The sequence below is a fragment of the Hibiscus syriacus genome, unplaced genomic scaffold (genome assembly GCF_006381635.1).
Source record: "Hibiscus syriacus cultivar Baekdansim isolate YM2019G1 unplaced genomic scaffold, ASM638163v2 tig00111837_pilon, whole genome shotgun sequence".
NCBI lineage: Eukaryota > Viridiplantae > Streptophyta > Magnoliopsida > Malvales > Malvaceae > Hibiscus > Hibiscus syriacus.
The window spans coordinates 12083420-12155508 of record NW_024063194.1 but is presented as its reverse complement, the minus strand read 5'-3'; the positions used below and the strand labels follow the sequence as shown (position 1 = coordinate 12155508).

The 72089-nt window shown below is 34.6% G+C and overlaps 2 protein-coding genes and 2 long non-coding RNA genes across 5 annotated transcripts; 3 read left to right on the top strand and 1 right to left on the bottom strand.

The window, feature by feature from the left end:
• Positions 1-22541: 22541 nt before the first annotated feature.
• LOC120171784 lies at positions 22542-31592 on the top strand. The gene is made up of 3 exons (XR_005520901.1): positions 22542-22552; positions 24544-24549; positions 31476-31592. It is a non-coding gene; the product is annotated as an uncharacterized LOC120171784 (long non-coding RNA).
• On the bottom strand, positions 30427-31758 carry LOC120171783 (B-box zinc finger protein 19-like). Of its 2 annotated transcripts, XM_039179434.1 has the most exons (5): positions 31489-31758; positions 31207-31303; positions 30989-31104; positions 30680-30886; positions 30427-30532 (listed from the first exon to the last, which is right to left on the bottom strand). In XM_039179434.1, the coding sequence occupies exons 2-4, from the start codon at positions 31295-31297 to the stop codon at positions 30680-30682; spliced, it is 414 nt and encodes a 137-aa protein (XP_039035365.1). In that variant the 5' UTR covers positions 31298-31303; positions 31489-31758; the 3' UTR covers positions 30427-30532. The 2 variants fall into 2 exon arrangements, with proteins under 2 accessions (XP_039035365.1, XP_039035364.1); XM_039179433.1 differs by lacking the exon at positions 31489-31758 and having other exon boundaries at positions 31207-31408.
• A 4446-nt stretch (positions 31759-36204) lies between these two features.
• Positions 36205-39376, top strand: LOC120171845. The gene is made up of 4 exons (XR_005520902.1): positions 36205-37146; positions 37698-37846; positions 37938-38673; positions 39259-39376. It is a non-coding gene; the product is annotated as an uncharacterized LOC120171845 (long non-coding RNA).
• A 3341-nt stretch (positions 39377-42717) lies between these two features.
• Positions 42718-52324, top strand: LOC120171885 (NAC domain-containing protein 37-like). The gene is made up of 4 exons (XM_039179502.1): positions 42718-42734; positions 50636-50793; positions 51028-51206; positions 51740-52324. Exons 1-4 carry the CDS (start codon positions 42718-42720, stop codon positions 52322-52324), a joined length of 939 nt encoding a protein of 312 aa, XP_039035433.1.
• The last annotated feature ends 19765 nt before the right edge of the window (positions 52325-72089 follow it).

Genomic DNA, 72089 nt, shown 5'->3' with positions numbered 1-72089 from the left:
GCAGTGCCACACTAACAACTAAACCATGTTAAAAGTGTTCATTAAATGCACATGCTATCGAGTGCAATAAGAAAGTGAGTATACTCGTATGTTGAACACTACTCTAGGATAAACATCATGGTGTGGTAGGAGGGTTACACATCTCATGACACACACCCTTCTAGTCTACTTAGGGTGAGGTCTGGAATCTCTGCATCAGACATAACACCTGACTAACCCACCCCAAACGAGTTAAGGATATTAGGAAGGTAAATAATGTTCTATCCTTTTGTTCAAGATATTAAGAAGTGATGGTAAATAAAGCTCTATCCTTTTATTCAAGATATTAAGAAGAAGTTGAGAGTTAGGGTAAAGAAGAAGATAAGAGAAATATAGAGGAAAAAGAGGTTTTACAATGTGATAGCATCCCTACATAAATGGATTTCAACTTTTGATTCAAAAGATGGTGGAATTGCCCTTTTACTCCCTCCTCTTTCATCTTACAATTAAAAATGCCCTCTTTATCTAATATTAGGCTTAATCCAAGTCTAAACCAAGCTGAATCCAACATCCAAATGAACCTAACTCTCCTACAAAGAGATGTGGGGCGTTACAACTCTCCCTCATAATAAAAATTTTGTCTTTAAAATTTAACTGAATAAAAGAGATGTGGATACTAAAGTGTCATATTCTGTATGGTTTCCTAAGTTGCCTTCTTAGCGTCATGATTCTTCCAGAATAACCTTTACTAGGGGAATTCTTTTATTCCTTAGTTCCTTCACATCCCTTACCAAGATCCTCATCGGCTCTTCTTAATAGGTCATGTCAGGACTCAACTCGATCTGCTTTAACGATATAATATGATAGGGGTCAGAACGGTATTTCTTAAGCACGAACACGTTGAACACGTTGTGAATGCACTCCAACTCTAGAGGTATAGCCAAATAGTAAGCTATTGTTCTAACCCTTTCAAGTACCTCATAAGGTCCTATGAAGCACGGGGTTAACTTTCCTTTGTGCCTAAACCATAGTACTTTCTTCCACGAAGACACCTTAAGAAAACCCTTGTCTCCTAGACAAACTCGATATCCTTACGTTTCAACTCAGCATACGACCTTTGTCTATTGAAAGATTCCTTCAACTGACTCTAAATAAATCTAAATTTCTCTTCGGTTTCTCTAATCCAATACGGGCCAACTATCTTTCCTTCACTAAGCTTTGTCTAATAAAGAATAGTTCTACACTTACGTCCATATAAAGCCTTATACAAAGCCATTTGGATGCTAGACTGGTAGCTATTATTATAAGCTAACTCTACTAGTGGCAAATTGTCCTCCCAACTACCTTCAAGATCTATGATGGTGCACCTAAGCATGTCTTCTATAATCTAGATAACACGCTCGGACTGGAAATCTTTCTATGGATGGAAGAATGTGCTAAAGTGTAACTTAGTGCCTAGAGATTCATGAAGAACTTTCCAAAATCAAGAAGTGAAACGAGGGTCTCTGTCTGAAATGATCAATTTCGGGCCTCCATACAACCTTACAATCTCTCGGATGTACAACTGTGTTATCCTCTCCAAGGTGTAATCCATCTGAATCGATAGAAAGTGTGTTGTCTTGGTCAAACGGTAAACTATAACATATATTGCATTGTCCAGTCATCGATATCCCCGTCATAAAATCCATAGCACTTTGTCCCACTTTAATTGAATTATCTCAATTGGCTGGAGTAACCCTGAAGGAACCTAATGTTTCACTTTGACTTTCTGACATACGAAACATCTATTAACGAACTCGAACACTTTCCTCTTCATGCCTGGCCACCAATACAATGGTCGAATCTCTTGGTACATCTTATTACTACTCTTATAAAATAAAAGTGGGCTACAGTGCTCTTCATGAAGGTTACATAATTTCTCATCTATAGGTACACATAAGTGATCCCTAAAGAAAAGTACATCCCAATCGCGTAACTCAAAACTTGGGACCTCGCCTTAGTGGACTTGCTCCATGTGACCTCTTAAGTAACCATAGGAACTTTGTAACCTCTTAAACTCGCTTACTAACTAAGATTCCACTCACAACTCGGCAGATAACCCACCATCACAAGATAAACTTAAGTGTGCTAAAAATTCCTTTAACTCTGGCATCGATTTCCTACTCAAATCATTAGCGACAACGTTGGCCTTCCCTAAGTGGTAGTCAATCACACACTCATAGTATTTCAACAACTCACCCCACCTAAACTGTCTCAAGTTCAGATATTTCTATGTAAACTTATACTTAAGGCTTTTATAATCAGTAAAGATGTGACACTTCTTGCCAAAGAGGTAGTGCCTCCAAATCTTAAGTGCACAAACTATTGCTACAAGCTCTAGGTCATAAGTGGGGTAATTACACTCATGACGCTTTAGTTGACAGGATATATAGGCTACTACATTTCCCTCTTACATCAAAATGCAACCAATTCCATTTAGCGATGCATTACTAAACATAATGAAGTCTTTCCTAGATTCAGGTCGGGTTAAGATCAAGGCGTGAATCAGAATGGCCCTCAACTGTTTGAAGCTCCTTTATTGCTTCTCACCCCACACAAACGATATTCCCTTCTATGGTAACTTAGTCATGGGGGCCGTTATCATCAAGAAACCCTTTACAAACTGAAGATAGTACCTAGCAAAGCCTACGAAGCAAAGTACTTCGATCACGTTCTTTGGTGGTTCCCACTCTAATACGACTTGAACCTTCTAAGGGCCAACTCAAATAATGTCTACTACCACTATTGGCCCTAGAAATGAAACTTTGGATAGCCAGAACTGTTAGAGTATGCCCAAATACCAATCATATGATGATTGTAATAATACTTTCATTTATCGATTTTATTGAATAAAGTCATTGACGCTATTATTTTCAGTTATATATATGTGTTTAACATAAACTGTAAGATAATAAGTCCATATAATGACATAATTGTTATTATTAAAAGATCCCTAGTCAAGTATTATTATGGGCATGGACAATAATAATAAACTTAAGACTAACATGTTATTGATTGATGACAACAAGTTTCATTGACATAGAGATGTCAGAATTGATACATGATTACATTTTTAGAGAACAATGTATTGGATTGACCCACCATGAGCATATGTCTTGGATAATTATGTGACAGTCATAACATTGTTCATGGTGATAACTATATGTATGATCCTCAGACTTGAGATCAATACTATCCCAAAATATATTGTTGTATGTTTTGATGCAGTTAAACAAGCTCCATAACTGGTTACTCTATAAAGACTGTTATTGAATGTATCTCAATAAAGACCTATTTATAAATTTTAATTCGGTAAATTTACTTACTTTAATATTTCCATTGTTGTAGATTTAATGGCAAACAACACTTTATCACTACGATCATCCTTGAGAAGGATAAACTTAATGGCATAAACTTCCTTGACTGGTTTCATAATTTGAGAATTGTTCTCAAACAGAAAAGGAATGAATATGTCATTGAAGAACATGTTCCTGATGAACCAGAAACTAATGCTTCAAGAGCTGACAAAGACAAATTCAAGAAACATATGGATGATATGTTAGATGTTGGATGTCTAATGCTTTCCACCATGACTCTTGAGCTTCAGAAGCAACATGAGGAGATGGTTGTATATGAGATGATTCAAAATCTCAAAGAAATATATGAAGGACAAGCATGTAAAGAGAGATATGAGACCTCTAAAGCTCTATTTCAATAAGAAAGACAAAGGGAACTCCTGTAGGAGCTCATGTCATCAATATGGTGGGCTACATCCAAACGTTGGAAAAGTTGGGATTTCCTCTCGAAGATGAATTGGTTACCGATGTTATCCTGCAATCGTTGGCAGATAGCTTTAGCCAATTTTTCCTTAATTTCAATATGAATGAAATTAACATGACTTTGCCACAGTTACTTAGCATGTTACGAACTACTAAAGTAACATGAAAAAGGTTGGACATAAGCTCATTCTGATGGTCCACAAGGACAAAGGAAAGGGAAAGAAAAAGGTAGTAGCAAAATCTAAGGGAAATGGTAAGGCCAAACCAAAAGGGAAAAATGCATTAAAACCCTAAGGGGGAGTTATCAAGGAAGGAAAATGTTTCCATTGCGATTAGACTGGACACTGGAAGAGAAACTGCCTTGTTTACCTTGAAGAGGTGAAGAAGACAAAAGCAAACGGAACGTTTGTTTCAGGTATTTATGTTATTGATGTTAATTTGCCAACATCTACTTCTTGGGTATTAGATATTGGTTGTAGTTCTCATATTTGTACTTCCATACAGGGACTGTAAAAGAGAAGGAATCTGGCTAAAGGAGACGTAGACCTACGAGTTAGAAATAGACAAGAGTTGTTACGTTAGCTATAGGGACATATGTTTTATCTTTGCCTAGTGGACTTGATTTAAATTTAGAGGATTGTTATTTTGTGCCTAGTTTGACTAAGAACATTATTTCTATTTCTTGTTTGGACAAGATTGGTTTTGAGATTATTATTAAGAATAATTATTGTTCTTTTTATCTCGATATTATTTTTTATGGTTCGATACAATTGGTTAATGGTCTCTATATGTTGGATCAAAAAACACCATTTATAACATAAATACTAAGAGATCAAAAATAAATGACTCGAATCAAACTTATCTTTGGCGTTGTCGTTTAGGCCATATAAGTGAGAAACGCATATCAAAACTCCATAAAGATGAATTCATAGATTTATTTGTTTTCGAACAATATGATGTATGTGAATCTTGCTTGTTGGGAAAAATGACTAAAGCTCTTTTTAATAGTAAAGGTGAGCGAGCAAGTGATTTATTGGGGTTAATACATAGTGATGTATGTGGACCGATGAATACACAAGCTAGAGGTGGATTTCGTTACTTCATTACTTTCACCGATGACTTCAATCGGTATGGGTATATTTATCTTATGTGCCATAAATCTGAAGCCGTTGAAAAGTTCAAGGAATTTAAAAATGAAGTACAAAATCAACTAGGTAAGAGTATTATGACACTTTGATCAGATCGAGGTGGAGAATACTTAAGCATAGAGTTTGATGAACTCTGAAAAAATGTAGGATTGTCTCACAACTTACACCATCTAGTACACCACAGTGGAATGGAGTTTCTTAAAGAAGGAATCGAACACTGTTAGACATGGTTCGATCGATAATGAGTCATAGTGATCTTCCAACTTTTTTTGAGGACATGCACTTAAAACAACCACTTTCACACTAAATCGTGTTCAATCTAAATCGGTTCAAAATACACCATACGAGATATGGACTGGGAAGCTTCTATTATATCTTTTATGAAGATTTAGGTTGTGAAGCTTATAGAAAACATCAGATGTCTACAAAGCTCAAACCTAAATATCATAAGTGTATATTTGTTGGATATCCTAAAGAAACTAAGGGATACTATTTCTTCAACCCTATTGAGAACAAAGTATTTGTTACTCGAACATGAGTTTTTCTCGAAAGATAATTTGTCTCAAAGAAAGGGAATGGTAGAAATATTGAACTTGGAGAAGTTCAAGAACAACATATCAATGAACCTGAAGTTGAGCATGTTTCATAAGTTGTTGAGGAATAATTAAAAAATTTAGAAACACAACCACTGCGTAGATCCACAAGAGAACGTCGTGCACCTGAGAGATTTGGGTTTCTCGTTGCTGCACATGGATATGTTCTTCTTATGGATCAAGATGAGCCTAGGACTTATCAAGAGGCAATGTCTAGCCCAGACTATGAGAAATAGCTTAAAGCCATGAGATCTGAGATGGATTCCATGTCATTAAACCAAGTATGGACTTTGGTTGAACCACTTGAAGGGGTCAAACCTATAGGGTGTAAATGGGTTTTCAAGAAGAAAATGACATAGATGGTAATGTACAAACATATAAGGGACGATTAGTCGCTAAAGGTTTTCGACAACTTCATGGTGTAGACTATGACGAAACATTCTCCTCTGTAGCTATGTTTAAGTTATTCTAGATCTTTCTCTCAATAGCTACATTCCATGATTATGAAATCTGGAAAATGGACGTCAAAACCGCTTTCCTTAATGGAAAATCTTGAAGAGGATGTGTATATGACACAACCAGAAGGTTTTATCGCTCCAGCAAATGCGTGAAAGGTTTGTAAGCTACAGAGGTCTATTTATGGACTAAAGCAAGCTTCTTGAAGCTGGAATCTTCGTTTCAATTATGCAATCAAAGAATTTTGTTTTATCAGAAATGAAGATGAGCCTTGTGTTTATAAAAGGCTAGTGGGAGCATTGTTGCTTTCCTAATCTTGTATGTAGATGACATACTCATTATAGGAAATGATATACCTACTTTACAGTCTGTTAAGACTTGGTTAGGTAGTTGTTTCTCTATGAAATATTTGGGTGAGGTAGTGTATATCTTAAGAGTTAAGATCTATAGAGATAGATCAAGATGACTTCTAGGCTTGAGTCAAAGTACATATATAGACAAAGTGCTAAAAAGGTTCAGTATGGAAGAATAAAAGAAAGGATTTTTTCCTATGAGACTTGCCATTTCTCTTTCGAATGAAATGTGTCCTTAACTCCAAGAAAAAGAACAGATGAATAAGATTCCATATGCTTCGGCTATTTGTTCTATAATATATGCCATGATATGTACTCGACCAGATGTATCGTATGCTCTAAGCATGACGAGTCGGTATCAAGAAAACCCTGGTGAAAATTACTGGGTTGCGGTTAAAATATCCTTAAGTACTTAAGAAGAACTAAGGATAAATTTCTTATCTATGGAGGGGCGAAGAACTTAGTATAAAAGGTTATACTGATGCTAGCTTCTAAACTGAAAAGGATGACTCATGATCACAATCGGGTTTTGTGTTTTGTCTTAATGGAGGTGTTGTGAGTTGGAAAAGTTCGAAGCAAGAGACAGTAGTTGATTCTACAACAGTGGTTGAATACATTACAGCCAGTGAATTAGTCAAAAAGGTTGTTTGGATCAAGAAATTCATATTGAAATTAGGGGTTGTTCAAAGCATATCAGATGTTGTAGAATTCCATTATGACAATAATGGAGCCATTGCACAAGCAAAGGAATCCATATCTCATCAACAATCCAAACATATTCTTAGGCACTTTCATCTTATTCAAGAGATCATAGATCGAGGAGATGTGGAAATATGCAGAGTACACACGGATGACAACATTGTTGACCCCTTGACGAAGCATCTTACACAGCAGAGGCATGATCATCACACTGAGTCACTCGATATTAGATATGTGAGTGAATGGTCTTAGTGCTAGTGGGAGATTGTTAGAGCATGGCCAAAGACCAATCATATGATGATTGTAATAATACTTTCATTTACTGATTTTATTGAATAAAGGCATTACCGCTATTATTTTCAGTTATATATATGTGTTTAACATAAACTGAAAGATAATAAAGTCCATATAATGACATAATTATTATTATTAAAAGATCCTTAGTCAAGTATTATTATGGGCATGGACAATAATAATACGCTTAAGACTAACATGTTATTGATTGATGACAACGAGTTGTCATTGACATAGAGATGTCATAATTGATACATGATTACATTGTTAGAGAACAATGTATTGGATTGACCCACCATGAGCATATGTCTTGGATTATTATGTAACAGTCATAACATTGCTCATGGTGATAACTATATGTATGATCCTCATACTTGAGATCAATACTATCCCAACATATTTTGTTGTATGTTTTGATGCAGTTAAACAATATCGTAACTAGTTGCTCTATAAAGATTGTTATTGTATATATCTCAATATATGTAGTGGGTGTGTATGATTAAGATAAGATTTGTCCTTCCTACATAATAGGAAATATATCACAGGCCATTTGATTGAGTGAGACATAAACGCATGGCCATGCCCAAATAAGTTGATATGAGATATCACAAACTATTCGTTAATTAAAGTCTACTCTAGATATCAAGAAACAATAGATGGGCAATACAAGTGTGATTATTCCAAGACTTGTGCCTATTCTAGATATAAAGGACATAAGGATGTAATACATAAAAGAGTTAATCACCAACATGATACGTCGAATCATATTTTCTTGTAACTTAGGTGACAATGATATATTTCTAGATGTCACTCATTGTATGTAATATTAGAATTATTCTAATAATTACTGCTAACATTACATAATTACTGCTAACTTTATAAGAACCTACAGGGTCACACTCTAGGATTGAAACGAGCAAGGATGTACAATTGTTGTACGTTACTGAAATATATCTAGAGTTAATATATGTATGTTTGATATACATATGTTTTAATAATCCCGAATATTTTATTCCAAATAATTAAATAAAGATTTAATTAATTTTAAATAATAATAAATCACTAATATGATTAGGGTAACTCGAATATAGAAGGATGTGTTAGGTCTAGCAGCCTTTTTTAGTATACACATAATCTTCAGTCGTTTTTCTCTAAAATAGTTTTAGAGAAAACAAATATTGCTCTCAATCGGGTGAAATGAGTAGAAGCCGAGATGTGATTTCGTGGAGGCTTATGATTCGAACCGATTGACATCACCATTAGCCTCTGTTGAACTTGCTATTTTTCAAGGAACCCGCTATAAGTATTTGTATCCCTTCCTCCCAATTTCATTTTTACGTACTTGGATCACTAGTGAGACCGTCGAGTTTTGTTTCCACTGCGCTGTGGGGTCTGGCGACGGTCCCAACAAGAACTCTCATTTTTCAAACTTGGCGAACAACTGATGATCTCAGAAGGTCTATAGAACTATACAGAGGTGTCAGTCATGATCTTTCTCTGATTGTGAGTATAATAGGATGTCGTCTATGAAAACTAAGTACGGGTGGAAGACTCTATTTATCAGGTCCATGGATGTATTCGGGGACGTTGGTGAGCCCAGACGATATCAAAAGGAACTCATAGTAACCAAACATTATCCTAAATGTTGTATTGGCTATATCGGCATCCTTGACTTTCAACTGGTAGTACCCGTACCTCATATCTATCTTGGAGAACACACACGCTCTCTTAAGTTGGTCGAAGAGGTCATCGATTCTTGGAAGGGGATAACGGTTCTTCATGTTCAACTTATTCAGTTGTTGATAGTCAATGTACAACCTCATCGACCCATCATTCTTTTTAACAAAAAAATCGGCGCTCCCTAGGAGAAATACTCAAACGGATGAAACCCTTCTCTAGTAACTCTTGGATTTGAGCCTTAAACTCTTTTAATTCTATCTTTTCCATGTGGTATGGGGTAATAGATGATCATGTGTAAATGTGTCTGTTGTGGTACATAAATCTGTGCAAGTATACACAATCGATGCAAGTAATATAGTAGTAAGTGAGTTATCGTCTCCACAGGGATTGGTGAGAATTTTTTATGTTTGCTACAGCTAGAACTAAGTGTCAGTAGTTAGTACTAAGATTCTTATCTAAAATGAAAAGCAAGCAGTAACAAATGATATAAATAAAATGAAAAGTATTGTTGAAGTGAGAAAAATTATAAAGATAAGTGAGCATAAAAGTTTTGTCGAGGCAATAAAGACATGCAAAGGTAACAAATAAAAGTTGTTGAAATGAATAAAAATGTTGAGTTTAATACAATCTGAAAAATCTCACATTTAGACTTCTAATGGAGCACTTAGGGTTGGATTTGCTATGGCAAGAAATTATTTAATGTCTAGGATGATTTAGTATGATATGTCTATGTTGCCCAACAGGACTTATTAGAGTGTTCCTAGATCTTTTGCTACTATAATACTACTCAACGTGAAGTACATCCCTTGGGTTGTCAAACAATTGTTATGGCAATACTCCTCAGCGTAAATTGTAACTTTTAGCCTATAATACTTAAGTATTTACCCTTTTAGTCGAATGAAATCCTCTCCTTATCTCTAAGGCAGATTAGAACCTCACCATCCTGGATTAGTTCCCTTGTCCACGTAGATCTAACCTAACTCTCTCGATATCAGGTATCAACTCTTAGAAAAATGACAATCTCTTAAAAGTTCTTAACAAAGACATGTATGTTTTGCTGAGACACCAGGTAATCTCTCAAAAGCTCTTATAGTGTCAAGGAAAAATATTAAAACATTGAACAAAACAACACTTAGCATAAACAAACGAAATCAATCATTAACAATCAAATAAAGTATCAACAAAGCATCATCCAACACCAAGTAAAACAGTTTATGGTGTGGTAAATATCATTCCAAAATCAATCTTTTAGTACAAGCCCTTTAAGTGATATGGAAATAAATAACAAAGGAAGAAAAACTCCTAAAACAGAGCTCTACCATGACATTTGGACCACTACCATGACTGCTCCGGTGAATAGTCTCTCTCGAGGGCCTGGCTGCCGCTCCAATGAATCCCAGTTATGAAGGTCACCAAGGACAGTCGAGTAGGGGATGGTGGAAAAGTGAAGTGTTACAGCCACTTACTCCAAGCCTAGGGTGTATTATCTCTTTTAGAAAATCTCGCCTTTATGAAGAGATATAATGAGGTATTTATAGTGGGAATTTCTAGGGTTTAGTGCCTATGAAATTTCCTTAAATACCCTTAATTTCAACCCCTTTACGTGAATAAACAACAGTCGACAATGGTCTCAATTTCCTTGATGAGGGCATGATTGCATGTGAGGTTGATTGGACAGCTGGCCAAGTGATGTCAGCTGTTGTGTCAGACTTACAAGATAAAACTTGCCTTGGCAAGAAAATGTGTTCCTCACTATTGTCTTCTTATGTTCCTCGAGCCCTAGCAAATTAATTTGTCTCGACAAATGAATTCTTCCTTAGTCATTTCCTGCATCATTACAGCCAATAAACAACCTTTCCCCTCAGTAGCATCAGATTACTTAAATAAGCTTTGACTTGGCAAAACTTATCCACCACATGCACATGTGTCCTAAATGCAGCTAAAATGCTAAAGCAATGGCTTGTAGACATTCAATAACTTAAGTTAAAAAGCATAAAACACAATCTTTTACGGAGTTATCACATCCTCCAAACTCAAGCTATTGCGTGTCCTCAAGCAATGGATAATAAGCAGTAGAAAATATAAGGTGTCACAGCATAGTATAAATTAAGACAGTCAGGTGGTTTAAAATTTCAGCCCTCAGCAATAAGTTTGGCCTCAACATGCTAGACTGAGTAAGAAGTCAAGTACCCTATATTAGGTCAGAACCCTTTGATAGTGTGTGTGTGTGTGATTGTATCTAGTCTATGCTTAACGAAGTTAGAAAACTCCTAAGTAAGTTCTTCTAGTTTTCCAAGGTTTCAAATTATTCATTAAGCTTATTTTCACTCTTATCTATTCAATATGTAACTTCAAAAAATATTTCACTACTTCGAGTGGAGTCAGCCCATCACACCTACCATCCCACACTCTAGGTGAAAGAGAGCATACCTTCCACCCCCGAGCTAGTAAGGTAGACTCATCTTGTGACTACTTTCATTCACTCATGTGCCAAGGCAACCATTTATTTAAGGAAGTTTCCAGATCAGGCTATCGCACAGAGAAGTGTCCCTCTACAGTTACGCCAAGACATTTATTTGTAACTCAACACCATTCAATACACTAAGGAGTTCAACTTAATCTTTTCAATCATTTAATACCACAGAATGCAAAAAAAAATTATAAAACTTTTCTAGGTACCTTAAGCAGAGAAAACATACAATCGTGTTAAGAGGATCGCAAAGAGTAAAGTTCTAAGGTTGGTTCTATCCTTCTGCAGTCATGTAAAATAATTATGGTCTAGACAATAAAAATTTTCTTTCATCATTGGGAATCCTCAACTTATTCAAAACAACTATCCTAACTTCACTCATACCATGATAAAAAATTAGTTCTACCAATCATTAACATTGCAAGCACTATATGTGAAGCACAAAACCTCCCCTAAACTCAAAGGGTGCATTATCCTCAATGCATGAATACTAATACAAGGAAAATGACTCTAAAATGATTATGCAAATGCAAATGAAAAGCAATACCTTATTATGGTGGAGAAGTTCTATTGGATGCACGGGTTCTGCGTCACTTGAGAGGAGGGGGCTGGAAGATCCTGTATCTTCTGATGGGAGCGAGGATGGAGATGGCATAGCAATACGACCTGCTGAGCGGTTGAGGCGACACTGGGTCATGTGAGGACTGTCTAGTGGGGGAATCTGCTTGGTTGGGGAGGACTTAGTATGGACATGAAAGGATTGGGTCATTTTAGTTGCAACACCCGGTTCATTGTTCAAATCTAGGGGTTGTGCTGGGGCTTGTTCAGTGAACGGCTAGTCATCAACGGGTTTATAAAAAATTATCGCCAGGGAAAAGTCATCAGCTTCGAAAAACTCTGGCGAAATTTTCAAGTGTGCTCTGAAGAGGAAGATAATGAGTTGATATACCCATCTGTCTACCTTGACCTTCTTCATGGATTGGAGATGTATGTGTGGCGAAGGGGTGACATCAACTGGGAATCAGGTTGAACGTTTGGTGCCAAGGAAAAAATGTGTTGCCGCCTGTGGGTGCTGATTTGCGCAAGATCTCCTTAGGAAAAGGAGGTAGGTCTTCAGTGGTAACTGGTAGCGGTTCCTTGAAGAAAGCGTTCAGTTTTTTATCTCTAGCCTTGACATAATTGAATAATATCTACATTTGACCTTCCAATTGTTCTAGCTATTCCAGTGTCTCTCAAGTGTTATTGACCACAACCGTTATTCTCGCTGCGGCTACAGATTTAACACCTCATTCTAATCCATCAGTCAAAGTATTATCATCAAAACTCATCAGCTCTGGCACCTTCTTCTTGTGATGCCCTCCTTTGATTTGATAAACTCCTCCAAAGGCTCCTCATGGACCTTTTTCTTCCTGCATAAAGCGGTTATTAAATTGGCAAAAAGCAAGTTACCTCTGTCCCGCTTCACACATTCGTGGACCTGCTCAAAAAAAATTTCGCCTAAATTAATCGAGCATTCGTAGATGATGGAATGCAGCAGCATCAATCGTTGTATCAGTTGATAACTCCGTAAAAAGACTATGGTTATAGTATTTTTACTTAAGTTATTGTTTGTCTAACCATTTTTGTCATAGCATATTAGTCCCATTTAGTTGCATTTAAGTCATATTTTCATGTGGTGGATAAGTTTTGCCTAGGCAAGATTTATTTGGCTTAATTGATGCTGCTGAGGAGAAATGGCTTTGGTGGGTTATCTATGTGTAGGAAATGACTTATGAAGAACATTTCAGCTGTGACAAAACATTTCACTAGGGCCAGTGGAAAACAGAAGATGAAGACAGTGAGGAATAGATTTTTCTTGCCAAGGCAAGATTTATCTTGCAAGTCAGACGCGGATCTGATGAACTACTGATGTCACCTGCCAGCTGTCTGATTTACCTCACGTGCAATCACACCCTTCAAGAAATTGACCACCTCAAACCACCTTTCTATCTATAGCATAGATACGTTAACAAGGGTATTTGGTGAATATTCAATGACACAAAACCCTAGGAATTCCCATTATAAATTCCCCATTATAGTTGCCCATAAATGGAGGAAAGGAAAGGAGTTACCTTAGGCGTGGAGTAAGCAGCTACTGTACCTTACCTTCCACCGTTCCCCTACTCGACCGTCCTTGGTGTCCTCGATAGATAGACTATAGCAGAACGACGATCAAACCTCAAAAAAGGCTGGCCTCCAGAGCATGTATGGTGTTAGTCAGAGCTGTTACGGCAAAGCCCATGTTTAGGAGTCGTTCTTCCTTTGTTCTCAATTTCTTTAATCTATTTTGGGCATTTACTTAAAGATGTTATTTTTGGATGATACTTTTGCCACACCATGATTTTCTTTACTTGGTGTTGGTTTTTTTTTGTCGAGACAATTATTTAATGGTTAATGAATGATGCATTATGATTTTGCCTAGTCTGTTTTGTTCATTGTTTTAATATTTTACCTTGACAGTATAAGAGTTTTCGAGATATTACCTGGTGCCTAGGCGAAACATTTCTAGACCTTGTAAGATCTTTTGAGAGATTGCCATTTTTTCTAGAAATTGATTCTTAGATTTGAGAGAATTAAGATAGATCTACATGAACAATGAAATGGATCGGGATGGTGATGTTCTAACCTGCCTTAGAGATAAGGAGAGGGTTTCAATTGACTAAAGGGATAAATGCTTGAGTATGATAGACTACGACTATAGTTCACGCTGAGGGGTATTGTCGCAACAACAGTCTGATAAACCAAGGGTTGTAGCTCACGCCAAGTAGTATTGCCATAGCAACCGTCCTAGAATACTCCAGTAATCATGTCAGGTAGCCTAAGCATATCACAACAAATCCTTCTAGACTTAGAATAATTTCTAGCCAAAGCAAAACCAACCTAAGTGCTCTACGAAAAGTCTGAATATGTGAGGTTATTCTGAATATACATGAATCAACGTTTTTATTTTCCTTGGCTATTTCTATTTGTTGCTCTTGCATATTTTATTTGCCTCAACTAAACTTTTCTGCTACCACACTTCACAATATTTTTTTCCTCAGCAATACTTTGCCACCTGTACATATAACCTATTACTAATTGTTTCTTCGTTTTAACAAGAATTCAGGGACTAGCTCGTGACATCTAGTTCTAGCCGTGGCGAAACATCAAAATCCTCACCAATCCCTGAGGAACGATAACTCACTTACCCTTTATTACTTGATTCGACTATGTACACTTGAATAGATTTGCTTGCCTTAGTATATACATTTACAAGCGATCAAGTTTTTGGCGCCGTTGTCGGGGATTCGTAACTGACAGAATTTTGATGATCTTTTCCATAACAAACTTTTATATTTGTTGTCACATTTTACTTAATTAGTCTAACTTTTTTATTTTCTTATTGTCTTTTGAATTTTTTTCTTTGCATGACCTTGAGATTTGCTGGTGAAACACTAGAACCATTTGACCATGAGACAGTCCTTGCCATAGATTATATGAATTGACTGCAGTATCAAGCCGACAATAATATGGGAGATCAGGCAAATCCCAACGTCATGGCAAACATCTTCCTAGAGAAGTTGCAAGACCACGAGTTATACGAGGTTACTTGAATTTGATTCTTGACGATCTCAATCCCAACATCGTGGCACCTGAAATACATGCAATCCATTTTGAACTTAAACCGGTGATGTTCGACATGTTGAACTACATCAGTCAATTTAGTGGCTTGCCTAATGAGGATGCTGATAGCATGTTAGTTCGTTCCTTGCAGTGTGTGATTCGTTCAGGCAAAAAGGGGTGCATGAAGATGTGCTGAAGCTTAAATTTTTCCCTTATTCTTTATGTGACCGAGCAAGAGCTTGGCTCAGTGGAGTCCCTTCGGCCTCAATGGAATCTTGGGCAGATTTATGTAAATGCTTTCTACTTCGATACAACCTACCCAATATGAACACAAGCTGCACAATGATATTGCAAGTTTTTGCCAAGGTGATGATGAATCCATGTACGAATGTTGAGACAGATATAAAAGTTTGTTTCGTAAGTGCGTGAATCATGGATTCCATGACTGGACTCAAGTTGTGATGTTTTATAATAGAGTCAATGAACCTACTCGAATGATGTTGGATACCTCGATGAATGGTACTTTGATTGACAAATCACTTGAGGAAGCCTTCGATATCCTTGAGGGTAACGACTATCAATTCCCGACTACAAGGCTTGGGATCGGTAGAAAAATATCAGGAGCATATGACTTTGAGGGTAAAGATTCAGTCTCTGCTCAACTTTTTGTCATATCTAACATGTTGAAAAAAATTTAGTGTCCCAATGAGGTTAGAGAAGTCAAGGCAACTAGTATTGTATGCATTCTTTGTTACGACAACCATCATGAGAGTGAGTCTCCAGAAAACCAAGAATCCATCAATTTCATGGGCAACTACAACAGAATCAACAACAACCCCTACTCTAATACATACAATCCTGGATGGCGATAACATCCAAATTTTTCATGGGGTAATCAAGGGACTAATAACAATAACCATGCAGGTAATTATAATAGGCCATAACAGAATAATTCAGAACATCAACATTTTCAACATCAGCATATGCTTGGCAACATAATAAAGGTAAAACTTCTTCCTCTAATACAAACTCTAATTCTAACTCCTTGAAGACTTCAATGTAGGAATTTATGGCCTCAATAAAAGATTTCATGGCTTCAACAAAGACCTTGATACATGAACACTCATCGACAATTAAGAACGAAGGTAATTTGTTACAAAGCCAAGAAGCTCTTTTTCAAAGCCATAGTTCATCCTTGAGAGTATTGGAGAACCAAGTGGGTCAAATTGCCACAACATTACATTCTCGCCCACAAGGAAGTCTCCCTAGTGATACTAAGGTCACTAAACATTATGGAAAGGAGCAGTGCAATGTGCTTACACTAAGGAATGGTACCTAGATTAATCATAATGATAAGTTTAGGGGGAAGTAACCAGAAATTTCTCGCCAAGGCACTACACAATCTGGGGATCAAGCTGAAATTGCTGAACAAGAGGGGTTGCCTAAGGAGAATGAAAAGGATGAAGGTTTAGTAACTCATCAAGCATATAGTGAAAATTTATTGCCAAGAAAAATGAAGTCATACCTCCACCACCCTTTCCTCAACGGTTGAAGAAGCACAACGACAAGATTCTGTTCAAGAAATTTGTTGATGTCCTTGACCAACTGTATATTAATGTCCCATTGCTTGAAGCCATCGAGCAGATGCCTTCCTATGCTAAATTATTGAAGGACAATGTCACGAATAAGAGAAAGGTAGAAAGAATAAAAAATGTTTTCACGGCGAAAGAATTCTGCTCTGCACTAAGTAAACTTCCACCGAAGCAAAAAGATCCTGATAGCTTCGTGATACCATGTTCTATCAGAGATAATTTTGTGGGGCAAGCTCTTGTCGAATTACGGTCAAGCATGAATTTGATGCCCAAGTTCGTATTTTTGAAACTCGAAATGTGTAATGCTTGCCCAACCAACGTTATTTTAAAGTTAGTTGATCGATCATATGTTCGCCCCGAGGGCATTTTTGAAGATGTCATTGTAAAAGTGGACAAGTTTGTGTTTACAGATGACTTTCTCATTTTAGACTGTGAGGCTGATGAAAACGCTAGTTGACTTTCTTAGCTACTAGACAAATCCTAATAAACTGTGAGAAGGGAGAGTTCACGATGAGGGTGGGATATCAAAGCATCACAATGAATGTCTTCAACTCTATAAAGTATGTTGATGATTCAGAAGAATGTCATTGCATTGGAAACATGGAATCAATGGAGGAAGATAGAGCAAAAAATCTTGGCCAAGGTGAATTTTTACATATAAATGAGTATTATACTTTATGCTAAGACAAAAAATTTCTAACACAGGAACACAAAAATTTTAACCAGGCGAAAATTTTATAAATGATGATTGTGAAACGTTCGCTTCAGTAAAAGTTTTTCAACTGAAACAAATGAAAAATTTCCTGATAATGAAACCAAAGCGGGTTATGAGGATAAATTAGTGAAGGAGGAAAAGTCTAGCTTTCTTCAAACTAGACCAGGTATGAGATTCGACCCCTTGGACTTCAATGAATTCATTTCCCCAAAATCATCATTACAACATGACCTATATTGGAACTGAAAACTTTGACATCACATTTGAAATATGCTTATTTAGGTAGTAATGGTACTTTACTGGTGATAATTTCTGCTAGTCTAACCTCCGAGCAAGAGGACAGTTTGTTAACTATTTTGTTGTAGCACAAAAAAACTCTAAGGTGGACCATGGTAGACTTGAAGGGAATCAACCCTACCATATGCATGTACAAGATTAACTTAGAAGATAGTCATAGTAATTCTATGAAACCACAAAGAAGACTTAACCCGATAGTGAAAAAAAATAGTGATGAAGGAAATCATAAAATGGTTGGATGTTGGAGTAATTTATCCAATATCCGATAGCTAATGGTTCAGTTCAGTGCAATGCATGCCAAAGAAGGGTGGCGTGACCGTGGTTAAGAATGAGAATGATGAGTTTTTGACAACTAGAACAGTCACGGGCTGGCGGATATGTATGGATTATAGAAAGCTCAATAAAGTAATAAAGAAATATCATTTTCCACTCCCTTTCATTGATCAAATGCTTGTTAGGTTAGCAGGAAAAGCATTTTACTGCTTCCTTGACAGATATTTTGGATACAGTCAAATAGCCATAGCACCGGAGGATCAGGAGAAGACTACTTTCACATGGCCGTATGGTACCTATGACTTTAAAGAATATTGTTTGGACTATGTAATGTTCCAACAACCTTTCAGAGGTGTATGATGGCCATTTTCTCAGATATGGTGGAAGACTTCATGGAAATATTTATGGATGACTTCTCCGTCTCGGGTGATGACTTTGATCGATGCCTCGACAACTTATCTAAAGTGCTAAAGCGTTGCGAAGAATCCAACCAGTTGCTAAACTAGGAGAAATATCATTTTATGGTAACCAAAGGAATTATGTTAGGTAATAAGATTTCTTGCCAGGGTATTGAAGTGGATATAGTCAAGGTGGAAGTAATCGAAAATCTACCTCCACCCACCACTGTAAAGGGCATACGTAGTTTCCTTGGACACTCGGGATTTTATAGGCGGTTCATAAAGGATTTTTCTCAAATCACAAAGCCTTTGGGTCTTTTGCTTCAACAAAATCAATCGTTTATGTTTAATGATGATTGTTTGAATGCTTTTACAGATCTGAAGAAAAAACTTGCCTCGGTGCCAATTGTTGTTCCACCTGACTGGGGCGTCCCTTTTGAGCTCATGTACGACGCTAGTGACTATGCAGTTGGGGCGGTGCTATGACAAAAAAATAAACTCTTTCATGTCATCTATTATGCTAGTCGTACCCTTAATGATGCACAGATGAACTATACCACTACTGAAAAAGAACTTCTTACCATGGTATTTACATTCGATAAGTTTAGGTCATATCCCATAGGGACTAAGGTTATTGTGCATACTGATCACTCTGCCATTAAATACTTAGTTAATAAAAAAGATGTATAGACTTAGCTCGTTAGATGGATATTATTACTGCAAGAATTTGATTTAGAGGTAAATGATAGAATGGATACTGAAAACCAAGTAGCAGATCACTTGTCTAGGCTAGAAAACAAAATCATTTGTCATGACATGAAAATCATTCAGGAGGATTTCCATGACAAGAAAATTTTATTTGTCACGACTGTGTTGTAGTACGCTGACATAGTTAACTTTCTTGTTATTGGTATTATGCCTCCAGATTTATCTAGCCATGGAAGAAAAAAATCAGACATGATGTACGACACTATTATTGGGATGAACCATTCCTATTCAAGCAATGTGGCGACCAAATAATCAGGAGGTGTGTCCCAGAAAAAGAATACAATGAAATTCTATTTCATTGTCATTCATCCCCATATGAAGGGCAATTTGGTGGAACGAGTACTGCAACAAAGGTCTTTCAATCCGGCTTCTGTTGGTCTACCTTGTTCAAAGATGCACATGAATTCGATAAGTCATGTGATCGATGCCAGCGCATTGGGAGCTTATCAAAGAGAAATGAGATGCCATGGCAAAACATTTTGGAGGTTGAATTCTTCGATGTATGGGGGATTAACTTTATGGGACCTTTCTCCTCATCTTTTGGTGACTTATACATTCTCTTGGTTGTGGACTACGTGTCCAAGTGGGTAGAAGCCATGGAAACTCCCAAGAATGATTCCAAGATAGTGCTGAAATTCTTACACAAAAACATAATTACGCTTTTTGGAACACCATGAGCTATTATCAGCGATGAAGGAACACATTTTGACAATAAATTAATTGTGAATGTGCTGAAATGATATGGAGTGCGTCGTCGAATTGCCACAACATAACATCCTTAGACCAATGGGTTGGCCAAAGTCTCTAACTGGGAAATCAAATAGATCCTCGAGAATGTGGTTAACCCAAACCACAAAGACTGGTCACCAAAACAGGATGAAGAGCTATGGGCCTATCACACAACATTCAAAACACCACTTGGAATGTCCCCATTCAGGCTAGTATATGGCAAGGAGTACCATTTGCCTATGAAACTTGAACATAAACCATATTAGGTCATCAAGAAATTGAACATGGATGCCCAACTTGTTGGAGAAATAAGATTACTAAAACTGAAAGAAATCGATGAGATTAGAGCTCAAGCTTACGAAAATGTCCGTCTCTATAAAGAAAAAATAAAACGATAGCATGATAGAAAAATTTTTCCAGACAATTTTTTCTTAGAGCTCTACAATTTATGACTTAAACTATTCCCATGCAAGCTGAACGATTGAAGGCATACAACGGAGCACCCATCATGCACGATAAACCAGTATCAATAACTCACGATGCCCAAGAGTTTTCCTTTCTTTCCTGAATAATTTTGCCCATTACTTTTCCTCAAAACCACCCGTCTCTCCTTTCTCTTCACCATTTCCTTGTCTTTTTTTCCTTCAACCTTTTTTCTTCAACATTTTTTCCTTTTACTTCTACATCTTTTGCCGCCACGATAGTCCATGTCACAACAAACACCATGGCTAGATCCAAGAAAAAAACTAGCCACGTCTACCTCATCTGTTGCTGCTTCAGGATTTGAGCATTTCCAAAATGTCGAGGCTTAAGCAAAGTTAAAAACCTAAAAATATTGCAACTATATTTGGAGGACGACTTTGTCTTTCCAGAGGAGGGTGAAGAACCCTTCGGAGAAGAGGTAATGGACATAGTAAAGAAGCATAAATGGGAGAAATTTTCCTGGCATCCAAAGGCAGTGGCACCGATGATGGTCTGCGAATTTTACGCTCATATAGAAGACCCATCCAAACACAATGTTTATATGAGAGGTAAATCCATCTGGTTCTCTCCCTCAGCCCTCAACCCCTATTTCAAGCTGGGCAAGGTAGAGGATCAACATAAAAAATTCCTTACCGAGGCAGATCAAGAAACATACGATGGTGTACTGGAAGACCTGTGTTTTGACTGGGCCAAGTTTGAAGGAAATGTGCCAATTCGTAAGTGTGTGGATCGTCGAGCCCTTAAGTCAGTTGTAAAGCTGTGAAAGCATTTCTTGAAATGCAAGGTGATGCCTACTTCCCACAACAAACCAGTATTGTGAGGCGATTGATGCTACTGCACTCGATCATTTATGGGCGAGCGATTAATGTTAGGGGGATAATCTTTGAGCAAATTCATGACTGTGCAAAGAGAAAATGAGGTAACCTTCTTTTTCCTAACTTGATAATTGCACTATGCATAAAGAAAAAAGTCCCTGAGGAGCTGTTCGAGGACTTTACCAAGTCAAAGAAAAGCATCACTAAAAAGAAGGTGCACGAACTTATGAGCTTTGATGACAATGCTCCACATAAGGGTCAGGAACGAGGAGCGAAATCAATTATCGCAGGAAGAATGACAACCATGGTCACATCTACTAGAGAGACGCGAGAGAGACTAGAGCATCTGGAAAGTCACATGCAGACTATCTTCAGCTATGTCAAGTCAAGGGATACACAGCTAAATGCCTTCTTCAACGAGCTACTCCCGATTACCAATAAGGACATTCGTCCTTTCCAAATGAAATCCTGAAATGCACAGCACCTTTAGGTGGCAGTACATTTCATACCTTGGCATAAAACATTCCACCCGAGTTCCCCGTAGATGTCCCTCTTCTTGCCACGTATGTCTCTCCTATATATGAAGAAGACCACGATAAGATAGATGAATATCTCAGCTCCTCCTTCACTTCGTCCGAGAACACTCAGGAAATCCCACTAGAATTTTTTATGATGATGATTTCATTTCGGTCCCTGATCAGCCCACAATATAACAAGTATCTGAACAGTCCCCGAATCTCTATACTACACCAGTTCATGACCCTGAAAAAGGCCACCCACACTGAGAAAAGGCCATCACCAGCTAGTGCCCCGAGCACAAGCCATCGCATTAAACAAACAGCTGGTCGTGTCACTCTATCATCTCCCTCTTCAATTCTTTCGGGAGATACTGGATCCAAAAGCCCACTCCACTCAAGAGATACAGAACCAGTGTGTCCAGTCAAGCCTCACCACCACATTAAGGTACTTTTTCTTTCCATTGCATTTGCATTTAGATTAATGTAGTTTGTTTTATTATTAATGCATTGAGGATAATGCACCCCTCAAGTTTGGGAAGGTGTCGTGCTCACACTTAGTTAATAACAGTTGATTATAATTGGTTAAAAAAATTTGGTTGTCATGGCATGAATATGTTTAGACTGTTGTTTGGAATAAATTGAGGATGCTTGATTATGAAAGAAAAATTTTATCGTCTAGGTCAGAATTATTTTACATGACTGTTGAAGGATAGAACCGACCTTAGGCTTGATTCTTTGTGAACTTGTAAACATTATTGTATGCTTTCTCTCCTTAAGATGCTTAGAAAATTTTTAGGAAAGAACTTTCTGCATGTCGTGACATTGAAGAATTGTAAAGCTTAAGTCGAACTTCTTAGTTTTAAATTTTGTTGAATTAGAGGGACACTCCTCTGTGTAATGGCATGACTAGGGGAGTAAACGAGCGAGTCGAGCTCGAGTATTTCTGAGCTCGACTCGACTTGAAAACTCTGAAATGGAGCTCGACTCTACTTGAAAACTCGCAAGTTTAAAATTTTCAAGCTCGACTCGAACTCGAAATCTTGAACTGAAGCTCGTGAGCAGCTCGAAATGAAAAAAAAAATCTTAAACTTAACTCGATTGAAGCCTCAAACTCAAACTCGAACATGAACCTTAAATACATAAAATCTTACTTTATTTTTAAAAACAATCAATACATAAATATTAATATTATTAATAATTTATTTTTTAAAAAAATAAAATCTTAATATATTATATTTCGAGCTACTCACGAGCTTTTCGAGTCGAATATCGAGTAGTTCATTTCGGCTTGTTAAGAACTCGAGTCGAGTCGAGTTCATTCAATCCGAGTATTTATCGAGCCTTACTCGAGTCGATCTCGAGTAGCTCGTGATCTGTCTCGTCTCATTTACAGCCCTAGGCATGACCTAGAAATTCCTTAAAAATAAATGGTTGTCTAGGCATATGAGTGAATGAAAGTAGTCACAGGATAACTCTACCTGACTAGCTCGAGGGTGGAAGGTATGCTCCCTTTCACCTAAAGTGTGGAAGGGTATGTGTGATGAGCTGACTCCCCTCAAAGCAATGCCTAAAAACAATGAAGTATGAGTTGAATAAATAGAACTGGAAACTGTGCTTGACGAATAATTTGATGCCTTAGCCAAACAGAAGTACTTACTTGAAGTTTCATATTGTTTCTAGCTATAATTGCATTTTATCAATGGTTCTCACTTGTAGTCTTATTTAATAGTGTATTAGGGATATTGGGTCCTTCAACATTATCTCTAACTTCCTTGGGCTTCTTTCCCAAAAATATATGTTGGTATCGATACTCACCATGAGATATCGATACTATACAGTTATTACAAGCTGAGAAGGGTGGGTAGTATCGATACTACTGGGCCAATATCGATACTCTCAAGCTAGGGTATCGATACTTTTTGGGATATCGATACCAAATCTTCCTTTGATGTATTGAAAATTACCTCGATATCGATACCTCTATTTGGGAGTATCGATACTCTACCCTCGGTATCGATACTCTTATGACTATCGATACAAAAATAGCTTATTGGAATTTGTTAAGTCTGATTGGTATCGATACTACCCTACGAGTATCGAAACCAACACAGTCGTATCGATACTCCTTGGATGAGTATCGATACTCCTCTTCCTAAACTCTTATATTTTTAAGCTATCTGACGAAAAGTATTGGTACTTTTCTTCTAGTACTAGTACTCGAACCCAGAAATCCCCTATTTGGGCATGAATTTGGATTCTAAAACCACCTAAAAGCCCTACTGAGGTTCCCAATCATTCTTAAAGTCTTATGTAAGTAATAAAGGATCATAATATGTATTTAAAAATGCTAAAAACACCAATTATAAGAATCTACCATGAATACTCATTTATGCTTTTCAACATTAGCCTCTCTAACTAGATGTATTCTCATGACTCATAAATGGTATGAAAGAGTTGTGAATGTGTTAACTTAGCTTCCTAGTTGTTGGAAGTGCTCTAATTTCAATCGAGGGTCAATTTTTCATTCTCTCTAGACTTGGAGCTTTCTCCCACCTCTTTCATTAACCAAAGATAAAAATGGATTACTATTTTGTTTTGGGAGCTCATGGAAGATTAAGAATACTCTCTAATGTTTAAATCTCCCAAAAATGGGTTAAAATCTCTTGGGTATCTAAACCTACCACTAAAACCCATCTATAGCTACAACCTTGTGTCTAGGGCTTGAAATAAAGCTCTTGAAATGTATATGGTAACCTTACCTTTACAAACCCAGATTAGGAGTGATGGTAAGTAAATCTCCAACCTTTTGTTCAAGATACTAAGAAGGAAGTTGAGAGTTTGGGTGAGGAAGAAGACAAAATATATGGAGAGGAAAAAGAGGTGTTACAACGTGAGATAATCCCCACATAAATGGATTTCAGCTTTTGATTCAAAAGATGGTGGAATAGCCCTTTTGCTCTCTCCTCTTTCATCCTACAATTAAGAATGCCCTCTTTATCTTATATTGGGCTCAATCCAAGTCTAAACCAAGCTCAACTCAACATCTAAATAGACCTAACTCTCCTACAAAGCAATTTGGCTTGTCTAAACCATCTCGGGTTAACCCAAAAATCCTAACCCAGAATTTGGGGCGTTACAAAATGCATTAAATTTTTAATGATGGTGTACTAAAATGAAATAAAAACTAAATGTTAGGTATAGTTTTAAAAAATTAAAAGTTTAGGTAATAGAAATAACTAAAACTGATTGTTTAGGTATTAAATGTGTAGTTTACCCTATTCATATTTATCCCATCTAAATTTTAAAATTAATTGCATCATATGTCCTTAAATTATAACATTAATTTTATATTGGTTTTTAAATTGTTAAATATTATAAATTTATCTTTAAATTATGACATTTTTCTAAATTAGTCCTTAATGTTTTGAACATTCTAATTTCATCTTTAAACTATGACACTATTTCTAAATTGGTCTCCTCAAACTTTTGAATATTCCAATTTCATCCCCAAATTCATTAGAAATTTATAATTAGTTTCAACCATAGTTAAACTTAAATTTTGTCTTTTTCAAATACATAACAATAAAACTTGGCCTAATAATTTTATTAACAAGGGATGTGATTAGTATCTACATATTGTTTGGGATAGGGTGTATTTGATTCGATTCGATTTTCATTAAAATATGAACTGAATCACACTTTGCGGGTTTTTAAAAATAGAAACTGAAATTAAAGGGTATAAAAACCATAGTTTTTTGTTCAATTCTGTGGTTTTTTACTATCACTATTTTTCAAACTCAACCTAAAAACAAATTTAAAGCTTAAATCGAGTGAAAATAGATAAATTTAAATTTGTCTTATCAGAAATTCAAAATGAATGTGTTTTGGATACTTATTTTCTTTTATTTTTTTAATTCGGTCCAAATGGTTTTCATATGGAAAAACTAAAACCGAACCAAATTGTATATTTTTTTAAAACCAAATCGCAAATTGAAAAACCCGAACTGAACTGAACCGAACTGCATAGTCCGATTCCAATTGATTTTTTTAGTTTTCTCGGTTTCGTTGCTTAGCCTTAGTTTGGGATGAAATTTAAATGTTCAAAAAATTTGGGAGCCAATTTAGGATGGCGGTCATAGTTTGGATCCACTTATATTATGTAAAACTAATAAGTTTTACACTTATTTATAGCTAATGGGTTAGGATCCACTTACATTATGTAAAACTAATAAGTTTTACACTAATTTATAGCCATTAGATTTAAATAAATAAATAAATAAATAGCTTAGATTTAATTAAAATTTATAACCATAAATAAATATATTTTAACTTACAGTAAAATAATATACTTTTCTTATTAAGGTTAGACTTTAGGAATTAAACTTTAAGATTTAGAATTTAGGGGGTAGGTTTTAAAGTTTAGTATTTGGGGTTTAGAGTATAGGGTTTAAAATTTTAGTTTGGGGTTTAGAATTTTATGTTTTTGGAATTGTTATTTATGGTTTTAGGGTTTGGGATTTGAGAATTTTAGATTTGAGGGTAAAAGAAGATATTATTTTACTGTGAATTAAAAGATATTTATTTATGAGTAATAAATTTTAATTAAATCTAATTTATTTATTTATTTAAATATAATGGCTATAAATTAGTGTAAAACTTATTAGTTACATAGTGTAAACGGATCCTGCCCCTATATATATAATATGTTTATACATAAAGTTATGAACTGATGACTAAATAAATAAGATTGAGTATCTGATCCAATTAAATCTAATAAAAATTTTGAATCAATCAATCTTATAATCTTATTTTATAATTTAAATTTTATATATAAAAAGTTAAATTATTTATTTTCTTAAATTTAATTATAATTAATTATAATTTAATTTCAGCTCGTGAATGTTTCTTTCTCGCCTGGCTCTACCTTTTTTTTCACTCTCTTTACCTATATTCTAAAAAAATCGTTAATTATTCTTATTTTTTGAGATTTTGGATTCAATACCATGTATGTAAAGATAAAAACGTTGAGAATTGTTTTAACGTATATTAACTAATATTTATGTCGGATGTTAACCTTAGTGATGGCCTTTAAGAGATCTGATTAAAACACTTATTTTATATTCCTTTTATCTCCAAATGTGAGGGTACGATCTCATATATTTGGCTTTTAACAAGTCTTACAGTCTAGATTATACGAGAGGTTGATACCTTCAATATAAATAGTAAAACCTTGAATATTTTGTTGCATCAAATATTATTTTTTAGTTCTGTTATAATTATTAAATAAAATTTATATGTGCATAATTATAATTTAAAATTTAAATCAATCTCAAATTTTATAATGTTTTAAACAATCAGTTTTAACATTGAATATTAATTTAGATATAACATAAAGCGTATTTAACTTCAACGTGAATGCTTATTACATAAATAATTTATATATATGTTATACAATATATATTTTCATTAAATTTATAGAGCTTATTTTTTAAGAACGTCAAATGTAATGTCTTATCCAAATTACAAAAGAGACAATATTTTATTTTATAAAATAAAAAATAATGACGGATGATTTATTTTTACAATTATTATTCATCCACAATTCTTTTTCTATATTGCAGTACTTCAATATTTTCCGTGGGGTTCGTTGCCGTTCCCCTTGCCGCCCTAGTTCAGAAATTGGTGGGGTTCGTTGTGTCTTAAAACTATTGAGAAAGCTAAGGTTGTTCGTTGACTGTTGAAAGACGGAGACGGGAAACCAAATGAGAAAGTCCTAAGAAGCTTATAAACTTATCGCGTGGTGCACTTTTTTTCTAAATTACATAAATGGTACCCTCTTTTCCAGTCTATCCTAATATAGTCACTGATTTTATAAAAGTTATATTCTCATCATTTTATGTTTGATCTATCTTATTTTTAACACTAAATCATTACTTCCCCTAGTTGGCAAAATCAACGAGATAATGCGTTGAAATTTTTTTTTTCACGAGATAGTGCCCTCGCCAGATTAATTGCTCAGATGGGGTGATCTCTACAGTCCCCATATAGGTCGCCATGCACGCCCAGCGACCTACCAGGTCGCCATGCACGCCCAGCGACCTAGGTAGGTCGCCATGCAATCCATGCAGCCCCCAAAGGTCGCCATGCACGTCCCAACACGCTGGGCATCCGAGGCTATCCGACCGAGGCCATCCGAAAGCATCCGAGGCCATCCGAGAGCATCCGAGGCCATCCGACCGAGCTATGCGAGGGAATCCGAGGGCAACCGAGCGAGCTATGCGAGGGAATCCGAGGGCAACCGAGCGAGGGTAGGTCGCCCGGAGTGCATGGCGACCTACAAGGCCATGCCCTCCGGGCGACCTTGTAGGTCGCCATGCACTCCGGGCGACCTACCCTCACTCGGTTGCCCTCGGATTCCCTCGCATAGCTCGCTCGGTTGCCCTCGGATTCCCTCGCATAGCTCGGTCGGATGGCCTCGGATGCTCTCGGTCGGATGGCCTCGGTCGGATGGCCTCGGATGGCCTCGGATGCTTTTGGATGGCCTCGGTCGGATGGCCTCGGAAGCCCAGCGTGTTGGGGCGTGCATGGCGACCTGGTAGGTCGCTGGGCGTGCATGGCGACCTACCCCCAGGGACGTGGGACTGTAGAGATCACCCCATCTGAGCAATTAATCTGGCGAGGGCACTATCTCGTGAAAAAAAAAATTTCAACGCATTATCTCGTTGATTTTGCCCCCTAGTTTGATGACATGGAACATTAGTAAATATAGTTAATTTTTAACTTGACCCTTAAATTTTAGATGAAATATTAATTTAACCTTACTTTTTAAATAAAATATTAATTTAATTCTTGAACTTTAAATAAAATATCAATTTGATCTATAGTTCTGGTCAAAGTCCCCATCATTGACTACTTCTCATCTCCATTTCCAGTCACCGTTAATTTTCGTCACCTGTCATCGTTAATCGTTATCACTCACGATCGTTGAACTCTATAAACTTTTTAGTGAACTTTTTAATCTCATGAATGTGAATTTGATATTCATTTCACTCATAAATATATTAAACTTCATAAAACTTAATTTAGAACCCTTCAAACTCCTTTAAAAATAAATTATAATAATAAATTTATTATTATATTATTTTTAAAATAATGACAATAAAAATATAAATTTATATCATAATCTATATCTATATCGTAATATGTTTATATTATAATGATAATAATTTGATTTATATAAATTTTGATGAATTATATATATTATAATTTTTATATTTTATTTTTGATAAAATTATAATATATAATTTTTCAAAATCTACTTATAGAATTGATACGTACGTCATAACTTCTTTTTAAGTATTCTTTAAAGGCCTCTTAGTTTTCTTTTTAGACAAATAAAAGAAGAATTGACTTTGTTTTTTTTTATTTTTTGCTTGATTGATATATATATATATATATATGTGTGTGTGTGTGTGTGTGTGTGTTTGTGTTTGTTTGTGTGAAATGAATGGTCTGTAAGGTGTTGATGTTAATTTTCTTATAATGGTGAATATGTAAGCATATGTAATATCCATAAATCACGTTACATCTCAGCGTAATTTGCATTATATTTGTATTAGATTTTAGGGTAAATTACAAGTTTAGTACTTAAATTATCAGTTTTAATTTGTTTTAGTACTTAAACTTTTAATTTTTCAGAACCATACTTAAAGTTTAGTTTTCGTTTCATTTTAGTAACCCAATTCAAATTTAACGTTAAGTTTTGAATTTTTCTTAAAGTTTAGGTACTAAAATTGATCAATATTGATAGTCTAGGTACTCAACGCTTTAAGTTTTTAACGACGACGTATTAAAATGAAACAAAAACTAAACAATAGGTATGATTTTTAAAAAATAAAAGTTTAGATACTAAAACGAACTAAAATTAATAATTTAGGTACTAAATATGTAATTTACCCTAGATTTTATCTTCTTATATATATAGTTGCTTATATTCTACTACTCTGGGTTGATAAGGATAAAACTAGAGTATATAAACTCAATTAAAGGTTAAAGGACGAATCTGTCACGATTGACCAGCACCGATGAGTACCACTAACGATGAGCACTACATCTATTATCAAAATTCATTTTGGATAATGTCATATTTAATTACATTTTAATAAAATATTTATTTTAATTTATTTTAATTAAGATCAAATTGATAGAATATATAAGTTATAGTGATTAAATGTATAATTATACCAAATATTTTAACTATCATATCAGCTTCTCTGTTAAATATTAACAGCAAGTGGCTTAATCAGATGCATTTAAAAGTTGAATGATCTGATTGACAAAATTTCAAAAATGGTGGTAAAAATGAAAAGAGACAATAGTTAGTTAGTCACCGGTATAGTTTACCTATTATTTTAAATAATTTATCTTTAAAATTTTAATTAATTTATAATTATACGTTAAACCCTTTAAAATTTTAAATTTTTATAAATCAAATTAATTATACTCATCGTTAGTGGTATTCGTAGAGCTTTGTAGAATTTTCTAAAGTTAAAACTAATTATTTCAGGTTTAAAAGATGTAAGGTTCAATTAATTTTAAAAGTAAAAATTATAAATTATAAAAAAATTATAAATATAAAATAAACATTTAAAAAGTCAGACGAGACAGTATTAAGAATTTATATACGAAAGAAAACTATTCTATTGAAACTATGCTAGGAGATGATAAGTTGAGCAGCTATGGTGCTGTGAACAAACATATAAAATGAGGCCTTATCATCGTCTCCGCTGCCGACAACACTGAGTTATTGTTCCTTTAAATAAAATAAAATGAAAAAAAAAAGAAGAGTAAGAAGAAAGAAACATACATCAGAATGTTGCATCAAAGTTCAAAAAAGGGCTGCCGACGAGAAGACGATGTGTTTCAAATGCTGTGAAAGAAGAGGATCCTGTGTTCTTACCTAATTGTTAGAGGCTTGCTCATGTATTCTATGAGGCTTCATATTCAAATCTATCATTTCAGTATCCATTTCAAGATGTCCATCAGCATCAGCATTTATCCCTTGAACAAGAGAAGCCTTGTCATTTTGTTGGTTCTCTACTGCTGCTTGATTTTGGCATCTTTGTGAAGTTGGATTCCCTATGTTACCAGGTTTATCCCCTGGAAACTGAAAAAAATGAAGCAATAAAATTCCCAGGGAACATTTAAACTCCAGGACCAGGAGGAGTGTATGATCACCCAATTTATTGTTAAAGATGAAGCAACAAACCTCAACTCTCTGCCTTAATAGAAGATATCTTCCATGGGTCCTTTTACCTCCAACATGTACAATCATATCACATTGCAAACATAGGGAAGTTCCATCTATTTCACAGTAAAAAAATGCTACATGCACCATCCCAATGGAAAGAACATAAGTATCACAAATCTGATATTCAACAGCTCTATAACCAAAGCAAAACTAAAAGACAAAACACACCTTATTACCAGGTGTATTTTCACATATGTCGCAGCGAGGAACGGCAGTGGGATTTGCCAGACCGACCCGGATGAGCCGGCTAGCAAGCTTATTGCACATATGGACCTGCCACATCCATCAACTGTTAAAATCAGAAGGTTCGGTTTTGCAGGTCAATCTAGGACAATGAGAGAATTCTAATTCTAAACAGGCATGGCATCCTTTTAATAGTGATTTATGAAAGGGGACTTTTGAGAAGAAATAAAAACTAATACACCGATATATGTTTACATTAAAGGAAAAGGACTAACCTTTTCATCACAGGCACATCAAAGAGCAGCCTCATCGGCAGCACAAAAGACAATAGCAGCAGCAATTTCACAAGCGTCGCAAAGGATTCGCATAATTCCCTCCCGCTCTCATCCTCTCCTAATAGAAAAGACATTCATCTTCCTTTTCATATAATAATAAGAACACAACTAGAGAAAAAAATAAATGAAGAGAAGCTGTATTTATAATCAAATGCAACTGTTGTTGTTGAGGTAAGTTGGTGATAATGATGATGATGGCAAGATGTCTAGGATTGGTGACAAGGGAGATAGAAAAAAGATTTTTCCTTTTATATGTTAGAATTGGTCAATCAGGGAAAATGTAGGTATTTAATAAACAGGCAAGGCAACAATGACATAACAAATGAATGATAGAGGGATGGCAGTGCTGTTGAGTGAAGGGTGTGTTTTTGTTTTGTCAACTTGTTCATTTTGGTGTTTTCTGGATGAACACCATAAGTTATATTCCAAGAGAGTTTTGGATTTTATGAGTCGGGGAAGTTGAGAACGTCTCTTTGCATTAATTTTGCTGCCATGGGACCCAAGCTTGGTTTGGTTTCTTTCTTTTTGCTGCTTCTGCTAGCCTACACATGCAAAGTATCTTCTCTTTATCTCTGAACACACCGAATTGATTCCACAAGCTATTGGCTCGTGATTACAGTACTACAACTATCATAGATGAGATAAGATGGGGCTAAGGAAAACTTACGTTTGTGGGTGTAGATTCCTCTAGATCAATCAAACATAGCCGCAGGTTGAACCGGGACAATTTGCTTCAATTCCCTGTCTTTTTTATCTTGTCTTCGACTGAACCATGTTAGGCAAACATGTTGAAGAGTGCGCCATCGTTTCTTTAGTAAATATAATTGACTTCATTGAATCAAAATGAGAGTAGAAATCAGTCTGATCAACTGCAGGTTTCTGTTTTGGATTTTTTTTCAAGGTTTTGTATATGCTCATGTGGTGTCCATTTCTTCTTCCTTTTGATGTGATGTCCACATTTTCCTCAGCCACAAAAAGACTAAATTCAATTGAAAACAGTGGAATCAGTTGAATGGTTGTAGTTGGTATTTGAAAATTATGTATCAATACAACATCAGATGCTGCAAATTTGATATCAACATGATGGGATTAGATTATAGCAATGGATCACAACTCCATCTTACAAACTTATTAATCAATACAGCTTCTTGATGGAGCCAAGACATATAAGACCTTTACAACAATTGCAACTTATAAAACCAGAAAGGAAAGCATAGTTATTTGACCTTTTTCTTTTGCGATTCATTTTTCACATTCATGCACAAGCTGTGTAGAGGGTTCTTTTGCTTCTTTTTTTTTATTAATTATAAATTAGCAAAACGTGGAAAGATGATGAAGAAAAATGGGAACAGATTTTTTGGTAACAAGCACGGCGGTAGGGAGTTGTGACGAAGATGGTATTGAAATTTGGAAGGAGGTCAGAGTGAAACACAAATATTTATCTTGTGGGAAAGAAACAATATGTTGAGAAACAATTTCAAAATCAACTCATTTGTATTATACATTTTATGTTTTACCATGCTTGATCATATATAATTCGTTACATAAATAGATTATTCTATACATCTAATCAAATACATTAATGTACTTATATATTCATGTATGACTGTTCAATTTATCTATTTTAAAACACATTTAATAAATATATTTTATAAAAATAAAAATAATAAATATATCCCGATTAAGGACGGAAATTTATTGTGGTTGCGATTAGGGTGTTCAAAATGATTCGATTTGATCGATCCGATTCAAAAATCCGGATATCTCGTCATTTTTTATTTTCGGATAAATTGGATTGACTATTTAAAAAAATTTCGGATAATCAGATCGGATAAATTTTAATTTCGATTATCTAAAAATCCAAAAAAATACTTTTAAATACTTAAACCCAATTAATGAACAACTCATTAATCCATTAAAGCTATAATCCAATAAAAATTAAGATATTTAATTATTTATTGTATGTGAATAATTTAATATATATATATAGAGATATCAAATAAGTTATATTAAATCGTAAAAATATAATAAAATTATTATTTTTTCAAATTAAATTTTATATTCAAATTTAGATATCTGAATATATTGGTATCTAATAACTAAAATTCATATATCGATAAATCAATATCTATTTTTTTCAGATTGAATACTATTTACTATTTTAAATATCTAAAATTTTAAATATATGAATCTATGGATAAAATCGAATTCAATATTTAAATTTGTACACCACTAATTGCAATTAGTTTTAGAAAATATAACTTACAGAGAATATAGTGAAGTCAAACTTTCATCAAACATCCCATAATAAAATAGTTAAATCTCTATTAATAATGGGTGATGAATGTAATAGAAGCTGTGCGAACATTGATAATGAAAGAGAGAAGATTGCGAAGATAGTGGGAATATTAGGGATAGCCACGGAATCGAACCCGACGGCTTTTGACGTGAGTCGATCCGATTGGGTCAAAAATTTAAAAAACTTATAGGTTCAAGTCGTGTCAAATTCTAAAAGAAAAATATTCAGATTAGATCGGATTTTGGTTTAGGATGAAAAATATCGATTCGACCCGATCCAAAAAATAATATAAATTTATCTTATATATTTAGGAATAATAACACTAATAATCTCTATGTTACGTTGAATTAAATTTGATATAATTGCAAAATTGATTTTGGACTTAATTGAATTTATAAAAAATTTATCAGAAATAATTTAGCGTCCAACTTAATTTGAAAAATATGTTTTAAATATTTTCTAACTTAGTGGTACATTTTCAAAAACATTCTTGATCATTTTAGCACTTTAAAGTCGAGTTTCCAAGCATTTTTGGTTCAAAGGATCGATCTCCTTGAAAAATGATTAATCCCTTGGATTCCAGTATGTTTGGGATCGATCCGATCCCTTCACCAAAGAGATTGATCTCTCTAGGAAAATGATCGATCCTTTTACCAAAAGGATCAGATCGATCCCTCAATGAAAAGATCGATCCCTTTCTTACAATGGTCAAATTATTTGAAAAGGGATCGATCATTTTCACAAAAGATCGAACCCTTGTGCATTAAATATTGTTTTTGGTTGTAGGTACCAGCTACAATGATCTCCGACGGCTAGAATTAATGGAGAATGTATAAATTCAAGGTCAAAGCTTCCATGATCAATAAGAATTATATTGAACCAACCTACCAACATTAAAGTTTTATTTTGTGCTTAATTTGTCAAATTATTTGTTGTAAACACATTTGTGAGCAACATTGTTTATTTTGTCAAGCATGTATCAGGTGAGTGCTTAAATTGTGCAAACATATTTGTCTTGTGAGATTTTCTCTTTGTTTGCTTTATTTATAATTCATATTGTGGAAAAAGTGTAAGCAATGTTTTGGGATATAAATCTTGTGTGTCATTGTAAGTTATATCTTGTCCTCAAAGTTAACAAATCTAGTGAATTGAGAAATCCTTAGTGTGAATGTGGATGTATACTTTGGTTTAGAAAGCTAAACACTTTAATCGTTGTGCAAAAATTTTTATTTTTCGTTTGCTTCCACAAATTTCTCAAAAGGTCAATTCACCCCTCTTGGCGAATTCGGTTGATCAATAAAACTAACATATTTTTTTTTTCAATTAGATCCCTATTTTTATTGAATAAAAATATTTTTTTATAAATATATTTATTTGTGTTGGGTGGGGTTAGATTTGGCGATTTATCTCAAAAAATCATATCGAATTTGGGTTGGGTGAAATCACCCTTAAACTCAGGTCATATTGAATTTCAGATGAAAAATATATATTTTAGGATTAGTCAAATTGCTAAAAACTCGATTCGACTCGTGTCCATCCCTACAGAGCTACATGAAAGTTGCACTTCAATAATATATGTTTAAAATTTTATAATTTATTGATAATGTACACACTTCATGTAAAAGTAATTATTTTATTTATATATATATATATATATATATAATAACATTCTCTTTTATCACTTAGACGATTTGTTAAATTTTAAAGTCTACAAATGGTTTCCCGATTATATAATACTATTATATCGATTTTTTGACTATTAAAATTACACAATCGTCCATCGACTATAGGTAGTTGCTTTGTTAAATTCTTCAACTATTAAAAGTTAGAAAATAGTCATTCAACATCATGTTCCAAAATAACCTTTTTCTATTAAAAATTTAACGGTCATTTGAGGGATCATTTATCTACTTTACACTAAATTTTAATGAAAGGATTGTTATGTTTACATTTAAGTGTAAATAGACCGCTCATTAAATAAGAGCAGGAAGAGAAAATCCTTGTGCTCTAGAGAAAGGATAAGAAGCCGGTTTTTTAATATTATCTGTATCCGAGCCTCCCGGCTATGCTCTCTAAGACATCATAAAAGTAGAAAAAAATTAATGAATTCTTCCAAACTTGATAAGCTTAGTTTCACATTTTTGGATTTAAAAGACATCACAGCATTAGCTTCATGACATTTTTAATGTGGAAGTCATGTTCAATGTCTTATTCACAGCACTCTTAATATGTCATATTTTAATGTTTTATTCACGACACTCAATGCATCGTGTTAAAGTTTCATCCACGACATTTAACGAGTCATTAAAGTGGTGCATTCCTGTTGAACCTGGTTAGCCTAAGGTTCCAGAACTTAACCATCTTGATCATGACCAAGTCCAATACTCAACAAACTCTGTTTCCTTCAACTGCAGCTAAACTATCCATTTCATCAGAAAACTTCATTCATATCAGTCATGTCACTTCCTAATAGCTAACTGTAGTATGAGTTCCTGAGAGAGGAACTTGTGAATCTCCAAAAGATCAATTGGCTTGCTTCAACAGTAGTGCCGAAATTATCACTTGATCATTCATCTGCATGACCATTTATGTGACACTGACTAAGTGTTTTTTCTTCATATCAGGATAGGCAAAAATCAAGTTTCAAGATAAGTAATAAACAAAGAAAAATATGAAACCACAACAACATCATACCCTAAGGAATTTCTTCATATCTGCATGACCATTCATCTGCATGACCATTTATGAGACCCGACCACCGTTCGACGCCGCACTCCTCCCCGATTGGCCAAAATCTTCCCCTATTGTCGTAGATCTGAAGAAAATCCCTCGTCTCCGGTGACCCCTCGGATACCCGACGATCCACATGCAAGCTAAGTTGCTCCTCTCTTTTCCTTCTTGCCTCTTGTTCAAAATCCCCTCTCCTTAGTAGGTTTTTTTTATATTTTTTTCAGTTCGAAATTAGCATTTAGGTAAAGAAATAAAAAGATTAAGATGCTTTTGATTTTTGCTTTCTTGCTTTTTATTATTTTTTTCGAAAAACCGAGAGAGGAAAAACTCCTCTTTTACATGCTTTCTTCGGGGTTCTTTTATAAGCCCCGAAGTATTACAAATATTTCATATTTTTTGCTATGAAATCATTACAATAATCTGACATTTGCGTGTGAACTTGGATTGATTGTTGCTTGCTATGTTCTGAATTTTTGTAGATGCAAATGGGGCGGTTGACAGCAGCATAGGCAGGCGGTGACAAGGAGCAGAGGCGCATGCGGCGGCCACAACAACATCATACCCCTAAGGTTAGGGTTTTAGAAACCCTAGGGGCCGGGTTGGATCTTGGATCAGGTCGGATCCTGGATCGGGTCAGTTGCTGAATGGATTTGGGTTGGGTCCAGCTGTTTGGGTCAGCAGCTTGGGTTAGTGTCAATTGGGCTTGTACTTGTAGTTGGGCTCCGGTAAGGGCCTAATGTTGGGCTCTGGATGTTTGGGTCTGCACAATGTAAAAAAAATTATAAGTAATAATAATAATAATAAATTAGAAAGGGGACGAAAAACGAGTGTCTACACCTCTATAAAAGAGATGTAGGGGTTTAATGAATCATAGGTTCGATGAAATTAATTGAAATTCTGAATTTTGATGCTAATTTATTAACGGGGTTGGAATTTTACTATATATGTTCCGTTAAAAACATGATTTTCATGTTGATTTTATTATTTGGGAAGCAGTCAAACCGATTTATCTTTTATTTATATTTTTGTTTGAGTGTAGTATTTTGAGGTTTTATGCAAAATTTCCGGCAAGAAAACCCGGTCTGCAACCGGAACTAAGGCCAGTTTTGTGGTGTTGTAGATAAATAGAAAGTTGGATATTGGAGCTCTGGTTGCATGGTATATTGATTGAATCAGTTAAAGGGGAGGAACCCATTGTTTGGTCTGGGTGCTGTTCTTGTGATTTATGGCATTGGAATTTGCAAACAGTTTCTGAAATGGATTTTTCTGGTAATTGAGTTATCAATTTAAAATGTTTTTTGGTTTTGAATGCTGGTGTGATTCTGATTGTCTTACATCCTTGTCTATGTTTTTGGTTTAGGAATTGGAAAACCAGAATGTGCTTGGGAGGTCTCAACACATATTCCTAATGGAAAGGTAATAGTTTACTCTAGCATTTCCATTAATGTATGTAGTTCAGAGGTTTTCAGTTGAACTAAAAGCGAACCATTGGTAGAATGATTTTGATTATGCTTTCATGAGAAATAATGCACATTTTGTGCAAGGCTTAGCTAAACGTAAAACCTATTTCGTTCTGACCCTTGGAGGCAGTCCAGTTAAGCATTATGACCCTCCCAGTTATCGGGCTGTTGGTAAGCTGTACACCTTCAGTTGCATACTTATAGCTGTAAAGACTAGTTACTCTGAGTTATAGTAGCAATGTCAATAGGTTAAGTGTTGTAAAAAGTGAATGCCAACTCAGAAGCCTTCCTAATTGAGTTCCTCTAAGACTGGTTTGGAAATATAGTAGCAATGTCATGACAGAGATTAAGTGTTGTAAGAAGTGAATGGCAAATCGGAAGCCTTCCTTATTCAATTGCTCCTTGTTCATACCATGTCTGAATATATCTTGATTATTTAAAGTAGATGTCCGGCTTGATTACGAAAAATGAAGAATTCGGATGCTTTGGATGACATATTTCTTATAATTTTTTTCTCTCTTGCTTCAAAACCAGGAATCAATTTTGTTTACACTGCAAAAGTTTTGTAAGCTTTTGTTATGATGTTTCTGTTGGGAGGTGTTTTCATGTTTCATCCGGCAAAGACCATTCAAAAAGGTATATTTGATATGTGTGCATATGTAAGAACCCTTTCTAACAAACCAACCACGGTCCAAACAGGGTAGGGTAGTCACCCATTTATTTTTGTTTGATTCGACACCCGCTAAAACACTTATCTATAATCATCAATTTATGAAGTTGTAATTCAGACAATGTTTTAATTTAATTTTGAATTATAGTGTAAATAGTTTTAATTTCAACAAAATTTGTTTTCCCCTGTTATTCCAAAATCGAACTCAAAGCCCGACTGCTTCTGCCACCTTATATATATATATATATATATTGATGCCCTGTTCTATATCTCCTCTTTCCCTACATTTTCTCTCTTCTGACCTGTCTCATCTGATTCTCTTCACCCAAATAAACTGAGATTTTCTTCAAAGACGTGGCTTGATAAATATCCACCTAAAATCCTAACTCAAATCTTGGTTCACGAAGACATTGCTCAAAATCTGAAAGTACCGCAACTTTTTTGTTTTTGCTCTGCTAATACTTTGTTTTGTTTAGCTCTAAAGGCCCATATATTTCCTTTTCTCTTTTAGTTATTTTATTTTCATTTTTTTTCCCACTTGAATTAAACAGGTTACCGAGTAAGATTGCCCACATCTACTCTTCTATGACCGTGGTCTGGCAACAAAACCCCAATTATGGCTCTTCTTAGACTGATATACCCCTGTGCTGAGGTCTAGTCCCCCCCCCCAATTTCAATTCTTTACTTTTTATCTTAATTAGGATGATATGTGGGAAAGTTTCCAGTATTATGGTAGTTTTATAGTTAGAGGACTCAATTGGATGCAAAACGTTGAGAGTTTAATTGATTTTTTAAAGGTTTATTATATCAATAAGTCTAATAATAATATTATTTTAAATATGCTTTTGTCGCTCTATGCTTTTATTATTACAAAATAATACAATTGAGAATCATCCTCTTAGATTCAAACACAATATTAATGATATTTTCAACAACAACAAAAAATACTAATTACCCTCATGTAGCTACTAGAAACTCTGATGTCGTAGATATATTTGGCGAGTAAGATATAATAATATCTTATATCATATTTAGTGACATAAATTGTAACTACAAAGTTACAAATTCTAAGATACTATCGATTATAATAAAAAAAAAGATTAATCCTGAAAACATTCTCTAAACATTTAATTATCATTATTATCTATCCTTTCTTTATCTGGTAAAATTGTGACATTGAAGATTTGATTAAAAGTAATTGTAAAAGTGTTTATTTTTATAGAATGTCCGTATGTAGGACAAAATTTATTAGAAATATTTATATATGGATAAATATATGATAGCATAGTACTGTAATAGTAATTGATGTTTTCAAAACCTAAATATTAATATCTACCATTATAATATTATTGCTAGCATAGTACTGTAATAGTAATTGATGTTTTCAAAACCAAATATTAATATCTACCATTATAATATTATTGCTACGATTCATAAATTCAATACATAAATAGAAATATGATAGGTATGGCTCATAAATATATCAATAAAGAGGACAGGGGATGGAGCGGAGTGAGCGAAGCGAACGCCTAGGCACCGAGGACATAAGTACATTATCGAACCTCGTTAAAATTTTTGTATTCTTTCGTTTACTTTTCCCGATTCTTCAACAATTGGTATCAGATGTTAGGAGCAAAATTCGAAGTTGCGAAATTCGATGGTCAGGGTAACTTCGGATTATGGAAAACGAGGGTGAAGGATATGTTGGCGCAGCAGGGGATCCTGAAGGCTTTGCGACCTACAAAGCCGGCGTCGATGAGGAGGAAGATTGGGAAGAATTGCAACAGCGAGTGGCAGGAACCATACGATTATGCTTGGCGGACGAGGTCATGTATCATGTCATGCATCTATCGTCTCCAGACAAATCTGGAGGAAGTTGGAAAGTCAATTTATGTCCAAATCCTTAACGACAAAATTGTATCTAAAGCAGCGGCTGTATGGGATGAAGATGCAGGACGATCATGATTTGGTGAAACACGTGAATGTCTTCAATCAAATCGTTTCTGATTTGGCTCGGCTTGATGTGAAAATTGAGGATGAAGACAGAGCGATGATTATGTTGTGTTCGTTGCCTCCCTCTTACGAACACATGTGACTACTCTTACATATGGGAAAGAGACTATCAACGTTGAGGAGATTACTGCAGCCTTGTTGGCTCACAACCAGCGGAAGCAAAATGCAGGGGAAAGCTCTCAAGACGATAGCTTATATGTCAAGGGTAATCGAAACCGTGGACGAAAGCCAGAGAAGGCAGTGTCTGGCAAGCGGAATTCCAGATCCAAATCTAGGGATAAGAAGACAATTCACTGTTACAAGTGCAAGGAGGCGGGACATATGAAGCGAGACTGTCCGAAGTTGAAAAAGCAAACTGATGAGAAGCGTGATGTTTCATCCAAGTCTGTGAACGTGGTCGAGGATGACAATTCTGATTGCAGTGAGGATGATATGCTTTCTATTTCAACGACTCAATTGACGGATGCGTAGATTCTTGATTCTGGATGTTCTTATCACATCACGCCAAATAGGGAATGGTTTTTGACATACAGGTCAGTTAATTCTGGTTCTGTTTATTTGGGTGATAATCGATGCTGTAATATTGTTGGTATTGGTGATGTCAGAATTAAGATGTATGAAGGCTCTATTCGTACGTTGAGTGGTGTTCGGCATATCCCAAATTTAAAGAAGAATTTGATTTCTTTGGGCACTTTGCACGAGAATGGTTTTATCCCTAAGGCTGATGAGGATAGAGAAACTATTCGGATTGTTAAAGGAGTTTTGACTGTGATGAAAGAAAGATGACTGCAAGGAATATTTACAGATTGTTAGGGAGTACTGTTGTAGGTGGAGTTCATTCTGTTGAGTCCTGTGATGATACAACCAAACTGTGGCATATGCGTCTTGCTCATCTTAGTGAACGTGGTATGGCTGAATTACATAAAAGAAATCTGTTGCATAGTGTTAAAAGTTGTAAGCTCGACTTTTGCAAGTATTGTGTTCTTGGTAAACAGACTAAAGTTCGTTTCAAGAATGCGAAGCACACAACTGAAGGCATTCTTGATTATGAGCATTCAGATGTATGGGGGCCTTCCACGACATCGTCTTTGGGTGGATCTAGGTATTATGTTACCTTTATTGACGATTTTTTCACAGAAAGTTTGGTGTATTTTTTGAAACATAAGTCTAATGTTTTTGAGAAGTTCAAGCTGTGGAAAGCTGAGGTAGAAAACTAAACAGGATGAAAAATCAAGTGTTTGAGGTCTGAAAATGGTACAAAGTACATAGATTCACAGTTTCTACAGTTCTATAAGGAGCATGGGATTAAGAGACATTTTACAGTGCACAAGACACCACAACAGAATGGTGTTGCGGAACGGATGAACAGGTCGTTGAATGAAAGAGCCAGATGTTTGCGGTTGAATGCGGGGCTTCCCAAACACTTCTGGGCTGAGGCTGTTAACATGACGTGTTATCTTATCAACAGATTGCCAAGGGCATCATTGGCTGGGAAAGTTGCATAAGAGGTATGGACTGGTCATTATGTTAGTTTTGACAGCTTAAGATTTTTTGGTTGTCCTGTTTATGTGTATGTACCTGCTGATGAGAGATCCAAACTTGATGCAAAATCGAAGGAGTGCATTTTTCTGGGTTACAAGAAAGATGTCAAAGGATTCAAGTTCTAGGATCCAGTTGCGGAGAAAATTGTGATCAGTAGAGATGTTGTTTTTAATGAACAATCCATGTTGCAGCAGAAGAAAGACACGACAGTGGTAGATTTTGAGCAGTTTCCAGTTGAGAAAACATAAATTTCTCAACCGGCTTCTGGTGGTTCCGCTATGAATGATTTGCAGGATTATAGTCTCGCCAGAGACAGGGTGAGACAGACGAATATAAAGCCTCCGAACAGATTGGGTTTTGAAGACTTGGTCTCTTTTGCACTTACTGTTAGCAGTGATGATCCAATTACTTTTCATGATGTTACTAGTCAGGAAAATGATAAGTGGATAGCTGACATGGTTGAGGAGATAGAGTCTTTGAATCACAATCGTATATGGGAGTTAGTTCCCCTTCATGAGGGTAAGAAGCCAATTGGTTGCAAATGGGTGTATAAGAAGAAACCAGCAGAATAGAAAAAGAGGGGGAGAAGTTCAAGGCTCGCTTGGTAGAAAAGGGTTTTTCACAACAGAAATGAGTTGATTATGATGATTTTTTTTCTCCTGTGGTCAGACACACTTCAATCCGAGCAATACTTGCTGTAACATCCTCAATACCGTTAGTGACTAAATTGGAAAGTTTCAGATTTTGGTGATTAAAATAGAATGAATAATAGTATAAAGATTTATATGTAAATGATTGTGTAGAATTTAATTGAAAGGAAGAAGGAATGGAAGGGCCAAAGAGTCATTTGCAAGGAAAATTAATTAAAGAAGAGATAAGGATATATATGAGTACAAGTGGGTTGAAAATGAGAGAACAACAAAGGCTTCCAGAGTTCTCTTCTTATTCTTCTTTCTTCCTTGTGCGTGTGAACCAAAGCAAAGGTAAGATTTCTGATTATTGAGTTTCTTGTTAAATTTAATATTGGGTTTTGATTATTGGATGATAACTAAGCTTGAGGAAAGCTTAAGTTATCTTAACATCAAAGGATGATTGAGTTAGGAGAGATTTAAGATTTAAAGTTCTTAAATGAAATCTTGGAATAGAGTTCATAATTAGAATTGAAAGTTATATTTGACTTGTCATCAATCTAGTTAAGATATACGAAGTGTTAAAAGCGGAATTCAAACATGTTGATTTATTAATGTAATTCTTGAATTACATATGAAGGATAGGATTTGAAGGTTTAAGATGAAATAAATGAGTATAAATTGGTTTAAGGATGTGTACTAGAGTTAAGAATGAAAAAGAGGATTAAACATGAAGGATTTAATCCAAAATGAATGAATTTTCGGGTTCAAAAAGAGGATTTTGGGCAGAGTGCATCGATGCACATTCATAGTGCATCGATGCATCAAGGTTAAAACCCAGAAATTGTTTGAAGGTGTATCAATGCATTAGTAGTGCATCGATGCACTCTTTTAAAATAAAACATCGAATACAATTCATGCATCGATGCATAAGTAGTGTATCGATGCATCCAGTTAATAATGAAACATCGAATGCAATTGGTGCATCGATGCATAAGGAGTGCATCGATGCATAAGGAGTGCATCGATGCATCCCAGCAATAATAATACATCGAATACCTTTTATGCACCGATGCATCAGTAGTGCATCGATGCATACCTTCATTAAAAGATGAAATTGACTTTTCTCTTAGTCTAAAGAGTGAACCATTAGAGTATATTAGTTATAATACTGATATAAATCCATGTGTGATTATGTAGATACTAAAAGTAAGCTTATTCCGGAACGATCAAAGGATTAGAATCGAATCAAAGCAAAGCTAAGGTGAGTGCATACTTTATGTATATTATAATGGAATAAGACTTGTGATAAGTCTAATCCCTAAGTTGATTTTTATAATATAGTAGTGGTGAACATGCATACATGATAATTATTGTGATACATGCATAAGACATATATATGTTCATGTGATATGATATGTGATATGACATGTGATATGACATATGATATGAGAACATGATATGAAGTGATATGAGATACATGATCACAAGAGAAATGATATAAGTACATGAACATATGAAATATAACAATAATGCCCATAGTATACGAAATGAGAACTATAGGTGTAATTGGCATGCCAAGAGTCGAGGGTATAATAGTCCTTCGGGATGTAGTCCTTCGAGATGTAGGGGTCCTACGGGACATAGATAATAGTCCTACGGGACGAATACTGAACTAAGGTTCAATGTCCCATGAAGGAATTGATACGAGCTGTGGTGACAGCGTTAGTGCACAACCTCAATGTACTCACATACCTCTATTCTCAATAATATACATGGGCTATACAATTGAAATGCAGATTTACAGTGAAAGTGATACAAGAAGGTAAGTTTCGTATGTGCATTATATGTTATCGTGCGATAGATACATGCATATTGAAATGTCATGATCCAATGGTAAGTATGAACATTCATAAGTTTATTGTTGCATATTCATTTATTGCCTCACTAAGTATATGACTTAGCGTGTAAGTGATTTACACGTAGGTATCAAGAATCAGGAAAAGTGGAAATAGAAGTAGCACGGACAATAATACTAATAAGAGATCAGATCATAAGTAATTGACAAAGTATGTACTTGGTTATGTATAAAATGTTGGCATGTAATAAGTGTTAATTACGAATACTCTAATCGATTTTGTATTTTATGGTCTTATGTAAATTAAAGTATTTCGTTTTAATGAAATTTTTAAAAATTCCCGGGATTTTCTATAAGAGTCAAGGTTTTGAAAAGTCAATGTGACACCTCAGACTTGTATTCGGGTTGGATATGAGTTAAGGGTGTTACACTTGCATTGGTGGCTAGTTGGGATTTGTATTTAGAGCAGATGGATGTTAAAATTGCTTTTTTTGCATGGTGATTTAGAGGAGCAGATCTACATGCGGCAGCCTGAAGGTTTCACTTAACCTGGAAACGAGCATTTAGTTTGCAGATTGAAGAAATCTTTGTATGGGTTGAAACAGTCTCCGAGACAGTGGTATAAACGGTTTGACTTCTATATGATCAAGATTGGCTACAACCGATATGAGTATGATTGTTGTGTCTATGTTAAGAGCCTTGATGATGGTTCTTTTATTTTTCTATTATTATATGTTGATGATATGTTGATTGTTGAGAAGAACATGGATGATGTTATTGGTTTGAAAACTTTATTGAGTCAGGAATTTGATATGAAAGATTTAGGTGTTGCAAAGAAAATTCTTGGAATGGAAATTTGCAGGGATAGAGACTCAAGGAAACTGTGGCTATCTCAATGGGGTTATGTTGAGAAAATGCTAGAAAGGTTTGCGATGAGCAGCGCAAAACCAGTTAGCACTCCATTGGCGAATCACTTTAAGCTCTCATCAGAACAGTGCCCGAAAACAGATAAGGAAGCTGAAGATATGGCAAAGGTTTCGTATTCTAATGTTGTTGGCTGCTTGATGTATGCAATGGTATGTACTCGTCCTGATTTAGCTCATGATGTTAGTCAAGTTTGTAAGTACATGTCTAAACATGGTAAGCAACATTGGGAAGCAGTCAAGTGGATTTTTCGATATTTAAAGGGTACTGTGGGACATGGAATTGTTTTTGGTAGTCAGCGGAATAATCCTTTGGTTGTAGGATATGTGGATTCAGACTATGCAAGTGACTTAGATAATATAAGATCTACGACAGGGTATGTGTTTTACTCTTGGTGGAGGGCCTATTTGTTGGAAGTCTACTGTTCAATATATTGTAGCACTATCTACAACTGAAGCTGAATACATGGCAGCGGCTGAAGCTGCAAAAGAAGCTTTATGGCTTACTGGTTTAGTGAAGGAGTTGGGTGTTCAACAAGGTGGAGTTCAGTTGCTTTGTGATAATCAAAGTGCTATTCACTTGGCTAAGAATCATGTGTATCGTGCTAGAACTAAACATATTGATGTAAGGTTCCACAAGATCAGAGAGTTGGTTGCATCTGGAGAGGTTTTGTTTAAGAAGGTACATACTGATGAGAATGCTATATGATATGTTCACCAAGCCAGTTACAACAGACAAGTTCAAGCATTGCTTGGACTTGTTAAATGTTTCGAGTTGTTAAAGAAGTAATGTAACCCAACCCACATTGAAGTTTCCAAGGGTTAAGATATTCGTCAAGGTGGAGATTTCATAGGTATGACTTATAAATATACCAGTAAAGAGAACAGTGTATAAGGTTAATTATGTAATTATGCACCAGATTTTTTATTATAAATAGAGATGTAACCTAAACCTATAAAACATTGAATAAAATTTCTAACGCCGCCTAAGCACCGATGACATAAGCACAATATCGAACCTCGTTAAAATTCTTGTATTATTTCGTTTATTTTTCTAGATTCTTCAACAAAATGTATGATAATTAGGTTAGGAAGGCCAAATTGATGTGATGTGATGTGAGTTGCAGTTTCATAGACGAAAAATTTATTGGCCAAGTAAAACTAAGGCAGAATTCATGAACTGAGAAGACAAATTGTAGTGCTTGCTTGCTTGGTACGTCTCTCTCTCTCTCTCTCTGTTTCCTTTATTTATCTTGTACGTAAAGAAGGATGTTAATCCTCCAACCCCTATAGGCCACGTGGATTCCAGTGTTGCCCCAGTCTACGTTTTTATAGTGTTCCTGCTACTTGTTTAGAAGGCCGTAATTCTTGGCATGAAGTGACCTTAATATCCTTAAAGGCGTTGCTCTGATTTTTGGAGAAGAGTGCCCTTTCGTCAGTTGAAAGTTTCTGGAAATGGAAAGGACAATGGGGTGATTATTATTAAAAGAGTGGAAACTAAAGCCATGGCTGACGGGAGTTTGAGGGGGAGAGTGAGAGCGTGGAGGTGTGGTTCTTTACCGGCAACACGTGGTGGAGGCTGTCATGCCAACGTGGCTGGCATGTCAGAAACTCCCCCACGAAAATGGTTTATGACAATGACAAAGAGAAACTATTTTAATATCGTCATCTGTTGAGTAAGTGGTCAATTTAGAAATATTTTAAAATAGTTATATATAAGCTAATAATATAAATTTTATGAAAAAATTATAATCAATAAATTTTAGAATAAACATAGTTAATAAAATAAAAAATCAATTAAAAAGTACTCGAATTTAATGAAAAACATGTGCACACCCTCAAATATGTTGAAATTCTCAAATTAAAATCCTTTATCAACAATTAATTGATTTAAGAGAATAATATACTTATTAAATTCTATAAATAAGGTCAAAATTTCAAATTTTAATGTTTACTAATAGAATAAATTGAATTAGAATAATAATTCTTATATTAGCATTATATAATATTTAATATAAATTAGTAATTAATTAATAAGAAAACCAATGATTGCTCTTAATTAAATATATGTTACGATATAAATTAATAATAAATTACATTTACTTAACTTTTAGTTATTTAACTAGTTTAATTTAGATATACTAAAATAATATTACCTATTTTTGATAGCTGTTACTTTTTTATTCGTATTTCTAATGTCAAGTTTAGATTTGTATAAATTCTTCTTTATATTTCGATGAACTGATTTTGGATTAATGTAAAACTCATACTATAATTAGTTTTTCCATATGTTATTACTTGTGTACGGAACGTAACATAAGTTTTGATTTTAAAATCGATTTTTTTTTTGTTCAAATAAAATTAAATACTGTTGATAATTTAATATTCTTACCCATATTTTTGTAAAAGTAATAATAATTTGACTCTTTTTAAAATAATGATGATTTAATATGATATTTTTTAATATCGATGGTTAAAACTGATTAAAAAATAAAATCAAGTACACTAAAGTGTAAATATTTAGGAGTATATTTATTATAATATTATTTTATATTTAACTTTTTTTAATATTTTATGAACTGATAAGTTAATTCAATTATACATTATTGAACTGTAAACTTTATTCTAAACCGGTCTCTAATCTTTTGATAATTTTAATTTCATCCCAAGCTATGACTCTCATTTTGAATTCATTTCTAAACTTTTGGACGTTCCAAATTTATTCCCAAACTTTTGAACGTTCCAAATTTATTCTCAAACTTTTGAATGATTTTGGGGACATTATTGAAAACATTCAAAAGTTTGGGGATCAATTTAGAATAAGGATATATTTTGGGATGAATTTGAATTATTCAAAAGTTTAAAGATGAATATAAAATAAGAATCATAATTTAATGATAAAACTGAATTATTAAAAATTGTAAAAACTAATTTTAAATAGAAATCATAATTTGAAAAATCTGTGGAGAAATTAACTCTAAATTGATCTTATAATTTATATTCGAAATTCTTGATTGTTATTTCAGAAACATCGTATCTAAACTTCAGACTTAAATTATCTAATTAAGATTACAACATACCTTAACATTTTTGCACTGAAATCAAATATCGATTAACACCGGTCTCAATTTTGATTTCTATACAACCCCTTCTCATCCCTTAGGAGCAGATGCATGTATTCTTCAGGCTAGCTACGTGTCAATTTCGAAATCTGATTTTTTTTATATTAATTATTTATTTTAGTGAGGTGTTTCTCTATACGAAAATTTTATATTATTAATACAAATATTTCCATCAAGTGAAATATTTCTAGATATGCGAGTGTCCTCTCTTATTAAATAAACAGAAAAACTTGAGTTTGAAACGATAGACTGACTTCTGTCTAACATGTTAAGATGAATAAAGAAAAGTAGAATGAAAGGTATAGAAGAGACGAAAGGAAATGAGGCATTAACGTAAGCAACTGAGGACACCCATCACCCCATGCGCAATCCAATCCAGCGGTTCTCCCCACTGCCCCCTTCCCTTTTATACTTACTCTTCATTCCCCTCTCTCTTTTGTCTTTCCATTCTTCTTCTTCATTCTATTCTAACTCCACCATTACCTAGTTTCAGGTAAGCTTTTGCATTTTCATCATAAAAAAATCATATTTTCTTTTCAAGCTTCTCTATTCTAACTGTGAAATGTAAGCTTCCCTTTAAATTCTTTTTTTTTTTTTACATTATTTGGTTTGGTCAAAAGAAGCCACCTTATTATTACATGGAAGACTAGAATTTGGTGAAGTATTTGTTGAAAACGTTTATTAGTTTTTCGTCATTTGAACATTCTAACACAAACCCACCAACCACTTGTATAAAAACGTTATGCTGAACTTTCCTTTACTGAGGAAATGGAACTTCTTTCTAGTAAATATTGATGAGAGAAGAAACTAATTGAAACCCAGATTTGTAACCATCTATTTTCATTCGAGAATTGGGGGCAAAGTCACATTTTTTTCATTTTGGGTAAGCTTGCATTATTTCTGTTATTCATTTTGCTCTCATAATCAGTGTATATGAAAGAAGAAAAGGTCTCACCCGTGCTGCTGTGGACATTGTCGACAAAGAGACAAAGTTACAGCAAGTATCCTCATCAACACTGCTTTTCTCTTTATAGATTTTATGTTCTTGCTCCTTTTCAGACCTTGATCCAATGGAAACGGGTGCCCTCTTTTTGTCTCCAAAAACCTTTCGCTTTTTCACTTTCAAACAAACGCATGCTTATTTGTGATCCCTAACTCAAATGTGTTTATTCTAACATTCTTTGATTTTAATTTTAAAATGTAATTTCTGTTTGTTTCAACCCTTTTAGTAAAACTTTTTGTTTATTAGCTTGAATTCTAGAAACCCTTTTTGTTTTGTAAATTAATTGCTATATTTTGTAAATGGAAACCCCGTTGTTGATGCATCATTTCCACCATTCTCTAATACAAGACAACATCATTTGCTCAAACCTCTAGCTGTCCCGTTTCCCCTTGAGAGAGAGAGAGAGAGAGAGAGAGAGAGGGAGAGAGAGCTATGTTCCAACTTCTCTCACGATTCCGTTTCCCCTCTTTCACCCCTTCCCTTGATAAAATATCATTAATGTCTTAGGAAATAATGGGATTTGTTTTTATAAGACATGGTAATTTTAATTTCATTTTGGAGAGAGAGATAATAAACATGGTAATGAGTGTTGCTAAGCTAGCCTAGTTGATGATTATGATAACACTTTTCACCTTTTTAGTCGTAGAGTTGTTCATAATTTTGCTTTCAACTTTCTTTTCTTTTCTTCGAAAATTGTCTCTGGTTTCTGTTTTCTCTCCTCTTTTTTAACTTCATTTATTGCTTATGATTTGGAGCTGATATAAATAAAAAGAGAGGTACAGTGATAGTCTACTAATATAGCGTGTGGTGAATACGATGCACCAGCAACAACAACAAGTATAATGGAATCATGTGTCCCACCTGGATTCCGGTTCCACCCGACCGACGAGGAACTTGTTGGGTATTATCTGAGGAAGAAGGTTGCATCGCGGAAGATTGATCTTGATGTCATCAGAAACATCGATCTCTATAGGATCGAACCATGGGATCTTCAAGGTTTTCTTCTTCTTTTCCTTCTTTGCATTCGTTTTTAGGGTTTAAACATGTTTTGCACAATGTTGCTATCTGGGTTAAGATCCACAGTCAGGGTTTCACAGATACATGAAAGCTTAATAACCCTAGATACTGATGCAGATGGTGTATATTGATTTAACATGACCCAAATATCTTTGTTTTGATAACTTACGTGTTTACAAGATCTAAATAATGGTTATGATGATGATGGTATAGAGAGATGCCGGATCGGATACGAGGAGCAAAGCGAATGGTATTTCTTCTGCCACAAGGATAAGAAGTATCCAACGGGGACAAGGACTAATAGAGCAACCATGGCTGGTTTTTGGAAAGCAACAGGGAGAGACAAAGGAGTGTATGATAAATTCAAGTTGATTGGCTTGAGGAAGACTCTTGTTTTCTACAAGGGAAGGGCTCCTAATGGCCACAAAACTGACTGGATCATGCATGAATACAGGCTTGAATCCCACGAGAATAAACCTCCACAGGCAAGCGTAAATTATGTGTATTAATATTATTTTCTCAATCAATTTCTACATTGATTTTCACTTTCTATCCCTCGATCCATCCCTAATTGTAATCGCGGTCTTCCAACAACGTGAGTAGCTTTGAATAGGCTCACTTGACCAAGTATTCAACTATTGTTGTTTTGAAACTTTCTTTTTCAAGTATTTGTGACCAAAGAAAGGGTTAGGCATTCATTACTACCAGCCATGGATTTTCGTTTCTTATATGAGGAATGGAATCGCTTTTCCTTTTCTTTCCATACTAAGACCATTTACTGAAATGTCAACATAACATGATTTCTCTACGACAAAAATGTGATCCAAATAACTTTTCATAGCTCTTAGTTCCTTTTCTGGCATGGGTTCCTTTCTTTTTATCTTTATTATCAATTTAATAATAAGTTTTTCCAAATCTTTTGTAGGAGGAAGGCTGGGTTGTTTGTCGAGCATTTAAGAAGAAACCAACAGGTAAAACCAAGAACATTGAAGTGTGGGATTCAAGCTATGACGAAGCTAATGGTATTAGCTCAGCGATTGATCCACTCGATTACATGTACATGTCAAGGCAACCCCAGAGTTTTTTACCTCCAAATTTCTTTTGTAAACAAGAGACCGAGCCAGAAAACTTGAACTTTGCCCACTCTGATCAGTTCGTGCAGCTTCCTCAGATAGAGAGCCCATCTCTGCCATTAACAAAGAATGCAAGCTCCATATCACTAATATCAGACAATAACAAGCATAACAAGAAGGAAGAAGATCATCAGAAGCAGAAGACAATGTTGAACAGTGCGGAGATAGTGACTGACTGGAGAACCCTCGACAAATTCGTTGCTTCTCAGCTGAGCCAAGAAGACAGGTACCATGAATTTGACGCGGACAATAACAGCAACTCTGACATGGCATTGCTGTTGTTACAGGGTAGCGGTAGTGAAGAAGGGAAGAAGTTGAATGAATTCTTGATTTCGAGTTCAGTTTGTGATATCGGAATATGCATATTTGATAAGTGAGGCGGAGAAAGGAGACTATGATACAGCGATTTTTATCAGCTATTTACTATTATAAACGTTTGATGCATAATGAGACGTATTTTTTGGTATATATATATATGCTTGTGAAATGAGTGACGAAACTCTCTCTCGCTTTCTCTTGGAATATTGGATGTAAAGCATTTACTGATATTCAAGAGGTCACTTAATTCCGGGAAAGAAAACTCACTTAATTTGGGTACGAAATAAGAATCATGCATGAAAATTTTCATGTACAGTAGATAAAGTAAAATCAATATTGCATCGTTGATTCGGTGACAAGAAATTTAAATTGCAGTTATGATTATATTTCAATCGTATCGAGTTTATTATGGTTATAGAATAATAACACAAATAACGGTATGTTATTGTTGTAATTATCGCTACCCGTTAAATTATAACCGTAATCCATCGTTATTGGTACGATTATGTTTTACCTCATTATTTTTCATAATAACAATTTTAAACATTATATAACAATCGTTGTTATATTACCCTGTCAATTTGAATCGCTTATGGTGATGGTGTGTCTGAGTTTTGGAAGAGCTAGCCTATAGCTAGTAAAAGTTTCACTATCTTTAATGCTACTCTTACTTTGAGGTTGTAAATTTAACATAAAAGGAGTTTCGGGTAAACTCTTAAGATCGTAGTTCGTGCAGCTTTGTCTTACAAATATTTTGGTATAAAAGTTGTTTATCCTCGTATAGGTTTCACAACTCCATAGTATAATCTTACATATGTTAGTTGTAATGCATGAGAATTTGGTAATTATATTCGGTTTTTATTAATTATTGTACTACTTTCAGATATATTTCTAGAAATTATTAAATTTTCGTTAAATATGATTTACGAAATTTATCGATTTTTCATTAGTTAAGGAATTCAAATAAACTTCTCTGGTTTTTTAAGCTATCAAAGAACCTACATCTTTCAGACACGTATCTCCACATCGATCACAGCATAAAGATAAACCTCTAAAAAGTCAATATGATCTATCAGAACGAAATCTAAGAGCTAACTATCATATCTATTTAGTCTTTTAACTTATAAAATAGGCATAATTACTCTATGTTTAACATCATTAGACTAGGATCACTATAAGTACCTCTCAACACGATTAAGAGAAGGGACTATAGTCTCCACGACGTCCCTACACTCTTCTTCATCTTATAATCATGATTTAATCTCTAACATAGAAACACAAACTGACAACCGATCTATCAACGATAACGATTCTCCATCCAAATCAAAAAGTATAAACCACCGAATATCCGATAAAATCAAATTATTCCCATAAGTGTACAACTCTTATTCATTTCATAATTTTTTTTTCTGAAAGCTAATGTCATAATATTAAATAAATAATATTGCTTTGTCGTAACAGGTTTTTGTCCGAGCACGAATCTTTTTACTTGGCGGGAAAATAATGTGAATAAATGGTTTTTAAAATGTTTTGGGAGTCTCCATCGGCCTTTTGGGTCAGGTAGGTCGAATACCTAAAAAAATATCTTTTAAAAGAGTTTTTAAGAAAACATCAGTTAAAAGATAAATTGATATGAGTTTAACCAAAAATTCATTTTTTTAGAAATAAAAAAGGGATTCGTGGTCGGTTACATTTAGGAAATGATTAACACCCCTACAACGCCCAAAATTGGTACTTATTAATTACAAATTGTCTCTATTATTGAAAATTTAAAAGTTCAAAAATATATTTAATTCATAATCATGTTATTTCGTATTTTAATCGATAATTCTAAGAAAGATTATTAAAAATATATATAGTTTTGTAAATATAACATTTATTTATTTAAGAATATTAGAAAATGACTTCTAGTTGCTTTAAGACAGTTATTTTCTTCGATATTAATAAATAAATATTGAAAATGTAATAATTTTTCTTAAAAATAATTTAAATAAAACTAAATTATAATTTTTATAATATTTAATTATTTAAAATACCAGAATAGGACATCCAATTATATTAAGACTGCCCTTTTCTTTGATATTGAAAATAAATAAATATTAATAAAATATATTTATATAATTAAAAATAATGATAAATAAAATAATAAATTAGATATATAAATGATAATGAAATAATGATCAAAATTAAAATTAAAATTACAGAATCAAAATATAAAATATTAAAATTAAATATACTAATTCAAAATATTGAAGAAATCTATGTCCTAACCTCATAATTTAACCTTAACTATTTATTTGGGATTAAAATGTTTAATTAATAAAATTAAGGGGCCCAATTCGAAGTATTATAAACTACTAGGTATTAATAGTCTAATTTAACCTATTTAATTATACGGGATAAAAATAAAATTATTAAAATTAATATGGGCTAAATAGGTTATTTTACCTTAAATATAAATATAAGCTGGTAATGACTAAAATATAATAAATTAAAATATCCAGAAAAATAATTCTGGTGACTAAATTGAAAAGGTTACAAACTGGGATGACTGCGCATATGGTTTGGCCGTTAGTGAAATTATGCCCAGGCCCCTCATCAAAACGGTGTCGTTTTGATGACCGTTTTGATGAGGGTATAAATACCCTAAAACCGGCTTTCAAAGGCCATTTCTCTCTTTTCTTTCTTTCTTTCTGATTCTCTCTTTTGTGAGAGATTCTCTCATCTCTCTATATTTCCCTCGTCTGAGGGAATTCTGGAAGCCGCCGGCAGCCACACGCCGCCACGAGCTCCACCGGCCACCACCACCGTGGTCAAAAATTCCCAAATTATCTTAGATTATAGATCTCGACCTCCTAAGGCCGAATACGACCTCTGTTTTCTTTAAAAAGCTCCTAATCGGAGAAATCTACAGTTTATCCTCCGGTTTTCGAGTGCTTTAGAGGTGTATGGTGGCGAGTAGAGGCTTCGACGATGTTGGTAAGTCTCTTCCCCTTCTCTCGTTTATTTCCCGTATCTTGGTTTGCTGGTTGTTGGTCTCCTCTTTTTCCTCTGTCTTTGCTTGCTGTCCTCGTCTTTCTTACCGTGTGTCTCTTTCTTTTGCAGGATTTGGTGGCTTTTATAGCCTCGTTGAGGCTCTTGTCGGACCGAGTACAAGGGTTGAGTTCCGTGAGTCACCGAACTATGTGGTGACTCACCGAATAGCTTCAACATGTGTATGGCTTCGTGGTGCTTCTTGAATTTTCAGCGAGGCAGTGGCATGGTGTTGGACCACCTGGCAGAGACGTAGCCTTGGAAGCAGCGTCTGGAAGTTGAAGAGGCGGTTGGAGACTTCTGGAAGCAGCAGCGGCTGGGACGTGGCCCTAGGGTTATGATACCCTAGGATTTCTTTGCTGGACTGCATCAGGGCTGTTGGATCAGATTAGATCCAACGGCTGAGGATCTGCGGTGGCTGGGATAAGATGAAGCAAACCCTATAAGGGTTCTGCTGGGCCTGGACTGGTTGTGTAAAGCAGACCTGGGATCTTGGGCTTGTAACAATTATTTAATAATGATATAATATATATAATATAATGATAATATTTATAATAATAATTTTAATAATAATAATTTAAGTAAAATGAAAAATTAGTGTTTATAGCTGCCCCTCTTTGCTCATTCTTGTGTTAACAAGAATAGAGCAAAGACAAAAAAACAATAATTTTTCATTTGATTTCTTTTGAGTAAGACTGAAAAGTTGAAAACATCATTCCAGAGGTCCTAAAAACATCATGCACTGAAGGGCTTACAGATGACCCGAAGGTTTTGAAAATATCAAAAAGCTCCCGAAGGCTTTTTGAAAATATCCTGTACTGCAGGGCTTACGGATGACCCGAGGGTTTTGAAAACATCATGCACTGAAGGGCTTACAGATGACCTGAAGGTTTTGAAAACATCATGCAATGAAGGGCTTATAGATGACCCGAAGGTTTTGAAAACATCATGCACTGAAGGACTTACAGATGACCCGAAGGTTTTTGAAAACATCATGCACTGAAGGACTTACAGATGACCCGAAGGTTTTTGAAAACATCATGCACTGAAGGACTTACAGATGACCCGAAGATTTTTGAAAACATCATGCACTGAATGGCTTATAGATGACTTGAAGATTTTGAAAACATCATGCACTGAAGGACTTACAGATGACCTGAAGGTTTTTGAAAACATCATGCACTGAAGGACTTACAGATGACCCGAAGGTTTTTGAAAACATCATGCACTGTAGGACTTACAGATGACCCGAAGGTTTTTGAAAGCATCATGCATTGAAGGGCTTATAGATGACCTGAAGGTTTTGAAAACATCATGCACTGAAGGACTTACAGATGACCCAAAGGTTTTTGAAAATATCATGCACTGAAGGACTTACAAATGACCCGAAGGGTTTTTGAAAACATCATGCACTGAAGGGCTTACAGATGACCCGAAGGCTTTGAAAATATCAAAAAGCTCCAGAAGGCTTTTTGAAAACATCCTGCACTGCAGGGCTTACGGATGTTGGAAATAGTTTACTAAGTAAAAAAACTAAGGAAATCGTTTTCTTACTTTTCAACAATTTCATTTTAGAAAAGATTAAATGAGAAATTTTGGAAATCGTTTTCTCATTGAAATAACTTGTTGATTGGGTAACATGCCCCAAAATAAAGATAATGCTCATTCTTGTGAATTACGTCTATCTATTCTTCAGATGTTTGCGTGATTCCTGCATTTGTGGTTTTGAATACCTTCTTCTTATAAGGTATTTTTCACCATGAATCTTCTTGTTCTTACGAAGATCTGTAAAACTTCATGTTTGAATGCACTCAGATGTATCAATGTAATGCATTGTCTATTGTGTAAATGATATTCTTATGAATGCATGAATGCTGATGCAATCTTTATTTGACTTCAAAGTGGTGAACTTGGTCTTCCTTCACTTGATCATTTATTGCCAGGGTTACCTTCGGATATCAGTGTAGCAACTTATGTTATATTTCTGAAGAATCATCTGATCAATCTTGTATCTTTGTGTCTTCTTTTCTTCATTTAAGTATCAGAAGAAATATTTCATTTAGGGAACGTTTTCCGTAGTCAGAATTATAACTTTGATGCCCTATTTTGTCTTTGATAACATCAGCTTTCTTTGCTTGGACTTGTGTAGAAATCCAATAAATCTTTCATCTTTGAAAAGTGAATCTATCATCTTTGAATAGAGAATCTATCATCTTTGAAGAGTGAATCTATCATCTTTGAAGAGAGAATCTATCATCTTTGAAGAGTGTAGATGTAGATATGCTTTACTCAGCAAGGATTAATTAGGAGAGTAGAGTCTGTTCTGATTTGACTCTTGAAACATATCATAAGAAAGATTTATCCTAATTTCTTTCATGTTTCCACATCTAATTGGATATCGAACAAGGCAACTTGGACCATATCATGTCAAGATGCTTAACAACAACCCGTCGTTCAACATTAGTCTGCTCTACTAGTTTCTTGTTGTTAAAATTTACTCTTCCCTTCTGTGGAAAGAAATCTTCATCATATCTCACTTCAAAGCTTGGTGTTGAAGAAGACAGACTTCATATTGGGTTTATAAATGGAAATTCCATATGATTGCAACATTGGTTCAACACCATAATTACTGGTTCTTAAAACACTTGGCAACACATTCATCATTTCTTGTGGCTTCTGCTCAGATGCTCATAAAACATTTGACAACACATTCATCATCTCATGTGCTTTCTGCCCAGATGTTTGTTCAGGGAAGCTCTTTCATAGTGTTCAGAACTTTTGTATGATGTCACAAGACCGTTTGAGAACAAAACTCAATAGGAATATAAGTGAAATGTTTTCGTGTTTCATGATCAAAAAGTTGGTCAAATTCACATGATACGCTAGTGCCAAATTAAATAAGAGATACCAACTGATCTTGATATCATCTCGGGCAAGGGTAAGTGTGATACATATCACGTTTTCTTTCTTAATGAGCATTGTAGGAAGTAGAAACACCTCAGCTATAAGATCTATGTACAGAAAGAGGTCCATGGAATTCTTGTTGCTGGGGATGAAACTCACGTGATAAAACCAAAATAGATAACAATTCAGTTGAGCCTGGCTGGCAATAATGACCCCAGTAACAACGGGAAAAAGCAATATACGTAAGTCGAGCCTCTTTATTCAATGTCATCAAGTAAACAAAAACTGATGTGAAAAACAGCTTCGTAACCCCAACAGTATGGTTGAAACTAACTGCCAGGAATCTCAAAGAAATATTTTCAATTGTCACCGATACAGAGAATGTAAAATTCAAAGTCGAGATTTTGAAGAACTGAACCTTGGATCGAATGGTCTACCTGGGGACCATCTTTATCCATGCAACTGTGATGTAGCTTAACAAAGAACACTCTGTAATGTGACACATGGTTAAGAAGATTGAGTATCTGAAACCATTCTTGCTGAGTAGATTTTTGTTCAACAACAGGACCCTAATACAACTGCCTGATGAACGAAGCAATTATGTATAGTCAGATCCACTTTTACTGTTTCACCATTTTTATTCTTCATACATTTTTGTTTCATTGGAAAAATTTTCTCAAATCAATGATCTTTCCACAAGAGGATAGGGATATTTAGCATGCCCCAACATTGGCTAATACAAGCGTTCAAAATGCGTCAACATTCTTCATTTTGATTGAAAGTGGCTTTCAACATGCCCCAACATTTGCTTCTTGTTAATCTGAGCCTTCAAAATGCCCCACATGGATATGTCTGAAGTGGCCTTTGAAATGCCTCAACATTTACTGATACAGATGTTAAAAATGCATTCACATTATTTCTTGTTGAGATAAGCCTTCAAAAATGCCCAAATATTCATACTGACATGCCCAAATATTCATACTGACGTGGGCCTTCAGGATGCTCCACATGTAATATTTTTGTCTGAAATGGGATTTCGAGATGCCTCAATATTCTGCTTCTGATTCACTCTCAATGTTGGTTTGACTGGAATATCATGATCCGAATGAGGTCCAATTTTGACAATGCACTGTTGTAGGTACTTGTAGCTTTATTCGTGCCTCAAATCTATTTATCTTGAATACTCTCATTCTGATGTCACTAAACAGCAGTTGTCAAGTAACTTGAGGAATTCTCTTCATGTTGTCACAAACTTAAGAAGTGCTCAATCATTCTGACGGAAATGTCTGAGATATGTGCCTCTTTTGAATGAGGTGCCCACTTCTTGGATCTGGAAGGATCTAGTCAGACAGAGCGGTATAAATCGCTTGGTAACTCATTCCAGGCTGACACAATGAACCTTTTTTTCCAGTGAAGTCTATTTCTGGAATATACTTTTCCATGCAACATGTTGATTCGGATAACTACTCATCTGATTATGAAGCGATCTTTCAGGATGATTTCACAGATATTAATAGTTCTTTTAATACCGAGAAAATCCTGAATTCTACTTCTGATGAGGAGAATAAATTATACTTGACGAAAATAGGTACTCAGAGGCTGAGACTTCAATAGCCATGGAGAGATGTGATCCAAATTCATCAATTGCAGAGTTGACAGATTTTATATGTGCTTGCTCAAATGGCTAAGGCTGCTGATGCACTTCTTCCGGTAGAAGATAGGAAACCATTATGCAATGACCCTAATTACAAGAAAATGAGCAACTCGGGCTATGATTTTTGGAAAAGGAAGAAGCAGAGGAACTTGAAAAGAAGCTTCTTAATGAAGACGATCATGTAGTTCATCTTTTAAATCTAATGATTGGTTTTGGGGTTCCCATCGAACTAGATCAGATAACTCAAAGAACACTTCCAGAAGATCCTATTGAGCCTTTTTATTTCTACTACGAGAATGTGGCACTTGCTCCAGTTGGTGTTTGGACTGAAATGTCACTGTACTTAAACAATGTAGAGCCAAAATTTGTAGATTCGAAATATTTTGTACTGATGTACAAAAGATGGACTATATTCATAATCTGTCAATTGAGAACATATTTCTTCTTATTCTTCTTTCTCCCAGCACCATACATAATGATTTTCCCTTGACAACAAAATGATGACCTTCCTAGGATCCAAGAACAAAGTTGAACTGTTTACAAATATGTACAGGAAGTGCCAAATTGACAGAAAGGATTCGTAAGGCTCTTGAAGCTTATGACAATGAGCCACCTTCAAGTTTCCAGAAGTATGTTCTTAATGAGTGCCAAAAATGGAATCTAGTATGGGTTGGAAGGAATAAAGTTGCTCCACTTGAACCTGATGCGGTGGAAATGCTTCTAGGTTTCCCTAAAGATCATACACGAGGATGAGGATCTACTAGAGACATGTTCCTTGGTGGTATCAATGTCCTGTCTCTTTTCTCTGGGATCAGTGATACATAGGTTGCTTTCTACTATCTTGGCATATCCTTGAACACAGATGCACAAGAATTGAATGGTGATCGGTTGGAGCAATTGATGAGTAAACTTGTCGAATTCGACCTTGTTATCGGTGACGTCCAGTGTAACAACCTTACTGGAAGAATAAACATGACCGGGATGGACTCAAGGATTTTTGTTGGTGCATTTTCTTACAATGACTGCTACAACGACTTTCTTTTTTGTTTCTTCGAGATACACACCTCCATATCTCATTCTTCCCGAACAATGGAAGGGTTTGATTGATAGTAAAACTGGTTATTTGTTCTTTTGGAATCCTGTAAAACCTATAAGTGTAGAATATGTTCCAATGGCTTATTCTGTGTCATATGTTCTCAAATTCAAATTCAGCAATCTTCTGAAGGACATAATGGATATCATCTTGTCAAGGAAAATGATCAACATGGAAAAAGCAGCAATGATGTATCAAAACTTGAGCCAGTATGACGTTATAACCAGACTGCAAGTAGTGACTTGTTCATTCCCATAATACACCTTAATGGGACTAATACCTCTATGATATAATCTTCTAGAGAACATGGATTAATGGCTGGGGAAATAATTTGCTGGTGATGCTTATTGTCCTCGGTATGAAATAAGTGATAATCTTTCTTGATGAATTGCTAGAGATGCATTACAAGTTCAATTCTCCAGACTTTCTGGCTTCTTGGATCACTTTCCTTCAAAAATGTTTCATCATTCTGGCCTGGCTCATTTTTTTCTTCAATAGAGGTAGAATAGGCATTAACTTGCTTCAAGGACCTTCCTTATTTGAGACTGTCCTGTTTGAAAATGTTTTTTTCTCCTTTCTTTATTGAAGAATGAAAGATTTTTGTAAAGTATTTCCCCTTTCAGGTTCACAATATAATCAAATCACAAACAATGAGTTTAATGAATATCAAATAAATCAACTACACTTTTAAATCATTCAAAAATCATAGTCCTATGGCAAGTGTCAAAATTATTGACTGATTTAAGGTGTTGGTTGATTCTGGTAAAGTAAGGTTTCTCAGGTTAGTCCAGCATATATGTCTTCAATTTTTACGTTGCATGAAACAAAATACAATTGTTTAGTTTTTGATCTTAAAACCTGCATGGGCCACCAAACCATTTCTCCAAGTTAGTGGAAGCCCAATGAGACATATATGCTGGACTAACCTGAGAAACCTTACTTTACCAGAATCAACCAACACCTTAAATCAGTCAATAATTTTGACACTTTCCATAGGACTATGATTTTTGAATGATTTAAAAGTGTAGTTGATTTATTTGATATTAATTGAATTGGTATTAGAGATAACCCTGTCAATGGTTCTGGCCACTGATCTTGTAGTCTTTCATAAGATTGCTCCATTATTTTCATGATGATGGTACAATAATATAAATGAATGATATTGGTTTTACTGTTACAGAAACCTTTTATGAATTATTTACAATTTTTATAATTAATGTATATAACAATACTTTAAATAAATAAAACAATGTGAAAATGCATAAATAAGAATGTAAACGAAAATATGTGAATGTAACAATAAAAATGCAAATTGTGCAATACAAAAGTAAACATAAAAGTAGGAATGCAAAGATGTGAAATGCAACTGCATGTATGAAAAGGTGTTACTCAAGAGTGATCATCTTAGAACAGATTTTATTGAACACAAAAGTTTTCGTGCATCAAACAAAACTTTTACATGTAGGGGACAACTTTCAGTCTTATCTTCAACAAAACTTTACATATAGGGGATAACTTTCCCTCTTAACATCTATGAAGCCAATTTAGTTTCCATTCATGCTCAACAGTTGAATTATCAGTCTGCTTCAATTCCTTGTAAAGTCAGCTTGGTCTATCAGCTTATGGGCCATATTACTTGTCGGGACTGCAGCTTCTTCCATGACGTTATGGTGTTTCTTCATCTTCTGTGTCACTTCTCGGAGTTGCTCGTTTTACCTTGTAAGAGAACCTTTCTGTCCAAGAAGTTCTTGGATTAGATCTTTATATATGTTGCAATTCTTTTTCAGTTTCATAACCCCTGTTATCCATTCTTCTGGAGTGTTTCCTATGCCAGCTTTTTGAAAGGCTTGACTAATCTTTTGGAAATCTCCATGCATGGTTTCCACGTCTGTGCTCAATTTCTTGTTTTGGTCATTCAAGTCCTTCAAATAACATGCTTGAGCTTCATAAAAACCTCCTCTACTCTGAATGCCCTGACTAATGTTCTTACCATAGACTGCTTTTGATATCAATCTGGCAGGATCTTTGTGGAATACTTTTGGTATTAATATAACAGGATTTCTATGTGCATTGCTCACTTCCATCCTCGGAGTTTCCTCAGATATCTTTCCTTGGCCGCATCATATTTTGTTTGATCATAAAACTTTTTGTCCATTTATGATTTCTTTCCAATTTGATGAACAGTCTTTCAAGTCAACACCTTTTGGTTATGCCATGATCATGCAATGCAGACAAAAGAATATAAACAAATTAGAGCAATGTAACATGCATGGAAAAAATAAGAAAAAATAGAATAGTTAGTACCAACTGATGGAAAGAAAAATTTTATCTATCAAGGTATAAATTCTAGTGCTTCATTAAGAGCTTAAGATCGTCTCTTATGTCGTTGTTGCACCATTCAATATTCGAGCCACCTTTTCAGGTTTTCAACTCGAATCCTCCTTTGGTTTCAAGATGTTATTCAAAATTTACATCTTGAACCCCCATTTTATCATTTTTTATATCATGCATTAAAGATTTTAAAAACTAATTTTTGCAAATAAAAATCAATCTTGAGAGGCGGAATGAATTCTGAAGATATTTTCTCTTTAATTAGATGCCCTCAATCTTGCTTTGCTTGACTTGGATCTGCTTTACTGGGGATTTTTCCATAAGATTCATTCATCTCCAGTATTTCTTGCGCTTCTTGTTGAATATGAATCTTTAAACTGATGTATTTGATCAATCTTGTAACTTGAGGCTCCATGAGTCACCCATCTTGATTCAATTTTTTCTTTTTTTTTCCTTTTTCCCTTTTTTCTTTTTTTTCTTTTTTTCCTCACTTTTTCTTTTTTTATCTTTTTTTCCTTCTTTCTTCTTTCTTTGCTGGATGAGTATAAGACTTCAATTGCTTTGAGCGTCTCCTTTTCCTTTTTGTCCCTTTTTTTTCTTCAAGCATAATATTTTTTTGACAGAATCTGAGTTTATTTGGTTTCTCAGAACTTTCCCATCCATTTTCTGCCAAGATCAACGCTTCTCCGGAAAAGACCCTTTTTTACAACATAGGGCCCTTCCCAATTATGCATCCATTTCCCACAGAAATCTTTATGTATAGGCAAGATCTTTTTAAACACTTGATCACTCTCTTGGAACTCTCTCGGATGTACTTTCTTGTTGTGATCTTTCATCATCCATTTTTGATACATCTGCCCATGGCAAATAGCTTTCAGTTGATTCTCATCAATAAGGTTTAATTGATCAAATTGAGCTTAGATACATTCAGTCTTCTCCAATTTTACCTCCTTCAAGATACAAAGTGATGGGATCTCGACTTCGATCGGTAAGACAGCTTCATCCCATAGACTAAGTAATAAGGTGTTACCCCAATAGATGTTCGCACAGTAGTTCGATATGCATATAAGGTAAAAGGTAGCTTCTCGTGCCAATCCTTGTAAACTTCAGTGGTCTTTGTAATGATCCTCTTAATGTTCTTATTTGCTCCTTCAACTGCCTCATTCATCTTTGGGCTATATGTCACTGAGTTGGCATGCTTGATCTTAAATTGTGCGCAAAGTTCAGTCATCTCATACATAGAAGTCTTTGTAAAAAGAGGTATCTCTAGGGGGAGGAATATTCAAGATTAACTTTCATTTACATGAAAACAATGTAATTAATGCATGATATATTTATTTCAATCAATTATTTTTTTCTTATTCTTTGAGTATGCCCCCAATCACTCGAATTATCTTCAATAAGTTGGTCCATGATGCCTCATCTCATCTCTTCTTGCAGGAAGATTCATGGATAACTGAAAGTTTGGTTCTTTGGAGGTCTTTTGGTTTATGATGGTTTTGTATTTGGAAGGAAAAATGTGTGACTTTTGAAGTCATGTATATGGTGGAATGTAGTATCATTAATCAATTCTACCCGAAAAGGTAAACATCTAGAATGAGTGTCTCAAAAACAGGTAGAGACATTTCTTCAGAGTCTTAGATAATTGTAGTGTCAGGATTTGGTTTTGGTAAGGGTCGAGTAATTGGCGTTGGATGGGATATGGAAGATATAATTTTACCACTTGCCAAAGATCTATAACTATTGAAAAATTAAAAGAATATTTAATCTACTTGATACTCAATAATCTCAAGATTAAAATTTGATTACTTGCTCATAACCATAAAAGCAACACAAATTTATTTATTGCACCAAAGGCGGAGTAAGAAACGAAAAACAAGTTCAAACAAGATGTTGAAAATGAAAGGTACTACAGTGGTAGATATCAACTTCCACTTGTTTATCTATCATGCCTCATTACTCCTCTAAGGTTGAGTGTGTAATAGGATCAGGGTTTTTATCCTTATTTGCTCCCCATTTATCGATCATCTTTTGTGTCAACTTCTTTGGATAAACCCTCAAATGCACAAATCTTTGCTTCTTCCTGATCAGTCTCTATCATCATCTTTTTCTTCCCCGAGTGGAAATTGTGCTCAATTTTATATTCAGAACAGTTTCCTTTGGTGATGACAGTTTTGTTCTGATTTGAATGCATCTTGCAGCTGTGATTGAAGTAGTATTCACCAGACTCTTTATATTGCCCACTGCTTCACTTGTCCTCAGACAATCTGATGCAAATATTTGAGGTTTTTCATAGTTACATTTTTCTCATTCATTCTTAAACCTGTGGGCCAGTCTCGAATCACCTCTCTTTTCATTTCTTTCTCATTTTTTAGCATCAGAGAAGTATCAGGAGTTGAATCTGTCATACATACTTCATATTCCTCATTTTTGTCTTTTTTCTTTTCAATATCTTCTGTTGTATGATCTTCATTTACCTTGACCCTGTTAACTTTATTTTGGGGTTTGAATCTCAATTGTTTGATCAAAATAGACTGACTGTTAATATCCACTCTTATGATTTTATGAACTAAAAGGTCTTGAACTTGTCGTTTGAAGTTACCGCAATTCTCGATGGAGTGTCCTCGGATTCCAGCATGATATTCATAAAAGACTTTCTCATTATACCATCTCGGGTAAGGATGCAACAAAGGCTTAGCCTGACATGGGCCAATAAGATGGGCTTTGAGTAACTCAGGATATAACTTGCTGCATGAAACTGAAGGAAACTTGGGCAGAATTTCCCCTGACATCACTGTTACATTACAATTGTTTACTTTGCTTTCTTGAAGACCTTATGACTGACGATCTAGATGTTTGCTTTGTTTAGCTTTCTTCAATGGTACTAAAATTTCTTCCATGCTTCTTTTCAACTTGATTTTTGTTTCATTTTCTGGATCATACCCAATTTTTGGAGATTTATCGAATTTCCATATTCCCTAACAAAGTTCTGATCATTTGTTTTCATTGTATCAACTGCATTATTCATAATCCCATTCAAATCTTTCACAATAGGATCCTCTAAGGGTTTCTCTCCATGGATTACAATATTCACTAGGTCCATCAATTTGGTCAGTTGTTCCTTTGAATCCTCCTGGAACTTTTTTACTTGATCAGTCATCTTTAGTTGTGTTTCGATAAATTGCTCTTGCAGCTTCTCGATTCTACCAACCCTTGCTAAAATCTCATTCATGGCTATTATCATTCTTTAGGAATACCAAGTTAACTCCACTTTAATTCTGTCATGGAATTCTCCACGAATTATTCCACGTTGTCTTGATTAAATGCATGTAGAATAGTTTGAAATAAAATGTAATTATGCAAAGATGCAAATGCAAAAATGAAAATGTAAATACAAACGTAAAAATGCAAAAATGTAAAATGCAAATGTAAATATGTGAATGTAACAATAAAATGCAAATTGTGCAATACAAAAGTAAACATAAAAGTAGGAATGCAAAGATGTGAAATGAAAATGCATGTATGAAAAGGTGTTACTCAAGAGTGATCATCTTATAACAGATTTCATTGAACACAAAAGTTTCCGTGCATCAAACAAAACTTTTATATGTAGGGGACATCTTTCAGTCTTATCTTCAAGAAAACTTTACATATAGGGGATAACTTTCCCTCTTAACATCTACGAAGCCAAGTTAGTTTCCATTCATGCTCAACAGTTGAATTATCAGTATGCTTCAATTCCTTGTAAAGTCAGCTTGGTCTATCAGCTTATGGGCTATATTGCTTGTCGGGACTGTAGCTTCTTCCATGACGTTCTGGTGTTTCTTCATCTTCTGTGTCACTTCTCGGAGTTGCTCATTTTCCCTTGTAAGAGAACCTTTCTGTTCAAGAAGTTCTTGGATTAGATCTTTATATATGTTGCAATTCTTTTTCAGTTTGGTAACCCCTGTTATCCATTCTTCTGGAGTGTTTCCTATGCCAGCTTTTTGAAAGGCTTGATTGATCTTTTGGAAATCTCCATCCATGGTTTCCACTTATGTGCTCAATTTCTTGTTTTGGTCATTCAAGTCCTTCAAATAACATGCTTGAGCTTCATAAAAACCTCTCTACTCTGAATGCCCTGACTAATGTTCTTACCATAGATTGCTTTTGGTATCAATCTGGCAGGATCTTTGTGGAATACTTTTGGTATTAATATAACAGGATCTCTATGTGCATTGCTCGTTTCCATCCTTGGAGTTTCCTCAGGATGTCTTTCCTTGGCCACATCATATTTTGTTTGATCATAAAACTTTTTGTCCATTTATGATTTCTTTCCAATTTGATGAACAGTCTTTCAAGTCAACACTTTTTTATTATGCCATGATCATGCAATGCAGACAAAAGAATATAAAAAAATTAGAGCAATGTAACATGCATGGAAAAAAAAGAAAAAATAGAATAGTTAGTACCAACTGATGGAAAGAAAAATTCTATCTATCAAGGTATAAATCCTAACTGCATGCTTTCTAGTTCCATGCTTTGTCTGGAAAAATTAACCTAACTGCATGATTTCTAGTTCGCATGCATTTATTCAGAAAAAAGAAAATAAAATAAATTAAAAGCTAGAGCTTATTTCTCCTTTGTGTACACCTACGGACAGAGGTTCAGTACTGTCTTAGATCAAGTGAAGTGCTAGGGTTTATTATATGCAGGGTTTTAGTTCTAAAAGTAAAGGTACTCTAATTTCCTTGTTGGTGCCCCCTTGGGCTGCCAAACCCTCAATCCTAGTCCATCACAGGCTTAACCGGATCGAGTTCAATTCGAGGGGAAACATTTCTCTATGCCTGACACGGAGAATAATTTCTCACGAAGACGTCGCTTTCACTCCCACTTAAAAAGGGACAAGCTTGATTATAGAGCTTATGTTATGCAATGCAAGTATTGTGTGTGAGGAGAAATATTTACCTCTGACAAACAAATAATATGAAATTTAAATACTTGAAAATAAAATAAAAACATTAACAAAATATAAAATAATACATATAAAAATAATAAGTATATATAAAAATTTTGAATGAAAAGAATTATAAATTAAATATATGAATTTTTAATTTCTAATTAATAGAGACAATTTATAATTGATTTTAAAGCTTGACCTGGATCCCCAGCGGAGTCGCCAAGCTGTCGTAACCAGTTTTCGTCCGGGCACGAATATTTTTACTTGGCGGGAAAAATAATGTGAATAAATGGTTTTTAAATTTGTTTTGGGAGTCGCCATCGGCCTTTTGGGTCAGGTAGGTTGAATACCTAAAAAATATCTTTTAAAAGAGTTTTTAAGAAAACATCAGTTAAAAGATAAATTGATCTGTGTTTAACCAAAAATTCATTCTTTTTAGAAATAAAAAAGGGATTCGTGGTCGGTTACGTTTAGGGAAGGATTAGCACTCCTACAACGCCCAAAATTGGTACTTATTAATTACAAATTGTCTCTATTATTGGAAATTTAAAAGTTAAAAAATATATTTAATTCATAATCATGTTATTTCGTATTTTAATCGGATAATTCTAAGGAAGAATATTATATATATATATATAGAGTTTTGTAAATATAACATTTATTTATTTAAGAATATTAGAAAATGACTTCTAGTTGCTTTAAGACAGCTCTTTTCTTCGATATTAATAAATAAATATTGAAAATGTAATAATTTTTCCTAAAAATAATTTAAATAAAACTAAATTATAATTTTTATAATTTTAATTATTTAAAATACCATAATAGGACATCCAGTTATATTAAGACTGCCATTTTCTTTGATATTGAAAATAAATAAATATTAATAAAATATATTTATATAATTAAAAATAATGATAAATAAAATAATAATAAAATAATAAATTAGATATATAAATGATAATGAAATAATGATCAAAATTAAAATTAAAATTACAGAATCAAAATATAAAATATTAAAATTAAATATATTAATTTGAAATATTGAAGAAATCTATGTCCTAACCTCATAATTTAACCTTAACTATTTATTTGGGATTAAAATGTTTAATTAATAAAATTAAGGGGCCTAATTCAAAGTATTATAAACTACTAGGTATTAATAGTCTAATTTAACCTATTTAATTATACAGGATAAAAATAAAATTATTAAAATTAATATGGCTAAATAGGTTATTTTACCTTAAATATAAATATAAGCTGGTAATGACTAAAATATAATAAAATAAAATTGGAAGACAAATTTAAAATGTCCAGAAAAATAATTCTGGTGACTAAATTGAAAAGGTTACAAACTGGGATGGTTGCGCGTATGGTTTGGCCGTTAGTGAAATTATGCCCAGGCCCCTCATCAAAACAATGTCGTTTTGATGACGGTATAAATACCCTAAAACCGGCCTTCAAAGGCCATTTCTCTCTTTTTTTCTTTCTGATTCTCTCTATTGTGAGAGAATTCTCTAATCTCTCTCAATATTTCCCTCGTCTGAGGGAATTCTGGAAGCCGCCGGCAGCCACACGTCGCCACGAGCTCCACCGCCGGCCACCACCACTAGTGGCCGGAAATTCCTAAATTATCCTAGATTACAGATCTCGACCTCCTAAGGCCGAATACAACCTCTGTTTTCTTTAAAAAGCTCCTAATCGGAGCAAATCTACAGTTTATACCTCCAGTTTTCGAGTGCTTTAGAGGCGTATGGTGGCTAGTGGAGGCTTCGACGATGTTGGTAAGTCTTTTCCCCTTCTCTCGTTTATTTTTGTTTCTTGGTTTGTTGGTTGTTGGTCTCCCCTTTTTCCTCTGTCTTTGCTTGCTGTCCTCGTCTTTCTCGTCGTGTGTCTCTTTCTTTTACAGGATTCAGTGGCTTTTATAGCCTCGTTTAGGCTCTCGTCGGACCGGGTACAAGGGTTGAGTTCGGTGAGTCACCGAACTATGTGGTGACTCATCGAATAGCTTCAATATGTGTGTGGCTTCGTGGTGCTTCTGGAATTTTTAGCGAGGCGGTGGCGTGGTGTTGGACCACCTTGCAGAGACATGGCCTTGGCAGCGGTGTCTGGAAGCTGGATAGGCGGCTGGAGTCTTCTGGAAGCAGCAACGGTTGGGACGTGGCCCATAACCCATACCCTAGGGTTTCTTTGCTGGACTGCATCAGGGCCATTGGATCAGATTAGATCCAACGGCTGAGGATCTGCGGCGGCTGGGATAAGATGAAGGAAACCCTAGAAGGGTTCTGCTGGGCCTGGATTGGGCTGGGCCTGTAAAGCAGACCTGGGATTTTGGGCTTGTAACAATTATTTAATAATAATAATTTAAGTAAAATGAAAAATTAGTGTTTACAACTTAATTTAAATGATTGATTTAATTGGTCTTGAGACGGTAAGCATGGTCTCATCGCGTTGTGGGCTGCTGCTGGGTCCGTGGCTTGTCTAGCATGCAGCGGGCAATTAGGCTCCTGATGGCCATGCCTTGCATTTCTCTTTACCAACATTTTTATTTTATTTTGACTGTTATTTCCTACCCTACTCCTACCATCTACTCTTAAATAACCCTAAACCCACAAACAATCGCAACGATATTAATTTTGTTCAATTAATTACTATATAATTATTTTTATCATAATAAAGAGATAATTAATGAGCTTTTCTCTAACTATTAATTGCACAAAGTCATGAAAGGGACATTACATTATTTGTTTGCTTTTCAAAATGTTACTTTCTCCCAAACTATCCATAATAACCACGAAGAGAACTTGTAGATGAGAAAAAGACATTTCAATAGATATGACATATAAGCTCTTTCCACAATATATCTGGCCAATAGCAACATGACAGCTTTATTTTACTTATATATTTTAAAGTTTAAACAAGAATTATCATCAACCAAATCGTGTTCAATGTCCTTTTGGAATTGTAAAAACAAAGGTTCAGACTCTCTTAATATAATTCTTCTCTTCTAATTTGTAACTTTTACTCAATAAAAAATATTAATCATAGGTGGCAGATTCAAAAAAATTTAAGGTGAACATACATATGTTAAAAATAAATATTTAAACAGAATATATAAAAATAAAATTTTAAAATAAACGTTATTAATAAAATAAATAAATAATTAAAAATATATTTTTAAATGAGTACGTGCCCACCTTAAAAAAAACTATGGATCCACCACTATTAATGACACTTTAATGATGTGTAATGCAACATTTCATTATATGGAAAATAGTTGTGTTTTGATAATTATATTGAAAGTCGAGTAAGCATATTTGGTTGGTTGGTCAAGTTGTTCATCTTTATTTTATAATATTTCTTTATATTATGAGTTCTATACTCATTAGGAAATTTTTCTTCATTCTCTTAAAGTCTTTCCTTCTTTTTTCTTCTACGTTAGATTAAGATTAAATTTAGAATTTATATAAAAAATTATATTGAAAGCCAAAACAAGCATTCTTTACTGGGACAAGGAACACAATCTCCTATTAACTTAATTAAAAGTTTAATTTTAGTTAATCTAAAATATATTTTAAAAATAAATACATGAAGTAACATAATTAAATTCGTTTTTCCCCTTTTTGAGGTAGAAAATGAATCAGTGTGATGTATATATAAGAGGCTAAATTGAACCCAACTCAGAGGAAACGTCTCCCTCAGTTATGAAACAAGGTATGGACCAATCACGTTCCTCCAAATCAGTGCAATAAAACAATGAGGAACGATCTAAGTGCCCAAACAAAATTTCTATTATATTATTCTCCATATTCAGATTGTTACACTTTATTTATCTACATTAACTTTCTCTACAAAAACACTGTTACACAAGCA

What these genes read in the sequence shown, in the direction of transcription:
- LOC120171783 (XM_039179433.1), bottom strand. Translation starts at nt 31,312, where the DNA reads ATGTGGCAGGTCCATATGTGCAATAAGCTTGCTAGCCGGCTCATCCGG. An exon ending in CATATGTGAAAATACACCTG is followed by an intron (nt 31,105 to 31,206) that starts GTAATAAGGTGT and finishes TGGTGCATGTAG; the next exon opens with CATTTTTTTACTGTGAAATA. An exon ending in TATTAAGGCAGAGAGTTGAG is followed by an intron (nt 30,887 to 30,988) that starts GTTTGTTGCTTC and finishes CATTTTTTTCAG; the next exon opens with TTTCCAGGGGATAAACCTGG.
- LOC120171885 (XM_039179502.1), top strand. An exon ending in CGAACCATGGGATCTTCAAG is followed by an intron (nt 50,794 to 51,027) that starts GTTTTCTTCTTC and finishes ATGATGGTATAG; the next exon opens with AGAGATGCCGGATCGGATAC. An exon ending in TTGGCTTGAGGAAGACTCTT is followed by an intron (nt 51,207 to 51,739) that starts GTTTTCTACAAG and finishes AATCTTTTGTAG; the next exon opens with GAGGAAGGCTGGGTTGTTTG.